At 36.5% G+C, this 72089-nt stretch overlaps 1 protein-coding gene across 1 annotated transcript; it reads right to left on the bottom strand.

Annotated features, from left to right (window-relative positions):
- Positions 1-7359: 7359 nt before the first annotated feature.
- On the bottom strand, positions 7360-52998 carry LOC143388207 (fibronectin-like). Its single transcript, XM_077108281.1, is given in 34 exon segments — positions 7360-7431; positions 7748-7879; positions 10273-10379; positions 10879-11004; positions 12937-13092; positions 15294-15432; positions 16529-16797; positions 16800-16976; positions 17952-18041; positions 18208-18387; positions 18606-18695; positions 19582-19758; positions 20647-20734; positions 21588-21784; positions 22936-23025; positions 24831-25013; positions 26144-26413; positions 27716-27907; positions 30027-30128; positions 30540-30708; positions 32161-32255; positions 36496-36762; positions 38211-38411; positions 38414-38482; positions 39363-39557; positions 40199-40288; positions 40383-40511; positions 41210-41386; positions 41581-41764; positions 43698-43819; positions 48392-48535; positions 49623-49751; positions 51596-51748; positions 52932-52998. Coding segments are annotated over 34 exon segments (5028 nt in total).
- Positions 52999-72089: the final 19091 nt, after the last annotated feature.

Consider the following 72089-nt stretch of genomic DNA (forward strand, 5'->3'; position numbering starts at 1 on the left):
CTATGGAGCTGATCATTTCCAGATTTACATTTTTCACATCAATGAATATTTCTGTGAATCTGTAATCTACTGTTATTTTTCATTTAGCCACTTTATCTTGAAAGGTCTTGGTGCGTTGGTTCCTGCACTCATATTGCCCCTGGGTGCTGGCTGCTCTGGCTGGAGCTTGAGTCAGAGTGACTGGTGCTTCCTCATCCTGGTCAGCAAGAGTTCAGGAAGGGGACTGAGGGTTGGGTGCACCTGGTGAGAAAACTGGAACCCATTAGCCTAGTCTTTCTACTGCTATTCACACATCAAAAACCTTGAACACATCTCTGTAATCCAGCAGTTTGGGAGTCTGAGGTAAGAAGGTTGCAGGTTTAAAACCAGCTTCAGCATTTTAACTAAACCCTATCTCAAAATAGAAACCAAAATGGACTGGGAATGTGGCTCAGTGGTTAAGTGTCTCTGGGTTTAATCCCTGGTACAAAAACAATAACAACAACCCCAAACAAACAAAACCTCAAGACTGGCCAATTATGGTGGTGCAAGCATTAATTCCAGTGACTCGGGAACCTGAGGATGGTGGATTACACATTCAAGGCCAGCCTGGGCAACCTGGTCAGGCCTGTCCCAAAATAAAATGGCTGGGGATACCCCTGGGTTGAATTCTGCAGCATGGGAGAGGGGATGAATAAAAACAAACCCCTCAAGACTGATGTTTAAATGAAAAGCATAAAGACCTCATGCCTGTTATTTCAGTGGTAAAGAGGGGCAGAAGACCCATAAAATAAACCTAGATCAATAAACTTTAAATTGGGGAGTACTGGGGCACAGGGAGAAGCATCCCTTATTGTTTGTATTATCCATTGGAGCCGCTCTTCACTCAGTCTGTTGCCTGGTTCTATGACACCAGGAGCACCTTCTTTTTGAAGCCTAGTCAGTTTCTCAGCACAAAAACCTGAAGGGCTCTAAGCTCCCCAGTGACTTCCATTCTTAGATATTCTTTTTAAAAATCTAAAACAATTTTTTAGTTATACATGAGAGTAGAATGTATTTTGACATATTTTTCATACACGGAGTATAATTGCCCATTTTTGTGATTAAAAGTGATGTAGAGTTACACTGGTCATGTAGCCACGGGAAAGTTAGGTCCGGTTCATTCTACTGCCTTTCTTATTTAGATATTCTTAAACCTTATTGTTGCTGAACATTGCAAGGCACAAATTTATCTAAAACAAAGCAAAACAAAACAAATTGTAAGCAATCATGGAAAAAGTGCATGAAAAATCTATAAAGAGTACCTTTTAAACATCCATTCATGGGGCTGGGGATGTGGCTCAAGCGGTAGCGTGCTCGCCTTGGCATGCGTGCGGCCCGGGTTCGATCCTCAGCACCACATACAGTCAAAGATGTTGTGTCCACCAAATACTAAAAAATAAATATTAAAAAATTCTCTCATTAAAAAAATAAAAAATAAAAAAAAAATAAACATCCATTCATCATCAGTGAGGTCATGAAATAGAACTTTGCCAGCAGCCCTGTACATTTTTGTTCTTGATCACACCTCTTTTTCCAGAAAATCAGCTGTGTGTCTTTTATGATAAATGCCACCTTGTTTTCCACTTAGCAGCTGGGTGATCATGGGTGGGTGCCTTAGCCTCTTGGAGTTTGCTGCTTTTGTACAATGGAGATAGATTCACTCCTTGCAGAGACTGAAGAGCTTCTGGTTAAAAGCATGTGCCCTGGAGCTAATCTATCAGCTTGGAGTCCCAGCTCTATGACTCACAAGCCATGGGGACCTTAGGCAATTCATTTAGCCTTTCCTACTTTCTACTTATAGGATGATGGTAACTATAATATTCACTTTATAGGGTTGCTCCAAAGAGGGAATAAAAAAAATACTAAGGACACTTGGAACATCACCTGGGACATGATAAAAGCTGTTTTTCATATTATTTTTATGTATATGGAGGCATAGGGAGTAATGGGAGATGATATTAATTTATGGGTATCACTATCAAAAATAGTGTGTATTTTTGGATATTTTTACTTACATTTCAGATTGGTAACCAGAAAGTTCCTGAGTTCTTTCAACCTTCATCTATTCTGTTTTTTACTTCTTAGAAATAAGCAGAGGGATATAAAAGATACTTTCTGTAAAGTATATTTTTCTTTATCAAGATAAAATCACATGAAGTTTACCATTTTAACCATTTTGAAGTATATAATTCAGTGATTTTAAGTATATTCACAAAGCTGTGCAGCCATCACCACTATCTAGTCCCATAATATCTTCTCTGTCCTAAAAAGAAGCTTTGTTTCTATTACTCATACTCTCCCATTTTCTCTTTCCCCCAGCCTTAGGCCACCACTTATCTGTTTTCTGTTTTTATGGGTTTGACCTATGTTGGGCATTTTCAAATGGGGTCACTTAGCATAATGTTTTTGCATCTAACTTTTACTTTGCATAATGTTTTGAAACTTGGAGTTGCAGAGTGTACCAATACTTTATTCCTTTTCATAGACAAATATCCCATCACATGGATACACCACATTTTGTTTATCCATTCAGTTGATAGACATTTGGGTTGTTTCTACTTTTTGGCTGATATGAATAATGTTACTGTGAGCATTTGTGTACAAGTTTTGATCCGAACTTATATTTTCATTTCTCTTGGGTATTTGGAGTGGAAATGCAAGATCATATGGTAAGTCTATATTTAGCTTTTTTAGATGCCACCAGACTGTTTTCCAGAGCAGCAGCACCATTTTCCTTTCTACCAGCAATGTAGGAGGGTTTCAATTCCTCCACCAGAGCAAGGATGCTTTTGAGTCAAAATAGCTGTTCAGTGTGTGTTAGTCAGTTTTTCATTGCTGTGATCAAATACCTAACAAGAATGATTTAGGGGAGGAAAAGTTTATTTTGGTTCATGGTTTCAAAGAATTCAGTCCATCCAGGGCTGACTCTATTTCTCTGGACCCAAGGTGAGGCAGAATGTCATGGTGGAAGGGTACGGTAGAACAGCCCTGCTTGGTTTATGGCAGCCAGGAAGCAGAGGGAGAAGGGGCAAGGGGCCACAGAGAAGATTAACTCTTCAATGGCACACCATAGAGATCCACTTCTCCAGCCATGTCCCACCTGCCCACAGTTACCACCTAGGACAGTATTCCTTTCAAATTACTAATCCACCAAATGGATTAATCCACTGATTAGGTTTCAGCTCTCACAGTCTATAATCGTTTTATCTGAAGATCCCTGCATTGATACAGGAGCTCTTGGTGGACACCGCCTAGCCAAGCCATAACACAGTATTTGGTTGTTGAGCATTTTGCAACCAATGCTGAGACAGAGACTGGCAGTTTACATTTAAAGTCCTGATTAGTGGTCACCTGGCAAAGGTAGTGCCTCCTTTCTGGAAGGAAATGGCAATTTCCAAAGTACTGTCATACAATGAGCTCCTTGGAAGAATTCCTGATCTTCAATTTGTTTGACCTAAGGGAGCCCACTGTGGTGCACAGCACACAGGACAGGTGACTCCAACCCTGGAGTGCAGAGTGCTTCCTGTGACTTCCTGCCATCCCCAACCAATGCTAATTTCAAAGCCTTTGGGAGACCCCACATAAAAACTGTTTTAGAGATAAACTTAGCTTCTAGAATTGTTAAAATCCGTATGTCTCTAAAGAGTAAGTAAAAAAAGAATTCAAGGTAATGTAAAACACACTTTAATATCTATATCCGGCTTTACTGAGGAATGTTAAAAAAGGAATTTTCCATTTGGGGCTTTTAGCTTCTGAAGCACCATTTCTCTTGCTTTTTTATTACACACGGCATTTTCTTTCCCTTATTTGTATTTTATATAGATTTTTGTTTGCAATTCAAATTGAATCTTATTTTAATGAGATTATGGAATGGGACAACATGATCATGAAAACAATTCGCATTGCAAACCTAAGTGCCATCACTCTTGAAAAGAACTTTCTTAGTCTAAGGTCATCTGTACGTGCTTCTGCTTTGCTGTCCTGGGGACAATCTTAAAATATCCCCAAACATGAGGAGTCCCAACAGGAAACTTTAAAAAAAAAAAACAGCATTGTATTCCCTGAAAATGAGACTTTTAAAATTGTAGCCTGCCACTTTCCCTACCACAGTAATGGGAACTTACTGAATAGGAAGCAATTTCAGCACTTAAATGTGCTGATGTGATGTTTCTTAATCACTTTAATGAGTTTCATACAACTAGAAATGGAATAGAATTTTCAATGGAAATATAATTAAATAGAAAAAGTCATTTCCTAAACTTGTAGTATCCACCTGATTATTTCTCTATTCACCTCCCCAGAAAGTGTGCCTTACATACACAGTGATATTATTATAGGTAATTGGCATAATTCTTTTAGGTCATTAGATCTGAAAACAATATTAATACACAACAAATTTTACTACAAATCAAGCACAGCAAGGCACTGTAAAACTTAAAAACCTTTATTTTTCTTTTTAAAACCTGATAATATTTATTACTTTTACTTTCACCTGGTTTTTCTTCCCATTTGTTGCCTAAATCCAGATCGGTCTTTTAATTATGTCTTTTTGATCTGCCTTGCTTAGAGAATTCTCAGTGGGAACAGTCACATGAGTCAATTAAAAACTGTAATAGATCTTTGGAAATACTTAGTTTTTATTTTGAATGATTTTGCCGAGAAATGGTTAATAAAAAAAGATTATTATACATGTCTTGCATTGTAATGCCCAGACAGAACAGAGCATTTATATTTACTTGATTTGTTCTGAGTTTAATTCATAAGTTTACTATACTGCTTTTGAAAATCCAGTAGATTGTTTTTTAAAATAATTTATATTTGTTTATTCTTTTTAGATACATGACAGTAGAGTGTATTTTGACATATTATACATACATGGAGTATAACTTGTTTTAATTAAGATCCCATTCTTGTGGTTGTACATGATGTGGAGTTTCACTGATGGTGTATTCATATGTGAACATAGGAAAGTTATGTCAGAGAAGATCCAGTAGACTTTATTTTCAGATATAAATACCTTTTAAGCTTAAGCTGAGGTGCTGCTTGGTCCCTCACCTATGAGGGTTTGCTTTCTCTTGGGCAGACGTCTTTGATAGAATTACCTACTGTATACTGTGTAGGTTGGCCCTAGGTCCTAGTCTTCTCTTCCATGAGCAGGGGTAACCCACTTATGTCTGAGAGTCATTTAATATCACTTTGATCTGTGTTTTTTGTGTTGTTTTAATAGACATGGAACAGCTAGGCTGTAACTGATAGACTGGTAAAGCTGAAAGATTAGTGATATTAAATAGATATCTGGGAGGCTGGGGATGTGGCTCAAGCGGTAGCGCGCTCGCCTGGCATGCGTGTGGCCCGGGTTCGATCCTCAGCACCACATACAAACAAAGATGTTGTGTCCGCCGATAACTAAAAAATTAAATAAATAAATATTTAAGAATAAATAAATAAATAAAAGACGATTGTAAAATAAATAAATAAATAGATAGATAGATATCTGGAGTCTGGGTCTGTATATTGCTAAGGAAAACTCATCTGACCTGTAGTCTCTATAAAATCTCCCCCAAATGAGATACTAAATGTCAAAGCATTTTATAAACTAAATCAATTCAAATGTGTATATAATATAAAAACATGCTTCCTGAATTTTTATTAATTATTAATCAACTATTTCCTATGCCATGATTTACTATTCTGAAAGTGAGATTTTTAAAGGGTTTCTCCCTCCCTCCTTCCTTCCCTCTCTCTCTCTCGCTCTCTCTCTCCTGGAGATTCAACCCAGAGGTGCTTTACCATGAAGCTTTACATCCCTAGCACCTAGCACTTTTGTTTTGAGAGAGAATCTCACTAAATTGCTGAAGCTGGACTTGAACTTGATCTTTGTGCCTCAGATTCTGAAGCCACTGGGATTGGAGGCATGCCCAGCTTCTTTTCTTTTCTTTATTTCTTTTTTTTTCATGGTACTAAGCATCAAACTCAGGGCCTCATGCAGTCTAGGCAAGCATTCTGCCGCTGAGCTATACCCCCACCCCTGAATGTCATATTTAATCTCAGAGTTTTGTTGCTTCCCCAAGGTGAAATTGAAAAGGAAATGATCTTTGCAGACCATGAGTAAGGCAACTGTTGAGATGGTAGTTTATCAAGTCATGCTAAAGTGTCAGTCGACATGAATTAAGACAGATTGGATGAGGTTATTATACCGTGGGGATTCCCTAAGACAAAGCTACTTGAATAGTATAGTGCAGGGAAGTACTAACAGCTCAGCTATCCTTTTATTTTCCTCACAAGTAATCTATTTGAAAAGATGTTTATTCAATGAAGGAAGGAAAGGAGGAGGAGGGAGGGAGGGAGGGAAGAATAATAATGCCTAGAAAAAAGCAACTAAAGGTTGTTTCAATTATGCTTCTGAAGTGCTAGCTGGCATGTTTCATAAAGATGAGAGGCTACTTAAATCTGTTAAGGGAAAAAACATAAATCTCTCTGCTCTTGAAGAGTGGAGAAATGACAAAAGTGAAGCTGTTTTTGAAGCAAAAAGCAGAAAGCCTTGTACAGAAGTAACCCAAGAATTAAAGAGCCTTGCATGTCAGAGCTATCTAAATGTTTGATGAATTGAAAAGAAAAAGAACATTCATGGTGATTATTATTTTCTCCCCAAATACCTGATATAAAAAGAAGTGGCCTCCAAGTTGTGGAATGTAAATCTTTTATTAAAACAGTTGTCTTTCCACAGTAGTAAAGCTTTGGCACATACAGTATAAAAAATAATCACCAACCATAATTATACCAAATTTCTCTTGTCAACCGCATACCAAGTGTCTTCAATACAATTTTTTATCTGTATAAAAATACTGAGAAAAATTGATAAATAACAGGTAAGAGAAAGACACTTCTAAGCAACTGTTAGAATCATTTGGAAGAAGTGAATACTGTGGATATTTTAAATATCACAGTAGCAAGGACACGCCATTCCTATAGTATTGTGGGCCAGACAATTAAATGAAAGCAGAAGTGTTTGGGCAACTTTTCTATTTAAACTTTTGGTAACATTATTCAATACATTATGCAAACCAAATCACACAGAGAATCATTTCATTTAAAATACTGAGCAGTATTGACTATTCTGAAGCAGAATAGGCAACATACTGCCCTCATTTATGAGAAAAGTCTCAAAACACTTCCCAGGGTGATGCTTGGAGAAGCTGTGAGTTGAGCTGAAGCTGGAGTCTCCAGAGCAAAAGGCTAAGAAAAGAAACAAACATTCAAAGATGGGATCTGCTAACATCACTCGACTTCGGATAGACCATGGCAGACACAGATGCTTGTTCCGTTGGGTTGCAAATATTACTCTCTGGAATCTTCTTTGTCACCCTGCACATCTAAAGGCATGAAGCATTCGATTGGGCAATCAACATTCTGTTAATGGAAGAAGAAGAGAATCAGTAGCAAATACTCTATAAAGTATATGGGGGTGTGGGTTGGAAGGGGAGACTTGTGACAACTGTTCATAGAAAAGAAACTTTCTAGTTTGAAGATCCCAGCCATATACTGAGCAATGAGAGATGTTCAAAAATTCAATGATGCTTTAGGATACAGTATTCCACACAAGTCACTTAAGAGATCTTTAAAACAACAACAACAACAACAACAAATATTTGGTTCATTCAGAAGAAAGGAATCTGCAGAAAGAGATTCCCTGTCATGCACCCAATTACATTTAGGGAGAGTCTACAGGGGCAAATTGACTTATAGTGTTTGTTCTCTGATGATATCTCGGTGTATACTGGTTGGGGGAGTGACCTGAGGAGGGGCCTTCAGGAACAGTTGAACCACCTGGTCTGTAACAGTTGTCACAGAGCCAACCCTGGAGGAGAGAGATGAAACAAATGGAGCTTATGACACACATCCCAAGGGCATCATAATTAGTGCTTGAGTTAAGAATTTCAGCTCTTGTGCATTGGTCAAATATAAGCAGTTAATCACTAAAGAAGCACTGATGAGAATCTCATGCATTTGCAACTCTTGGAATACATTTTGGTTTATCACCAAAGCTCACACTGGCCTCTGCATTCACTTTGTCTTTCTCCTGGAATTTCCTCTCTTCTCTTCCTATCTAAATCCCACTCAGTCTGCTAAGTTTGATTGCAGTCCCAACATCCTCAGCAATGTTTTTTTTTTTTTAATACTAGATGATGGAAGAGATTGTTTCGAAGAATCCTAGAGCTTTTAAAAGAGACTTGAGACCACATAGACACATACCTTCATTATACAGCAAAGGAAATAGAGATCCAGGGGAGAGGAGTGGCTTGCTGAGAGAGAGAGGGAAGTCACACAATGGGCCATGGTTTGGGGCTGCCACCATGGAGTTGGGCTGATGCTAGTCATGGTCTTTCCAGCATTGTATGGCTACTCCCTTCCTAAACCACCCTGGCCAGTAACATGGAAGTCTTGTCTCTGGCCAGCAATGGAGTGGAGCATAGGAACAGACCACGCTACACCAATAAAGCTCTCTCAGATTTTTGCCTGAAGTGTGAGGAAATGAGAGTTCTCTTTCTCTGTTCCTAAATTGGGAGACGGTAAATTTGAAGCTGTTCATGGATGTTACCATAAGCAGGGAATCTACTAGAAAAGAAAAGGTAGCCCAAGAGCAACAGACTCCATATGCCATGGTGGGAGCTGCCCCTCAAGCTGGTAGATACAGAACTTTTCAGTTATGGGAGACATTTTTGCCCACTTAACTTGAACAGGACTTTCCTCTTGCAACCCAAAGAACAATAATATATTCTTTCTTATTTTTTTAAATATATTTTATACATTATTTCATATCTTTTATATATTCTAGACATTTTCCATTTTGTAGCCTACTTCCCATAACACCTAACATAATACAGGTCAATGTCTACCTACAGAATCAGGAATGTTCCTACTCCTGTCATAAGTGGTTCATTGAGCACTTTGGAACAGAATAGGGGTCACAGGGGAAAGGTTTCATGTTCATTAAGTAACAAAGTGACTGAAGTGTGACCAATGTCTACTTCCCAATAAATTCTCCTTTACACATTTTTATACCAAGATGACTGAGTTCTATGATCGGTCTTTATGAGAGAAAGAGGGGGGGGTTTGAAAGAAAGAGACCAACTTCACACTCTAGGGATGGAATCAGATCAGTTTCCTTGGACTGTGTCCCTTGGTAAGGTGATGCAGAGAGAACCCTGAAGAAGCTTCCCTGTTGCCAGATGAATCTCCCCAAAGTACATTTTCCATCACGATCATTTTCTTCTTGTGCATCTGTAACTGGTTAATGCCAAATATATCATACTGTGGACCTCGCCTGGGGTGGAAGCATGTTTCCTTCCCATGGATCAGAATTTGGAGTGTTGTTAGGAAAGGCATGTCTCCATTGAAAACGAAGGACGATGACCTTCCATTACTTTCCAGTTACAAGAGTCATTTCCCTTTGAAATTTTACTTATTTGGGAGAGGCACAGCATTCTGTTGTTACAATGAAGGAGGGCATATATTAGAAATAGCTGAGGAGTACTGGCTTAAATAGTGGATTTTTTTGCCATCTAATTTTTGACAAGAAGACACTTAGGCAGAGGTTTGGTTCATGGAGCCCACCTGGGCCAGTTCATCCTGTCCCTGGGGGTGTGCTTACTGTCCTTCTGCTCCCTCAACCAAATCTGAGACACCCCAAGTCCAGCCAGTTTATTCTTCTCTTTTCCATAAACCCTTTCTTGCTGACTCCAGTATAGTCAGAACTGTATTTGTCAGACTCAACTCAAAAACCTTCCTTAATTAACTTGATTTTAAATACATACTAATTTAATTTCTGACTATATCATTAAGTAGAGCCATGACCACTTCTCATTTCCTGTTTGTCCCATTTACTTAGCATATTAGTAGAGCTAGTACAAGGATATATATTTGGACTAAGAGAGGGCACAAAGTGGAATTTTCTTAGACCCAAAGTATTATTTGAAATATTTCACAACAAGGCCACAGGGAAATTGTCCATCAGCATAGAGCTGGCTACTCAGTGCTCCATAGCAGGTAACACTTCCAGTGCTGAAGAACAGAACAGCCTGAGAAGAGCAGGCATGGGGAGGGGCTGTCTGCCATTCTCAGGGAGGATGCTCCAGAGTCTTATCAACTCTTCATAAGAGGCATGGAGGCACCTTGCACACAGCATGTAAATACAGGAGCCTCCCCTGTGTCATATCTAAATTGCAGGGAACCTGGCACATCCCATCTTACCTGCTGGCCTCCAAAGCATGTGCAGGAACAAATGGCACCTAAAAATTCCTTCTACCACCGTTCTCCCACCTGGTAAACCTTCCCATCATCGTAGCATGTTGTTCCATCTACATGTAGGCACAAATCAGAAGCACATGTAAGACCAAGAACAGCAATGCAGACTCAGCTTGATACAAGGGTGGGTTCTATTTTATCCTAAATTTGTATCATCAAAGTCCAAATTACTCAAATTTATATGAATCATCATAAGAGAGGTACTACTTCTCAGATCTTAAGGCAGCATTTCCACAAACTAGATCTAATAGGTTCAATGGAAATCATATTTTAAAAGTTGAATTGACAGACCAATAGAGACTTCTTCCACCATTTTCACTGCAGATAATGATCAAAATACTCAGAAAAGTGCTAAAGTGGCCTGTAATAACATTCCATCATGACTCCTTTTTGAGGCTCACCTCCACTTTTCCAAATCAAAAGATGAACAAAGCCTCTGTTCAAACCTCAAGGGCACCTAAAGTATCCAGTCCATCCTGTGAATGGGCGTTACAGCCCCTAATGGAAGTGGGTGTGCCAATAGAGCTCCGGAAACCATTCTCAATGATGTACCGGGATTGCACTTGAATTCTCCTTTCCCATTGCCCAGACACGTGCAGCTCAGCATCTCGCCGTTGTCTGCCCTGCGAGTCCACTTCTCCCCAATCTTGTAGTTCACATCATTGTCGTAGCACCATTCTATGTGGGTGGGAAAATCACAGGCAGAGTTTTTTGTGTTCTGACTCTCAAGAGAAAAGCACACTGGGATATAGGATTTTAAAATCCACATATCTGGAAAGAATTACAAGTTAAAGGTCACAATCCCTACTGTGAACTGATTCTTCAGTTGAACTTAAAAATACAGTTTCTACTATTTATTATTTTCTAGGCCATTTTAAGGCACTCCGCAGTAATCATGTCATAGCACTTGGTCAATGATTTCCATTTAAATTTTCATTAAGGTTTAAAATTGTGGTGAATGAAAGCAGGATCAGAGTAGTCTTTTAGGAATATATATATATGTATGTATATATATATATATATATATATATATATATATATATATATATATATATATATATATATATATATTTTTAAAGTCAGTTTTGGATTTGCAGAGACCTTAGATACAAAGAAGTGCAATGAAACAGATCAGCATTTTCTTTCTGCCATGACCTCTTGCATGTAAGTTGAAAGAAAGAATAAACATAGATGACAAAACAATGATAAACCCTGGCTATCATCCCTACAAATAGAGACCTGGTGCTGAAGAGGATCCACAAGTTCTATGCCTTTACCATATGTAAAAGATGACTTTTAGTCTCTGAGATTTATACTAAATAGAACACACTTAGGAAGTTTACATCAGAATGCATTTTTTCTTCTAATTTATAAAATCAACAATTCAGTCTTCTCAAATTGGAAGAAAAGGCATTAAACAACTATGACATTCAAGCAAAGAATATGTAAGTTGATCTAAAGACACTCATAAACAACCCTAGACTTCTGCTCCCACAATTGCACCTAATACTTATGCAGGCAAAAAAACAGGCAGACTTTAAGAAAGTAGTTCATTTTCAGAAGTTAAAAACCAACCACCTCATTGCTGCCACATGTTAGCACACCCAACTCTACCGCAGTGCACACCCATACTTCTGCTCAGCCTCCCAATTTTATACACCATTTTCAGGTGGCCAAGCTCAGAAGTCTACACTGTAAAAATCAGTTGGCTTTTGAATTTCAATCTGGATTAAGCCATTTCATGTATACAAGTCAACTAACAACTTTTAAGAAATCTTTAAAAATCTGTTCTGTTTTACTTCCATGAATATGATTTCTGTAAAAGTTGATAAAAGGGTTGTTTATATGGTATAATGGTTAACACCTGTAAAAATGAACCATTGGTCAATAATGATTATATCTCCTAAAATCAAAGGATAAGTGAAAGGTTATAAATTCTAATAGTAACTCTCAAAGCACAATAGATAATCCTAGGATCACTGTAATTTGAAACATTAAGATCTCTATAATTTGAAAATCAAATATATTTTGGTGAAGTGGCTTTTAAATTATGGACAAGTAGTATATCTGTACATTTTCCTTTACATTACTAGCAATATTCAAACTATGTGGCTGGTGTGTGTGTGTGTTTGTGTGTGTGTGCGCACACACATATTCAATGTGTATTTGTGATGTGTGTATATAATGTGAGAGTGTGTGTGTACATGTGTATGTTTGATTTGTGCTAAATGAGTATGAATATGAATCATCATCTTGAACCACATTTAACACTAAAGATTAAAAGAGAATTGGGGTTTCTCTGACTGGTACTCTCAATGAGAACTGACTCCACTGAGTTTGACTTAACAGAAAATTTCAAAAGCATCACCAACAACTTGCTTTAATCAGTAGTTGTATTAGCATACGACTTGAAATGAAGCAATATTCAACAAGTAAATTTTCCCATCATTTTTCAATGATGCAAAATGTTACTTTGAGTCCAACAGTTTTCTCAAATATTTGGAAGAGCTTGTGTCTACCAAACATGACTCCTTGGTACGTTAATGCGAATGTATGGAACTGGGGGAGATGGAGGAAGAGTGGATGGTCAGAGCAAGCTACTCTACTCACTAGATGAATCGCATCTGAAATGCCCACTGCCAAAGCCCAAGCACTGGCACGTGAGTTTAAAACCAGTTTCAGATATTCGCTCCCATTCATCTCCAATGTCATAATGGGAAGCCGAGTAGGGGTCAAAGCAGGTGTCATCAATAGGTTGGTTTGGGCCTATGAGCAAAAGGAAGAAAAAGCAAAAGAGACCTATTATTTGTGGTTTGGAAGAAGAAGAAGAAACCAGAACATTATATACAATGACTTAATCTAACAGAAAAATTCCGGTAGCTCTAAAATTCCATCTGCTCCATGGATGTATCAGCCACTCTCATAAATGATGTAAAGGTGTAGCCAATGGACACTTGCCACCAGCATCTGAAAAGGAGACCATCTTTCACTTTTGTCTTCAATTCTAAAAATGATCAAATCTGGTAAATCTACTTTATAGAACATGGAATCGACCTTGAGGCAATTTAAGCCAGGTAAGAACAAGGGTAGCAATGCCTCTCCATCAGGACCTGAGTGACCTTGAGTTAATTATTTAACATCTCTCTCACGAGGCCAAGAAGCCAATGTATTGTCCTTTTGCCAACCTGTAGAAAGTGCTCACTAAACTAAGAAATATTATCAGAGGCTACCTTCTGCTTATGATGCAAAGGTCTTAGCATTTTTATATACTGTTATAATGCAGTCTTCACTTTTATTATTGCATCTTTTTGCATAATAGTTTGGAAATCCTAGATTTTGCAAAATAGTTATTATGATAGTAAAACTGATTTTATTAATAAAACCAACTGTTTCAAATAGGAGAAATCAAATGGGAAGTACATGAGTTAGGACTAAGTAACAGTCTCATCATGTGACCGAAGATCTTGTCTCTTTATGTTTTAGAAAAACTTGTTTTAAAATAATTTGTGTAAGCCAGGCATGCTGGGTACACACCTGGAATCACAGCGACTCAAGAGGCTGAGGTAGAAGGATTGAAAGTTTATGGCCAGCCTCAGAAAAATAGCAAGGCCCTGTCTCAAAATAAAAACTTTTAAAAAGGACTGGGGATGTGGCTCAGTGGTTGAATGCCCCTGAGTTCAGTCCCTGATACCAATAGCCAAAGTCAAGAGACCCTGGCTATCATGAAGAACACCACTGCCAGGAATACGGAGTAGGAAAGAAAAACAGAAAGAACTTAAGACTGTTAAATGGGGATTCATTATTCCAAAAATATTCAGGAGTTAAAATTCTATCGTAACTAATGTTATGGAGATGGAATCTTTTAAAGAAGATAAAAAGATGTGGAAAAGCACAAAAACCTTTATGCTCTCAAAAATTCCTTTCACACAACAATTTTGCCATTAAAGCCACAAAATGCAATACCTAATAACAAAGACAAAAGAACCTCCCCCCAGCCTGCCAGCAGTTAGCTGCTATAATTCACCAAAGTTTACACATATAAAATAGTAGTCTTTTGTCAGATGAAGAATAAGGCTGAAATTATATAACTGGACCCTAGGATGGAATTCTGTCACATGGCATAGACATGAGTTACCACTCCTTTTTGGTGTGGAGAGAGACCCTTCCAATGGGAAGATTCAGGATTCAGGATTCATGATTTTGATTTTTTCCTATCTCATGTTCCTGGGTGAATAACATCAGCTGCTGCAAAGTAAAAGCCAGGTGGCATGCTACTGGCTTGAAAGGACTTGCAAAGTGCTACAAAGAAGAGTGAGTGGTTGCCGGGCACAGTGGCACATGCCTGGAAACTCAAGCTACTTAGGAGGCTATGGTAGGCCAGCTTCAGCAATTTAGCAAGGCCCTAAGCAACTTAGCAAGCTCCTATCTCAAAATAAAAAATAAAAAGGGCAGGGGATGTAACTCAATCCCCAATACCCATTCCCCACCCCACAATAAAGTCAATGGTCATTTAACCTTTATGATGGTTTTACACCTATATCATCAGGAGAAAAAAAGTGAAATAACTTTAGAATTAGGAATCTCTTTGGATAAAAATGGGTTGCAGAGGAGAATTTCCCATTAGTATTGGTACTAAGAATCACTCTAGGGGACCACAGCATGGTGAGAAGGAAGGGGTACGGGAAAGTATACCAGGAAACCAGTGCCTCATATCAACTCAAGACACTGGGAAGGATTCAATACTTTTGGGCTAAAAAACTGGCCTGTCATCCTAACACTGCATGTGTGTTGGTGAGGACACTTAAAGTTAAATGAACTTAAGGTTGCTCATGTACTTCATATTGATGGTAGGCACACTTCCCACAGTTGCAAGGCAACAAGCAACAAAGGAACAGTCACTAGGAAAAGCCTTCTCTGGTGCAGTCCAACAAGGAGCATGTGCCTAAACCACATGTGAATTTACATACCAGGGTTGCCCACAGTCACAACCTCCTCCAGAACCTTGTGCCTCTTCAGGTTTTTCATTGCCTCCACTAGGATGATGTAGGTGGCCCCTCGGGTAAGGCCTGTCAGAGTGGTACTGGTGGAAGTTCCAGGAACTCGGAACTGCAATTATTGGTACAGCCAAAATGGGGAGAGAGCATTATAGTAAAGAACAGATGCGGGCTCCCCTGGTCCCTTATCATTAACCCTCACTGTTTAAACAAATCAAAGGGAAACTAATAAAGACCAGGGGTATATAGGAGTCCCAACTGGCCAAGGAGAGAAATGGAATGAGCATGGAATAGTCACTTCTCTCAGATTTTCCTACCCAAAGTCTGCCTATGTGCTCCATAGTTAGCAGGAGCCCTCAACGACACTAGCCGCCTCTTAATCCTACTAGATGTGGCTCTGTAGAAGCCCATGGAAGCCCTGCATGATCCTTTCACATCAAGCATAGACACTGCTCTCTGTGGAGACAGGCAGGCCATGCACAGTGGGCAGTAGACCACAACACAATACAGAGTCCTTAAAACAATGGCACATCCTCAAACTCAGGTTTCTAAGCTCAGGAATCTCCCACAACATAGTCATTTTAAAAAACTGTGCCAGTGGGACAAATTAAAGGATGGGGTTTTAGTAAGAGAATCCGTTACTTCTAACAGCTGACATGCACATCTCCTCTTACATTCTTTTTCCTTGTTTATACTACAGATAATGGGATTCTTCAAGGACAAACTAAGAATGGTGCACAAATGTAAATTCAGTGGAATATCTTTCTTCTTTTCTAAGATCATCTCTTTGTTCATCTTACTATGGAGCCTCCAATGTGTGAAGATAATACAAATGATTTCATTCTCTACTGAATAAAAGCTAATGACGCTCTCTGGTACATCCTCCCAAGTAGAGCCATATGGACTTTTAATAAATGATCAGTGCTTAAATGTGCCATCTCTCTAAAAGTTCTAGAAGTAGCCATTTTACATCAGAGCCTCTTAATCCTACTAGTAAGAAGCCCATGGGAATTGATAACCATTACCAATTAATAACCATTATCAATTCAAGCAATGAAGACTATTTATCAACCTGATCAAAGCCCCTGGGGAAATCAGCAATTCTCAGATTACAAAACACTTTCCCAGAAGGAAAACTTTGTCACTTCTTTCCTCTAATTTATTCCTTTCTGAGCTTCCCAGCCACAGGCAGGGAGGGAGCTGATTACCTGTAAGGTTTCTTCTGTCGTGCCAATGGGCTGACATGAAATGATATACTCAGAACTGTCCTGGAATGGAGTCCAAGAGATGGTTGTCTGAGAGAGAACGTCTTGCCCTGTAGAGGCATTTGGATTGAGCTCCCTAATGTGAGGGTAGAGGTGGTAGTCTACTTCTTCCCTGGGGACATGAATCTCATCTATATTCGGCGAGTATGGTCTTGGCCTTACGGGAGTGACTGCTGTGGGTGGTGTGGTTCTCCTAAAACCATGTTCCTCATGACCATTTGTTGCCCCAAACTGGGCTGCCAATGGCTTGTGCCAGGAAGCTGAATACTGTTTCCATTGTCAACCCCAGGGCTGGTGATGAATGGGGTCTTTGGTACTGTGGAGGGAACATCCAAGATCTCTGGTCCTTGAAGTTTGGGGTGAGGAAGGGTTACCAGTTGGGGAAGCTCATCTAGCCAAGAGAGGTTATAGCAAAAAAAGCAAAGTGCGTTAAGTTTCAGTAAGTAGCAACCATTATCAATTCAGGCAATGAAGATTGTTTATCAACCTGATCAAAGCCCCTGGAAAACCAGCAGTTCTCAGATTACAAAAAAAAACACTTTTTCCCAGAAAGAAAACTTTATGATTTTTCTCAAAGGTTTCTTTATAGTTTAGAAAAAAAAAAGTGTTAGCATGAATTTGTTAGAGACACAAAGCTTTGAACCATTGAGCACCACAGAAGCTGCCTCTGTTCAAATTAAGCCTAATGAAACTGCAATGTGTAGTGCCTCCCCACCCCATTCTCTTCTCTCTTTAAACCTGAGAAACAAATTATAGGAACTAGAATCCACAGCGATCATGTCAGTATCAGAAGTATGAGAATTACAGAGGTTTAAATCAGAAGTATGAGCATTGCAGAGGTTTAAATCAATAGTTTTCATGGTTGGAAATGGTAAAAAGAGGTAAGAACACATATTTGTTTTGAAAGCTTTCCTATTGCCATATGTACAGCATTTTCTCCAAATTGAACTAAGACTGAATGACAAAGTAAAACATTATTTAGTTCCAAATTTCAGAAATCAAATAATAAGACAATGGGAGGGGTTTCTATCCCTCCTTTTTTAAAAAAAAAATAGTCAACACAAAGTATAGAAGAAAAGCAATAACAACTTGGTTTTATATTTTATATCAGATATGAATTTTTGAAAGGTAATAACAAGGTTTTATATTGACTGGCCTTTTAATAAATAAATAAATAAAATGGAATTCTACAGAGGATGTTCAGTTATTCCTCCTGCCAGAGAGTACAAAATATACACTGGGCAATTAGAAAAAACATCCAAGAGATACGCATCAAAACATGGAGAAACCCTTTTCACAATGCAAAATCCATCATTCATTAGTTTAGTCTTAACGTTCCTCTCATTACCTGGAAAGTGCTTTTTACCTGTCTTTTTCCTCCCAATCAGGGGCTCACTCTTCTGGTTGTTCTTCAGGGCAATGATGTAGATTGTGTACTCGGTTCCAGGTTCTAGGCCTGATGGGCAGAATAGAACGTCATGTCATATGGAGGGTACTGTGTGGAGAATGTCTTTTGAAGTGCAGGGCTTCCCGTTCTCATGATATAGCATCAAAGATACAGATGGAGTTTCAAGACTTAGACTGTCAGAGGGAGTAAAGAGGAAAGGGAGGGAGCACAATACCAGTAATAGTGGCCTCTGTGACACCAGGTTGGGGCCGAGGGACCACTTCTCTGGGAGGGGACCCAGGCTTCTCATATTTGATGATGTAGCCAGTGATCTTGGCATGGGGTGGTTGCCATGCTACCAGCAAGGAGTTGGGGGTGGTAGTCAGAAAGCACTGGTTGGATGGTGCATCAATGGCTAAAAGAAAGCAAAACTAAGTCTCAGAAAATAAAAGCCAAGAAAATGCTCCCATATCCCCCCCCAGCCCTTTTAATCAGACTTAAGAGAGTGAAATTCTGTAAGCTCTTCCCATGGTTCACAGGGAGTCATATTACAAAGACTCTTCATTTGTTTCTTAAGTTCATGTGTCTGATTATACTACAAGCCAGTGGTGTCCCTCAGTACAAAGCAGTTACCAGTGGAGGCATCGATGACCACGGGGGAGCTGTGGGCATTGTCGTTCAGGGTATACAGGTAGATCTTGTAGTCCGTGCCGGGTTCCAAACCTGGGATGTGAGAGGAGATGGTTTCTATGTGTTCTTCTTTACTAGGAAAGTTTTCAAGCACACACCTGCAATTTTCTTGGCTCATCTACCCACCCATGTTTATACAGACCATGGAAGTGGTCTACCTTTGAACAATAAAGTAGAACATAATGTGGATATTAACTGTTATTGTGGAGCATACTTAAAAGCAAATCACTAATGCAGAGAAGGACCTCCGACTAAAATAAATTTTTAAATGCAAAAACGCTACTTTAGAAGCAGTCCTCTTGGAGAATGAGGGGTGCCCCACTGAGTGTGTACTTTCTCTATAGGGTAATTAGGTGGTCATTATTTGGTACTTGGAATCAGAATTGTACAGCACAAAAAGACCTAAATTGATCTATTTTATCAAATTCCCTCTGAACTTTGACCTTTATTAAGTAATGTTGTTTGTCTTTATTAATTATGTCTTTTTAAAATCTATATTAATGCTAAGAACTATACACCACCATTTCGTTTTTTTTCTTTTCTATTTTCATTTTTTTGTGCTTCTGGGGATGGAAGCCAGAGCTTCACCAAGTGCTTTACCATTGAACCGAATCCTCAGACCCTATTTCTTTTGGTTTTACATTATTTTACTTTTTTTTTTAAATAAGAAAGGGCATAGGGATGAAAGAACAAATCTGATAAAAAGCCATTTCTCTGAGACCACACACTAGACCAAAATCAGAGATTTAAAGGACAAAACTATTTTGGTTATGGTATGAGAATAACTGTTTCAAGCTTTTTTATCATAAAAAATTGGAAATAAATTGAATCATATAAGACATAGAATAACTAAGAAGCTGGTTTACATTGTGAATGTTGATTGACTGTCACTTGTGGTGAAGGTGGTGGGTCCCCTCACCTGTGATGGTATAGCTTCTGACATCTGGGCCGATGGTTCTCTGAACTGGGGTCTGGCCATTGGCTGGGACAGCATCAACTTGGAAACCAGTGATCATCTCGGTCTTGGTTCGCCAGTTAATGGTGATGGTGGTCTCAGTAGCATCTGTTACACGAGCCCTTCTGGGAGGGCTGACATCTGCATGGGATTATAGCTAGAGATTAGTGCCTGCCTGGCCCATATAGGTGAGATTTCGATCTTTTAAAACATTTCTTTATGTTTTAAAAATACATCCTCTTCAGAAAATACATTGATTAAATAATTTGTAGATTATCTCCCTTGGCATTCAAAGAATGTTCAACAGTAATTAGGAAATATGGAAATAGTTACATTGGGTGCCTTTTTCTTTGAAGAACTGAAAAGCTTTATAAATACTACCAGTGGTTCCCAGGTCTGACTTTATAGTACCTACAAATACTTCAGTAAGTATTAAAATGATTAATTTACTGTACTGTAAAAGTGTGTGGTAGGAATTATAATAGCATGGCCAGCTAGCAATTATATGTATATATAGCCAGTATTATTGCTAGTATTTTGTCGTTTTTATGGGGCTTCATATCTTTTCTCTCAACAGAAAAGATTCTATTTTATCTCTATTTTATAGATGATGGAACTTTTGACACTTTATGTGACGGCTGAAAGAGCGCACAGCAAGTTATTGATGGAGCAGAAACTAAAATCTGGGCCAAATTTGATCCCATACTTATGGTGCTGTTAAGATACAGTAGAAGTCAACATGTCCTCCCCAGACCTAACTCCAGGAAAACAAATTCTAACAAGCGGAGCATAAAGTAGCTGTTAGTCCTAATCTTTAACACCAATGTTATACCATTATGAAAGGATTTCATTTTAGGTATCAGTGGAATACTTTCTGAAGGGGCAAAAAAGGTAACAGTCAAAAAGTTAGGGAATCCCAGCAATTTCCACATTGGGATTCATTCCACTTTTAACTTAGTGACCAGAGAGATCATTTATCATTCTTTGTTTATACAGAAAATTTTGAAACTAGAAAATTGGATTACTTACTCTCGAGAGTGGTGATGATCCCCTGAGCTGGTCTGCTGGTCAGTGTGTCCTTAAGACCATAGACACTCACTTCATATTTGGTAGCCACCTAGAAATAAGGGCTTGGTGAGCTTTAGCAGTGTCATTGCAAGAAGCCCCGGGAGTTTCACCATGGCTTAGATAATTCAGTGGTTATTAGTAAAAAAGAAATAAACTAACAAATTTCACAACACTGTCAATTCCTAGATTAATTTCATCTCTACACTACAGATGACCAGCAACAGACTGAAATTAAATGAATTTTAAAATGCTCTTATGGGCTTATGCCCAAGTAAGCTATAACTCACATTTTCATGTAAAACTGGTGATGAAAAAATAAGAAAAATGGGTAATAGCCTGTTTTTTTTTCTTTTATGATATGACAGGTGTAAATCAAGAATTTTTATGGTAACAGACAAAGATAATTTTATTTTCTGTCTCTGAAACCCTTTTCTGTAGTTTCCCTGTAACTGGTCTTAAGATATATATTAATTCTCTGGTACTCTAGCTAGTTTTCCATATATAAGTCTAGAAGGATTTAAAAATTTTTTAATGAGGGTAGGGTCAAGTTGGTTGGTACAATCTGGAGAACATTTCTTGCCAAGATGACATCACTCAAAAAATGTATAACTAAATGAATTTATGTACTCAGCCTACTGATATGCAAATTGCCCCCACATATATAGAATACTTCCAAAAGAGCTGCACAAAATCTAAAGCTATTTATAAAATTCTGTTCCAATAGTCATCTGGAAAAGCTTAGGTCAACAAAAAGCAATTCTCTTGATACAAAAATCACAATAAAATTATTTGACAGGAGAGGAAAAGATCAGTTGGATCAAGCATGAGATTATGTTTCTACCACCTAATAAACTATGTAAGAGAGGCTCTACTTTATTCCAATGACAGAAGTCACTTCTTACCATGAGTCCTGATACAACCACAGAGGTGCTGTCAGGAGCAAGGTTGATTTCTTTCATTGGTCCGGTCTTCTTTTCTTTGGGGGTCACTCGTACTCGATATTCAGTGAGCTGGACATTGGGTGGTGTCCACTGGGCACTAAAGCTTGTTGGTGTAATCTGAGTAAACCTCAGGTTGGTTGGAGCAGGGATGGCTGTTGAGATGGTCATTGGTCAAAGGTTATCTTACAGGAAGTGGGGAGAAGGGAACATAGAGTGAATTCCAGGAAGTAGAAGGGATAGCTCTTGTTGGATTAGAGGATTCCCTGGTCCAGAAAAGATTCAGAAGGAGAACGTAACAAGAAGGGATACAAAAGGAAGAAAGTTTGCTGAAATGTGTGTTCTATATCTGCCAATTCTCAAATCCTGAAAACACTTTAAATACTTGAGCTCAGTAGTCTCTGTATCACATTTGAAGACCAGTGTTTAAAATACTGTGGGAAGTAATATTTTCAAGTGTTTCAATGTTCAAATAGTCCAGTTCCATCCTGTATCTCTCAAAGTAAGACAAGGTCTGCCCACTGTCAAGTTAAAGAAGATACCAAAGAAGCTTTCTGTGCCCAAGAAGAGACTAATTTGTCAACAGAGTTAGTGGTGATGATGCTGGACATAAACTTTCTAAAACTGAAGACATTATCCTGGACAGATCCAATGCAGGTAATTCTTTATGAATTGAGAACTTTTGAAAATTAATAAGAATTCAGTGTTCATTTTATTTAACCCAGATTCAAATTATTTAACCCTTCTGGGACTTCCAGCAAATTTTTATTTGAGTTGAAATATTCACTAATTCTATTTAATAATATACTCAAACAAAATTGTGATATATCAACTTCCTTTTGGGAAGTCCTTTTTGGACTATGAAGAACTAAACACACTAAAATAGGCTTTTTTAAGGGAAAAATTAAAAGCATTCATATTTAAGAAAGAACATACTGTCTCATGAAAAGAAATGTCCAGCAACTCTAAAATAATAAAGTTTTTGAGATATTCTTCTTGGGAGTTTCATTTTGTTGTTTTGTTTTTGTTTTTCTGTTTTTTAAAGCATAGACAGCAAAGTTTCTGAACTAATTTCAGTCCACTGTGGAAGCAGGAGTAGAATGTCACTGACTGAATTGCTAATTATAAATTACTAATTGTTGAGTGAGATGTCTTTTAATTTTCAAGACCACTGAAGAAAAAGTAATGACAAGGCTTCCCACACCATCATCACCACAAAAGACAAGGTGTATATTTAGAAGTAGTGTTTCATTTTGTTTTTTAAAATCGGTAGGCAAGGGCTACTTGATAAGCATGTTGCTCCAAGACTCACGTGTTTTCTGTCTTCCTTTAAGAGGTATGCTCTCATGGTGTTCGTAGACACTGGAAACACTGACTAAATATTCAGTCCCAGGCAAGGGGTCTGAAGAGGCAAGTGAGACTCATTTTACACTTGTGCTTGAAGGTAGGAAAAACCAAAGTACTCCTGGGACTATTTCAACTGATACCATATACAAGCTTTCAGTCCTGCAAACAACTTACAACTATGTAAACATGGATACCTGGAGACGGTCTGTAAGCAGGTGATGATGAAGGGTCACCTTGCCCTGAGTCCTCTCCAAGCCCTGTCCTAAGTTCTTCCTCTGTATGACTTAGTTCTATCTGCACCTATAACCAGTACCTCTGGATGTTTGGTTGGTGACAACCGCCCCCCACTTTACAAAGAAGAAAGCTGAGGCAAACAGAAATGATCATTTTTAAATGACTTGCCCAGGATCATTCAGTGATTGACCCAGGTCAGGACCAATTGTCTTAATAAGCTTTATTGGAAAAGGGTCACATGATAAAGGCATAGCAATCAATTGAGCCATATTAATATATTTTAAAAGTTTAGCCTACATCCATGAGTAACCCTTTCTCCCATTTTGATATAACCAACGGGTACAGAGGAAGCTTTCCAACCTTTGAACTTCTGCTCACTATACCCACATTCCCCTATATACTGTTGACTCTTCAGTCTTTCTGCAGAGGGTCCTGCAAGGTTTGGAAAAGGACCAGAAGGGAGGGCTAGATGCTGGAACTTCACATCTTCCTTCCTAGTTGCCAGAGGCAATGTAACTTAACAACTGGGGACCTCAGTTGTTTCATCTTTAAAACAGGATAATAATAATTCTCTAAGGGGGAAATGGCTACCTTGAGGTCATAGCATTAGGACCAGAAGGTCTTAGAACACATGAACATGTAATAGGTATTGGTTGAGCAGGAACCAACATGCAATGCAGGGTTTAGTGTATATCAGGTGATGAGGTCACCAATGGTTCCAGAATGCTCTACAACAAAAATAGTGCTGTGGATGCTATCATGCAAATATAAGGATGTTCTCTGTCACCAGCCAGCAAGTAAGAAATCAAGATCATGGTCACACATAGCTGCCTTTCTTTGTGTTTTGCTTTCTAGAACATGTTGGAAAGGAAGAGGATGTTTTGAGACCATCATTTAGGAATGTCCCTAAATGTAAGCCATTTCTGCTTATGTGGAATCTTTGATGTTCTCACACATTGTATCACAATAGTGAAATATAATAAGAAATGTTTATGTGAAACACAGCACCTCATTGCAGCCTACTCTTATTTTCTTTAAAAAAATATTCTGTTTCAAAATGGCAGGGACTAGAAAGAGACAATTTCCATAACCTGTTTAATGTCAGTTGTTTTCTAAGACCTCAGCCTTCTGAGAAATCCTGCCAACAGATGCTTTTTGAAGTACAAATTAAACTTCTGTCCTCACAATATCCTGATCTATCCCAAGCAATCAGTCACTGTTTTTAAGTTTTCAAATGTTAAGTAGATTATCTACTGATACTTTAACAAGAAAAAATGTCAACACAACAGATATGGGGACACTATTTTCAATCTTCATTTTTTTCTCTTCTAAACACTTAGATTTAGTCAAATAATTTCTCTTGAAATTCACTTATTTTATGTGTTTAGTTGAAAGCAGAATGTGTTTGAAGTCTTGGAACATTACTTTTAGGGTTTTCCACTAAAGTTGTAGATATCAACAGTATATTGAGATAGCAATAAGTATTACGTCTTTCAGAATTTACAGAAGTGGACTTGGGACTTTAGTTTGGAGCTCGTCTGCAGCTCTTCTGCGTTAATTCTCTTTGAGAATTAATACATCTGCTCCAGGCTAGTGTTTATTCAACAGATGTACCCGACTGCTTACTTGTTAAGACCACTGCATTGTCTGATGGAGAAATCGACAACTCTGCAACATCGTCCTCGTTTTTCACAGGTGAGTAGTGCACCAACAGGTTGCTCAGCTCAATAGATGAAGGGGGTGCCCAGGTGACGCGCATAGTGTCTGGACCAACATTGGTGAATCTCAGGTCCGTGGGAGGAGGGACAGCTGGTTTCAAATAAAAAGGAAGATTATATTAATATGATTTTTAAAGTCAAAGCTCACAAATCCACTGAAAAGGTAAAAAAAATCAATATTTCATGCATAAAGGAAACAGAGTCATAATCATGCAAATAGTCTAATCTAAATCTAATGATTACTGTTAAAAAATCAAACACTACATTCAGTACTGTTAGGCTCCTTTAACCTTTCTGCCATCATCGGTGTGTTCTGAAGAATCATTTTAATCTACTTTTAAATAGGTTGATTTTTACATACATGATGAATACCACTTAAAATTCTTTTATCCCAGGCCAAAGAGGCTTAAGTTGCCACACAGCAAAAAGAAACATAGCGGGTATGTTCCAAAAAAAACAAACACACATGCACACAGACAAAAGACAAGAAGGTCCTAAATGTCCCCCAGACATGAAATATCTATGATCTAATGGCATAGCCACAATTTCATTCCATGAATTCTACTTACAAGTGAGAAGGGTTCATGCAAATTGGTTCTCAGTATGTTTCTTACCATGCAGGGCAGAGAACCTTTAAGATGTTGCATGCTGGTCCCCAGACTGTGGTTAAAGAGGAGTTCCTTTACCTTATGATAGCAACAAAATCTAGCATATGTTGAAGTTTATTTTTCTTGTACATCAAAACAACCCCTTCCATTCTACTGTAAATTTTGATGGCTTTATAGTCAGCTACAAAAAAGGAACATGGTGGAGTTTATCCAGAGGTAGAAGGAAGAGTGTAATGGCATATTCTGGAAGTACCTTTCAGCATGAATTGGTGTTCATCCTAAAATTTGGTATTTATGTTAGGAATTTAAAAAAAAAATGCTAGGTCTACAAATTTAACTCACCTCTGCTGCTTTGTATTTACTAGATCTGACATCTAGATTCCTCTAGTTTTATGCATACTTGCAGTTTAAATGAAAGTGCACTTAAGACTCTTTGCATACGACTTCAATTAGTCAGGCATATGCTTTAGATTCCTTAGGCTCAATCCCTCCCATCTTCATCTCTGTGGCCAATTGCTGGCTTCTCCCTTGAAACATCCATATTTAACCAGAGTGGCTGTTGGCAGCATGCAACACCATCCATGTGTCAAACACAGAAGTTTTTAAAATTCACCCGTTTGCTGTGTCAGTGTAGTAGGGGCACTCTCTCCGCCATTAATGAGAGTGATAACGCTAATGTCATAGTCAATGCCGGGTTCCAGCCCTGTAACTGTGTAGTACCCTACTGAGGAGTCCACAAAATCTTCAAAAATAGGGATCCCTTCTCCTGCTGCAACCACTGTGATGCGGTACCCAATAATGGTGGAAGAGTTTAGCGGGGTCCACCTCAGGCCGATGCTTGAATCGGTTATATCAACAAAGCTTAGGTCAGTGAGTTGGGCACCTCTATTTAGTTACAAAGCGAAGAGGGGGCAACAGGAAAATAGAAGCAAAAAAAAAAAGAGGAAAAAATAAAGCAGTGTATATCAGGTTATCTATAGTCAAATTGATAGACTGGTAAAGCAATGATGGTAATATGCAATCTATTTCAAATGATCTGAAAAGATGTCCTAAGTATCCTGAATAGTTTGCTTTCCTGGGAAAATAAAACAGGTTACAATATTCTTTTAGGGATTTTCTTGCATTTTGAAAATGTCCCTAAACAGTAAAGTTTGACTTCTCAGATTCCTAAAAATCATAGGCCAGTTTAGGATGTCAAAACCATGAACCCAGACACAATATCCACATTAAGTATCAGCAATGATTTAAAAAAAATTTCAAGCTGTCTCAGTAGGAAAATCAAAGCTTGCATGAAGGTTTTAAAAAACTGGCTGATAAATTGGTTTTTGCCTCATACAAAACTCATGTCAACATCATGGTGATAATACTAATTCATTATGGATGTACGGTGTGAAATGTGCCTTTCCCAAAAAAGCACATTCAGGCCAAGGACAGACAGGCTTGCGTCCAAGGCCACTGCCAATCTTTTAATTCATAATCAAAGTTATTTAATTAGCATTAGTAAACACATACCAAACAGTGCCAAAGAGGACACAGTCTGTGCAGTAATTTCATTCTGTCATCATCCAATTTTGGACAAACAACGAATGTATCCCTAGATAGGTCTTTTCTTTCAATTCATAAGAAGGAATGCCCTGTGGGCATGGCCTTGATTTCCTTCTTCATTCTCTTTTCCCTCCTCCAATTTAAAAAAAAAAACTTTGAAGTTGCAAGATAAGGAACTGATATTGTCAACCATACATTACATCTGTGCTCACACATGGAGACAAAAAAATATTTTATAGATGGCTGCTAAAAGCAGAAACTGACTGTAAAATCAGGCACAGATGTCACGATGGGATGCATTTACCATATTACTTTTAGGCCATCAGTACTGAGAACAGACACATGACGTTTTAGTAATTTCCACGTGAGCAAACAGTAGAGAGTTCATGCCACGGTTGCCACTCCATTACATACTCATAGCAACAAAGAGCATCCCAGTGAAGCACAGACAGTGAAGCAGTGTTATCAGCAAGCCTTTGTCCAAACAGTCATTTTGACTGCGTAGTTTTGGAAAGTGCGGTTGGGAGGTTGACATTAAATCCCAAACACACTTGACACACTCAGCCATCTGGGGATTAAGATTCCAATCCCTACTTATTGAAACTGCCACTCTGAGGAGAACAGCTTATTTTTCTATTACCTGGGATGATGGTATCAGAGATAGGGACACTTTCCTTGTCATCTTTGACAGTGTAAACACTGACATTGTATTCCAGGCTGGGACTCAGATTTTCAAAAGTGCAAGAACTCTGATCCGCACGAACCATTTCTTCCAAAGCATTACCCTGCTGTCCACTTGTAGGGGTGGTGGTGATTCTATAGCCAGTGATACCTGGAAAGAACAGAAAGGAGGAAGTTACCACAGAGCATTGATGACCCACAGAGGATTAAACAAGACTCCATGGTGAACTGACGAAGGAGATTGAATGTTTATTAAGGATTCTACTGCTATTCAACCCTTTGAGGTTGACCAAGAGTTTGATTACAGTCAAGAAAATCTTGTGTTAAATAAAATAAGCTCAGGACAGAAAGACAAAACTGTGTATTCTCATTCATTTGTGGAAATTATAATGTTGATCTTATAGAAGAAGAGAGTAGAATGGAGATCACTAAAGACTAGGAAGAGTAGCAAGGAAGGGAGATACAGAAAGGTTAGATAATGGGCCGGGCACAGTGACAGCCAGTTTGGGAGGCTGGAGGATCTTAAGTTTGAGGCCAGCCTTAGCAATTAAATGAGGCCCTAAGCAGCTTAGTGAGACCCTGTCTCAAGATGAAAATTTTTTAAAAAGGGGGCTGATGATGTGGCTCAGTGGTTAAGCACCCCGTGCTTAATTCCTGTTACCAAAAACAGAAAGAAAAAAGGCAGGAAGGAAGAAACAAGGAGGGAAGGAAGAAAAATAAAAAGGTAGGTAGGTAAGAAAATGGTACCAGAATACAGGTAGATAGGAGGGATTCGTTTTAGCGTTCTACAGCCCAGCAGGGTGACTATAGTCTATAATGATTTATAATATATTTTGAACTAACTAGAAGAGACTGAAGATGCCCAACACACAGGAATAATAAGAGGAGATGGAGAAGCTTATTTGATCATTACAGACTGTATCTATGTATTCAATTATTTTACTGTACACCCAAAATACGTACAAATTTTGTGGGTCAACTACAAAAAATAAAGCTACCTTTCAGTAACAACAGAAAAGAAAGGAAATCTTGGAAAAAGGGGAAATGATGACCAAATTCCTCTCCTCCTACCACTCTCCCCAGCTTTCTCTTAATGATCAAGTCTCGGTAGGACTGTTGAGGGCCATCCCATTTTACCTGCATGGTACAAAACACTCTCTCGACCTATGGGATTATCAGGAAGAGAAACCAAGGTGATGCCATTGATTCTAGAAAAAGTCTATAAATTATTTAAGACTTCAGGAATCATGGAAATTGGGCAGTAAAAGAATTGAGGGAGAGAAGGGAGAGATTCAAGTAGATGGTGACAACTAGAGATCTTCAGGACCCGAAGATAAGAGGTGGAAGAGTGATGATGTTAAACTTTCCAAAGGACAAGGAAACAAGGGTCTATTTTATCATTAGGAACAAGGTGAACACTAAAGTGTTATACAAGGAAATCCAGCTGGATGGGAAAAAATATTTAGGTCATTGCATTGGCTTGTGATCATCTGATGAGACCATTGAGACTGGAGATTAATGACTAGCTGCCAGCCAGCATGAAACTCCCCAGCAGAAAGTTTCAAAACCAGAGTAACTCAGTTGGAAACTGGGTAGCTTTGGCTTAAACTATATATTTAAAAACAAACAAAAAAACACCAAAATCATTCTAGACTTCAGAGGGAGATTAGAAAGGATATTTTGAGCTTATTTTACCTTGTGTGATTGTATAAACTGATCAGACTTAGAGATAATTACCTCAGTTTTATACCCACATAGCAGTAGAGGTGTGCAAAAAATACTTCTTTCAGGTTTTTATTTTTGTACCAGGGATTGAACCTAGGGGCAATTAGGGGCAATGTACCCCTGAGCCACATCTGCAGCCTGTATTTTATTTTTTTCTTTGTGATCCTTGGGATTGAACCCAGGGCCTTATGCATGTGAGGCAAGCACTCTATCAATTGAGCTATATCCCAGCCTCTTTATTTTGTTTTTAATATTATATTTTATTTTAGAGACAGGGTCTTATTGAATTTCTAAGGGCCTCACCAAGTTGCTGAAGCTGGCTTTGAACTCACAATCCTCCTGCCTCAGTCTCCTAAGTCACTGGGATTGCAGGCATGTGCCACTGCACCCAGCTACTTCTTACAAAAATTTTAACAGTAAAATAAGTACGAGTTAAGTAATAAACTAGATATATTCCTCAAGTTAAGTATAGCAGGTATGGATGCAACCAACATTAGCTGAAACTTTGGTTTAGTATAAAATCTTGGTTTTGGAAACCCTCCGACTGGTCCCAGACCTTCCTGGGGTGGTGCTCCTCTCCCAGGACACAGTAAGCTTGCCAGTATCAGGGTTGGCCTCCAGGTGCAAGTTGGTTGGTGGAGACAGTGCTATGCAAAAAGAAAATGTTAAATTAAAAATGAGAGCTCACACAAAGTACTTGGCCAGAGGAATGTTTCTTCCCCTTCTTTCTTTTCCCTTTATCCCTCCCAGCCTTCCTTCCAGAATTGGTGAAATTATAGAAGTCATAGTATGAAAACATGGTGCACGATTATTTTTTACTACTAACGGAATTATTTCCAACTTTCCAGTTTGCAAATACTCTTGACATGAAAAGAACACATCTTATGCCCCAAAATACCTGGCATGAGTTGGATCCGCTCTTCCAAATTTCTAAATAGTAAGTCGGAATAAGATTTTCCCCCATACTATTCTTATAAATAGTGCTATTGACAGATTTTTAAAAGTAGAACAGTTTGAAAAGCTAAAAGAAAAGAAAAAAACACAAGAACTCTCCCTACGTGTCACCACTCTGTTGACAATCGGCTGTTCGATTTCTTTCCCATATCTCAGGACTTGGACGCTGTAATCATATTCCACTCCTGGAGTCAAGCCAGACACGACAATGCTTCCTGAGTCTGAAGTCACTTCTCGTGGGGCCTCACCTCCCTGGCTTGGTCGCACACCCAGCTAGAGGGAGGAGAGCACATAAACACAAAGGACAAGCATTTCTGGTTAAATAATAGTTAAATTATAATCTAGATACATGTTGAGAGGTTGTGGTTAGACTTTATATATCATGGCTCCTCAGAAACACACAATGTACTTTCACTGGGGAGGCATTGGGGACATGCCGTAGCTCTATTTCCAACCTCAGCTGGAAATTCCCTAGATTGGAGCCAGGGTGGAAGAGGTATCTTCCAAATGGCACTAAGGTATCTTCCAAATGGCACTAAGGTAGTTTGTGATGGATGGTTCCAGAGAAATGCCTGGAACCTTCTATTAAAAATGCTGATTTGCTTGATAAAGGACCTTCTGGTATAAACAGGGGGCTTTGGGCCACATGATATAGTTCACTTCTATTTTCTTTTGTGTGAGAGGAAATTCCCTAGGCACTCTATTAAATGAGTTATTTATATCTAGTTCACTTTTCAGTTGCCATTTCAGGGCACCAGCATCTGTAGCACCTCTTATTAAAACACACACACACACACACACACACACACACACAAAAAAAACCCTCCTGTTGAAGACATTATGTTCATAGTTTCAGCTGCAGGATATGTTCCAAAAGAAGAATTAAAATAAATGTGCCCATAGTTATGGTGTTATGAAATGGTGTTAGACCTCAGAAAAATCCTTCATATGCTACGCAGCATCTGAAGGTTAAATTGATGCCATTAAAGGAAATCCACAAGGTACGGCACACTTCAAAAAGGAGTCTCAATAAGTGGCCTAATCATCAATATGGCCATTACATACTCAAAAAGGAAATTACCTCTGGCTTATTTTTAAAATAATCCTGGGGGTTTAGTCTTAATTTCCAGTCTTGATAAATTATTTCTTCCTCCATTCTCTACATAAACAACAAAAGTAATTCAAGCATATTCATTTGTATTCATCATTTCCCTAATATCATTACTTAAAAGAACATGAATCCAGATATCTACAGGGGAGACCTCAATCTTAATCTCTATTAAAGAGATTTACCCATGGGGCTTTGAACAAGTCAAAAGGAAACTGATTGGATGAAAGTGTGATTTTTAAATGACTCTGAGTTTAATTGTTCTCCCCAAATTGGCTTTTGTGAACTGCTTGGCACCCATTTAGAACAACATATCAAATGGAGTTCTCCTACATTTTTCTTACATGTAGTTCCCTGGGGGAAAGGATAGAGAAAATAAAAAGAGCAACAACTAACAGGTCCATGCTAATGTTTTCTCCTTTGCAAAGCACACACACACCCTCAGTCCATCCTTGCAGCAACTGAACAAGGTAAGCAAGGGGATCCTCCAGGTGTGAACAGAGGCAGGTGACAACACCCAGGTCTCCTCTCCTGAACAGCTTCTATCTACTGCATGAAAAAATAGGATGGCTCTATCAAGCCTGCATCACAAGAATTTAGGAACATTTGCAGTTTACCTTAAACCCAATCCTTGGAACAGGGATCCATGTGATCACAATGGTGGTCTCAGTGACCTCTGTGTTGAAAGGTGGAATGGAGCTCGATGGCTGCACTGTGAAATGAACCAACACATGTGTTCAACACCTTCAACTTGTAAACGATGGTAGAAAATGTAAAAAAACAAGTATCTTTATCTAGAACTTGAGTTTAATGAACCAGTAGATGGAGAAGGAGTTACTTCATCAGGTGGGAAGAGCAGTGCTTCTCAATGATCAATGTGCCACACAAATAACCTGGTGAAAATCCAGGTGCTAATTCTGGAGGTCCAGCATGGGGTTTGAGGAGCTAGCTTTTCAAACCGGCCAACGATGCCAACTCTGGTCTGTGAATCACACTTGAGTATAACAGGTGGCTAGACAACACTTTCAACTCCTTAGATTCTGTGATTTGTGGCTTTTCATTAATGTTGGGATTTGAGTTTGGTGACAATAAATTTTCTTATAACAGAATAAAGTCCCTTATAAAATATGTAACTGGTCACTGCAAACAGAGAATCATTTGGTTTCTTAAACATTACGAACAATGGTAAAATTACAGATGTGATCTAAAAATAGCCTTTTGCTGAATTTTCCACAATGGTGACTATATTTTTGGTTGTGGTAAGTGATGCCATATAAAAGTTAAAAAATTCTGAAATCATGAATGCATTTTAATTGTAAAAATTCATCCTTTTAATATATGATTGTTCATTCATAAGAACTCTATAGAAGTTTAGTATCCTACCACTAGAATTAGAAATCATAACAAAGGTTTATTTTGCATCTCCTAGCATCCTAGCACCAGTTATTTCTCTTAGTGAAAATATTTTTTAAAGCAAGGGATTAGACAAAGGGGAATGAAGGGAAGGGAATGGGGGTGGGAATAGGAAAGACAGCAGAATGAATTGGACATAACTTTTCTATGTTCATATATGAATACCACCAGTGAAACTCCATATCCTGAACAACCTCAAAAACCGGAATTGAATTAGAATAAGTTATACTCCATATGTATATAATATGTCAAAATACACTCTATATCATGTATATCTAAAAAGGACAAAATTTTTAAATGTCTTCAAAAAAGCGAGGAGGAGAAAGAGCATGTGTACACAGTTAAGGCAGGCACTCCCAACAGCCTTGCAAATTTTTGTTATAAACTTAGAAAGATGAGGCTTTGGAAGCCAAGAAGTTTGAGTTGGGTGAATTAAGTTCAAGGGTTTGGAGCACATTAGTAGCCCTGGGTTATGCCTTCACAGTTCCTTCCATTTTATGTCCCAACCAAACTCTGTTCTCACTGGGAAAAATAACTACTGAAAACATTTATTCTAAATCATGAATGGCTAGTGAGACAAAGAGTTATCCTCCAGAATTACACCAACAGAGATTAAAAAGTCTTCAGACTCTAGTCTATATAGCTCAAATCAAATGTTGTATTTTGTTTTTTCTGTGCCATGTGCGAATTTAGACTCAACACTGCAATTCTTCCTTTTTTTCCCCCTCAGTCTGGATTTTATTGTCTTACTTCTTATTTTTATTTTTAAAATACTGTGTGGGAAAAAGTCAAATATCTGTGTGGGCCATTTTGCAGAGACTGCTATAATGACTGAACTGAACTAAGGTTTAGTGAGCTATTTTGTTAAGTATATTATTCTGGTGGCATTTGGGGAAACGGGGGTGGGTGATCCTTGGTGCTCTCCAGCACCTCTGAAATCATACATTACGTGGCTGTGGCTCACTTTGCCAAAATACCAGGGCCAGCAGGGGGTCACCATTTTTAATGACCCACAAGAAACAATTTAGAGAACAGTCAATTTCTTTTATTGAACATCTGTGAAAGCCACAACTTTTTCACAAATTACGTTCTCTCCAACAGTCCTGGACTTTAGAACTGGGTATTTTCTATTGCTTGAGCTAGCCAGGGAAAATCTTCCCAAGTTTAAGATGATCCTCTCTGTCTGGGAAGACCATTACAGGAAAATCACCAAACCACAACCCCACAAACTGATGTCAAACAACGGATGTGACTGTTAAGTATGAGTTACAGATTCTGGAAGGTCTTGTTAGGTGAAGAACTGCCTGGCTGTTAAAGAAATAAAATATGCCCTATCAATAAAGGAATGAGCCATATTTTCCCCAGAAATAGCTGCTTCTTCCCACTTTTCTCACATTTGCTCTTAAGAATTCAGCACAAGTTATAAAACTCAGGAAAGTTATTCCCAGAATTCAGCTTAGTAAGACAGTAAAAAAGCTACAGAAAGTTACAAGTAATTTCAAAAACAGCAAGCTCTGCAGATGTTTACAGCCACAGGAGTATTTGAGGTTTAAATGAAGTTGTATAACTACTTGTTTACATTGGTTTATTTAAATATAAGCTGGCCTGAGTGGTTCTCATTATCATTTCTTTCTCAATCAATCATCTCAACAAATGGTTTTAGAAAGTATACTCTGCAATGTACTATTTTAACCTTTACATAATAAATATTAATTTTGCTATTAGCATTTTAATTCAAATATAATTATATTTAAGTAAATATATATATATATATATATAAACATATTCAAGAAAGCAAAAAATAGCATTTCCAATAAGTATATCAAAGTTCCCCCCGCCAAAAAGTTTCTGTACTGATCCCCTCACTCCACTTAATTATTGTTATCTTCACTAAAAATTCTCTTTCATTTCATAGGCACTCTACTCTATCCAGCAAAAAAAGAAAAGTACATAAAATGTCTCATGCTAATGAAAAAGACAACTATATAATTCTACATTTCAGTAAAAAAGGCTGTCTGTTGAAAGGAAGCAGGCACAGGACTTTCCATGCTAACTCAGTGAAGGCCTTTCTTAAGAAAATACAAAGACAGTTTCATGAGAATAGATTTTAGGCTCTCTCAGAACCAGATGACATAAAAGAGTGAAATTTGAAGGTGAACTTTCTTTCAAATTAAAAGCAAATTTCATTTGCCTGTGATTAACAATCATTTAGGAAAAAGCCTTCATTGGCCAGCCACCAAATTTAAATGGAAATAAGTTTTTGGTGAAGTAGGGATTCTTATGGGGAAACATTTATAGAGAGATTTCTTTGGGAAATAAATTCCAGAGTTATGTACAAACTAAGGGTTGTCTTGACTTTTTTTTGACCGCTTTTGAATGTCTATATTTTTAAATTAGTAAAAGAGGAAGATTTGTGGAAAGCTTTTGGGAAATTGAAAACTAGTACATGGTTGCAATATATGCTTAAAAAAGTGCTTATGTTAGATGTGTTCATAATTCAAAATGTCAAGTTGAAAATAACAAATAATATTCGGCTAGCAATAAGGCGTCTCATAATTCTTTGTAATATAAATGGAATGTACTTAGTGGAAATCAGTTTGTGAATAAACGCCTTTATTGTGATGTGTATATATAGAAGATTTAAGACCATTTACTCTAAAATGTTGAGCAAAAGTAGAAACATGACCAAAATTTATTAGAATTTTCACCCTCTGTGGAACTTCAAGAGTTTTTTAAGGAAAAGGAAAAAAACAAAAAAAATGAATGAAAGAAAAGAAAGTTCGTTTCTGTGTGCTATAGAAGTACTTAACGCTTTGCTGTCAACAACACTTGGGAGAAAAAATTTCCTCAGCTTCTTGGTCTATTGGCTGGTTTCCACTCAGTCCCTAGATATTTTTTATTCTGCTTGTATGGCTATCATTTGATACCCACTGTAATAAACTATAGGTAGAGATGCTGATTTATTTTGTCTTAACTATTTGGTAAATTTATTTTGTCTGATACAATTTAATTTTTCTAATTGCAGGGTCATTATGCTACTCAAAGTGCTAGCCTAGGAGGAAATAAGGAACTTGGCAATGTATGCAAAAAAAAAATTTTTTTTCCTTTTTTTGAGCTACTATAGATCAAACCCAGGGCTTTGGGCATGCTAGGCATGTGTTTTGCTGATGCAGTCACATCACCAGCCCTCATAGAGAAGATCTTTCTTCAAAAATTGTATCAGCTAAATGAAATAGCATGCTTTTGAATTACATTCTGGCACAAGCTCCTTGTCTTGTAGCAGATGAATAATAAACAATTTATGGCCCAGCAGCCAATCCATAGAGCACATTTTTAGTAGCATTGCTTTAAATGATGTACTAAGTTTTTAAAGTTAACCTTTAAAAATGGAAGAACAGAGACTGCAAAAATACAGTAAAGAACCTATGATACGGCTGGGGATACAGCTCAGTTGGTAGAGTGCTTGCCTTACATGCACAAGGCCTTAGGTTTAATCCCCAGTACCATTTAAAAAAAAAAAGAACTAAATTTTGGCTTACATGTAGTGAAGACTCCAGTGGCTTTGGGGCTCTCTTGGTCGCCTTGGATACCTACGAGGGCGACAGTGTACTCAGATGCAGGCTGCAGGTTCCTTAGGGGGTACTTGGAGACAGAGGCCCCTATGTTGTAATGCTTGGGCCGGCCCCCTCGGTTCAGGCCCAGCGTCAGTCGGTACCCTGAGATCCGGGCCCAAGGTGGGGTCCAAGTTACCAGGACAGTTGTGTCACTTTCATTGACAAATTGGAGGTTAGTGGGAGCATCCAGTTCTAGAAAAAAAAGATGAAACATGTGAAGAAATATTTAGATCAGTAATTATATCATTGGAATCTTAAAGCTTGACTAAACAGTGGTGCGTTTCTTCTACTCAAGGTAGAAAAAGGAAAAGTCAAAACTCTGGAGAAAATGAGCCTTTAAGAGACAGAGCACTTTGTACAACTGTGCCTAAACACTGTGTCAGCCATGAGAAACCCTTGACCTTTTCCCCTTGAGGGTTATCTTTTGGACAGTCTCATTTTCAGCAAGATCTCCCATCACACTCAGAAATTACAACTACATTAAAGTGATGGCATTTTCTTAAAAAAGCAAAACAAATACTTGTGAACCCCACAATTTGCTCAGAGCCAGAAAGGTTATGGGAAGAGAGATAAACTCAACAGAAAGGACAGCAAGACAGAAGTTCCCTATGGATCAAAGGAAGAGTCTATGCATTTATTAAATGAATAGTCCTTTGCTGGAGAAATAAATGTTATTTTCGCATGGTTCTGAGTAGACAATAATTATAGTTATTAGAATAGGCTCAGAACCTCAGATTCTCAGTAGGACATGGGTGACTTTGTACTATCTGAAAGACTAGTACATCCATTGGAATGGAAACATCCATTGTGGGTTTTCTTCTTGAGTATGACAACTAGCAGTTTCCCCTCAGAATTCTAGAACACATTTCAGATACAAGAAATCTTTAGGAGGTGGCTGGGTATAATTGAAAACAGGGAGTCCAGAATCAAAAAGTCAGGTTTTAGAACCAGTTCTATCTCTTCTTAGCTCTATGACCTTAAAACTTGCAGAACTTCAAAAATGTTTAAGTTTCTTTCTGAATCCAGTAGAGATAATAATATTTTCCTTTATAAGATTAAAATGAAGATTAAATATGAGTAGAGTACTTCGCTAGAACTGAGCAGACAACTCAGTGTTCAAAATAGTAGACACTTATTCATTTCCACATTTTTTTTGCAGTGTTGGAAATTGAACATATTAGGTAAGTGTTCCACCACTGAGCTACATCCCTAGCCCAGCAACTACAATTCTAAAATTCTACTATAAAAGTGTTAGTAGTTTACATTTTAACTTAGATCTAGATATATTTATTAAATGAAAAATGCACTCAAATTACTCAACCATGTTTCCATTAGCAAAGGAAATTAGGTTCTCTTAGTGCCATCCCCCTGAGTATTGGAAATGGATTACCATTTACCATCCACAGAGCTTATCTGAATTTTCATTCCAAGTTTAGTGAGCTTTACATTCAATACACAGTCTCCCTGTTGGGCATTTTTCTACTGCTAAGCTGTAAACCCAGGAGGTTAATAGAAGAGCAAGGTTGCACTTCCACATAGGTCAGATGTGAGGGAAGAGCAAGGTTGCACTTCCACATAGGTCAGATGTGAGGGTGGAGAAGCTGGGGGGTGGGGCAGACACAGGTAGGAAGAGTACATACTGGTTGTCTGTTGTGCAGTCAGAGGCTTGCTCTCCCTCCCCTGGTTCACAGCAAAGACCTTGAAGTAATAGGTGGCCCCGGGGGACAACCCCATGACTTCTGCAAAAGTGTTTCTGTTAATGGGCAGCCTCTGCCCATGCTCCCCAGGCAAGTTGACGGGGATCACATCCACACGATAGCCGGTCACTGCACTGTCAGGGGTGTCCACATGATGGTGACCTTCACATCTGTCAGGTCCACAAACTACAGGTCTTTAGGAGGGGGAACTTTATCTAACAGACAAGAAACAGCAAGTCATTCACAATTCCAACTTTTTTTTTTTGTACTGGGAATTTAAGCCAGGGAAACTTTACCATTAAGCCACATCCCCAGCCCTTTTAATTTTTTTTATTTTGAGACAGGGTCTCACTATGTGGCTTAGGGCCTGGATAAGTTGCTGAGGCTGGCCTTGAATTTGAAATCCTGCCTCAGTCTCTCAGGTTGCTGGGATTACAGATGTGCACCACCATGGCCAGCTGAAAACTGTCTTTAAGGCCATTTTCCTGGACATGTTAGGCACTTCATGGGGCTACCCTCCAGAGCACTGCTAAATTTTGTCTCTTAACCAGATAATTGGCTTTTTTGCATAGATTTTCACAGTTCAGTCATACTGCTTACATTATGAAATTTGAAGTTTTGTGTCTAAAATACATAGGTAAATGTATGAGTTTACAACATAAGAGGTATCAATTTGGAGAGAGAAGTTAAACATAAAAAAATAGAGTTTAAGGTAACTGCCCAAAAGATAAGATGGTCTTATCTTACTGAACTATTTTATAATAATGAAGAGCAACAGATAAAATGACCCTAGGCTTCCGAGAAAAAAAAATAAGAAAAATTGATGATAAAATTGTTTTTTGACTAGTCGTTCCAATAGCTGTCTTTGATAAGCTCCCTAACTTGTATTGTGGGCACTTCAGCGGAATATCCTTAGTTTCAGATGATTTGAATGTAGGAACTTCTGACAGAGAGAAAACAACCCTCTCTCAGGGACAATCAACCCTTAGTCTGTGTACTCCAGTTCTCCCCAGGAGGCTAATGGAATGAACTTGATCCCAGGAGGTCTACCTGTTATCTAGCTGCCCCAGGGGAGAAGACACAAGGGAGCATTACCTGACAGTGGGGTGCCCTTGGTTTCTTGCTGGATGAAGACAGGAGTACTCTCCTGGTTTTCTTCCACCGCATAGATGGTGATGTTGTACTGAACTCCAGGCTGCAAGTCACTGAGGGTGACAGAGTTGGCAGTCTCAGGGAGGTTGAGCTCAGTGCTACCACCCACTTCTGATGGTGCATAGACTATTCTGTACCCTGCAAGGTCCGGAGAAAAGTATGAAGGGCTGTTTTATAAAACAGAGGCTAAGAAAATCATAAATCATCCCCTCTCTAGTCACCCTTACACCTTGCTTGATTAGTTAAGAATCAGCAAGATTCTTTTTGATTCTTTCAATGCTACCACTTCTAATGACTATTCAGCACAAAGATAAAATAAGAAGAGCCATACAAACTTTTTAATAATAAATATCATCCTTGAAGACATGAGATACTTAATAGCTGTCAATTAGAAAAGCCAGTAGGTGGAAATATTCATGCTAGGCTGATTTCTCTTCTTTGAGCTCTGGATTATGGAAGTAATTAATGAACCAGCCTGAACACAGAGCTCTCAAGCCCTGTCTGTGTCTTTGAGGAACCTCTATTATGAGGCTGAATAGGCAACTTAGCTCTTCTTTAAGTCTTAGTGTAAGGTTTTCAGAAATGCCACACCTCTGCAGCCCTGGAAATGCTTGCTGTAATGGCCAATGAGCTGCCTTTGCAGGGGTGTGTGTGTGTGTGTATGTGTGTGTAAGGAGTTAGTAAAATGGAACGTTACACTTATCCGCAGTATGAATCTGCTCTTGCCACACTTAGCCATAAAGATTAACAAAGAAGCCAAAGAACAAGACTAAGCCCACCTGTGATTGGTGCCTAGGGTCTGCTCCAGCGAACAACAATGGAGGTGTCATCAACTTGGCCCACAGTAGGGTCAGGAGGGGCATCAGGAGCTAACAAAGAAAGGAAGGAGGAAGTAAGGCAGCTGGGCAACTTTGCTGTAGTCCTGCTTGTACAAAAGGATTCCTTGAACACCACGTAGCACACCTGTTGTCTGTGAGGTAGACAGGATCAAACTTTGCTCCCCGTCTTCGGCTATCTGATAGACATTTACAATGTACTTTCAGCCAGGAAGCAGGTCAGGGATGCTCACAGAAGTGGCCGTGCTCGGGAGTTCTTTGGAATAAAAAAGGAAAGGTCACTGATCATAGCAAACCAATGCCTCCACAGCTGATAAAAGAAGAACGAACGACATATCACAGGGGGGAAAAGACTAGAAGGAGATGTAGTAAAAGATTATCAGTGATTATTAATGTACCATGGGATATTTCTTCTTTCATTTTTCCAAAATCTTCTCCTAAAGATGCATAGTCTTAATAATGCACCCCCAAATTTTTGAAAATAGCTCTGTGTGGTTATAAGTCCTAGTAGCAGCAATGTGCAGAAAGTGATGGGAGTTGGGGTGGGAGGGATATTCTTTGTCTTGACCTGGATGCTGGTCCCATGAATGAGTTCAACAAGCTTTGTAAAAGATCTCTAACCAGGGGAATCTAGAAAGCATAAGCAAAGGACCTGAGCACTCTTCAAAGCTACAATCTTCAGAGGTAGTCCTCATATACAATCACTGCCATGAGAAAATAGCTTCTGTTGGGCAAACCTATGTCCAGGCAAATACTTGGTGCTCAGTGAAGCTCACATCAGGGACCAGGACAAAGTGTCTTTGCTCATAGGAACCCAGCCAGTTCTGTAAAGGGTTAGCCCCTCCCTGAATTTTATCAGAAGGGAGAGTGTTCAGACCACATGCGATGCCCTGTCCCCAGGGGGTCTAACCATCACCCCTCCAAACCTGTCCTGAGACAACGTGTTTAGCTTACCCAGGTACCGTGGCTCATCTCCCTCCTCACTCAGCTCATACTCCACCCGGAATTCAGAAACAGTATCGGAAGCTGAGACCCATGAGACCACAAAGCTGCTGGCAGTGATTTCAGTCACAGATTCAGACGTGGCCACTACCGGTGACAAAGGTGTCATCTCTCCTGTCACAGTGTTGCCTAGAGTGCCACAGAAAGGGAGAGAGCAGTCCTTGAGTTTTCTAGAATGTTCACCCTTCTTGTCTGAAGAATATTGTAATTTAAAAAATGTAGGTGCCATTCACAGAAGGAATTGAACTGAGAATGAAGCAGGTCCTGCAGGGAGCCCGAGTCTGGGATACCCAGATGTAGACACGAGGATGCTAGTTACGTACTGGTCCCTTTGGGGGTGCTGCTGCTGGTGGTGGTGAAGTCAAAGCGTGTCACTTCTCTGTGGCCATACTGCTGAATACTGATGAGCTGCCCCTCATATATCACTCCTGGGGTCCGGCCTTTAATGACGTAGGAGTTTAAGTGACCAGGAATGGTAGCTTCTTTCCAACGGCCCACAGAATTTTTCTGAAAATTTAAATGAAATTTAAAAAAAGAAAAAAATCACACAAGAGTTTGCAAGGATGCACATTCAGAGATGAGGGTGAGCAATCTTCAAAGACAAATGAGGAGATTTTCAGCTCCACTCTGGAGGACGATCGTGGAAAACTGAATTCAGAACAGGGGCTAGTAGTAAAGTTTTTGATGTTAATAATTGTATTATAAGTATTATTTATTGGGAGTTTATAGCTCTGTGCTGTTTTGCTTGTTTTCTCCCACTGATCTTCACCTCCCTGCATCCTACTCAGTAGTGTTGGTATCACTGCTCTCATTTTACAGGTGGAAAAACCAAGAGTTATGTGACATGCTGGAGGTTATGAATTTGCAAGCGCTGAACACCTTTGCTTTGGTCAGAGCAATTACTTAATATTGGTGAATACAATTATGATATCCTAAATGTTCATCTTGCCCACTTTTTTTTTCCACTTTTACAATAAGCAGAGATAGCTTCCTTTCTAAAATGGGAAATATGTTCTATCATCTTTTAAGTTGGTGGAATACAATTCAAGTTTCTTGCCCTGCAGAAGTGTCCAAAGGCACCATACTCTTTTTGTGATTCAGATTCTGGGGACAGCACAAACAAGATTCAACTGGTCTGGTTTTGTGACTCATTCTTGGATACAAACTATCCCATCAAAAGTGGTCAGCCAACTTTGGGCAAGACTATAGAAGAATGTAATTTCAGTTTATTTAATCTTTTGCTCCTGGTTTACATTTTCACATTCTGTTCGACTTCATTAATATGTCATAGATCACAAAGCTCACTGCAATAGAATGTGTGGAAAAGAAACACCCTAACTTCAAACAAGACAAAATCCTTTTAAGTATAAATATTCAAAGTAGTATGAGTATCAAAATACATTTTGTATCCCCAGTGATTTTTCTTTTTAATTGCCCAATCAACCAGTTTACAGATTTAATTCAAATGCTCAAGTGCCCATTTATATTTTGGGGATAAATGAAAGTGATCTTAGTATCCTTTGAATTTAAATTTTAACTTAAATACACTGTGAAAAATTTTGAAATTAGTCATTAAAATTAGCTCCAAATTGGTAGTAAACTTGTATTCAATGTGAGCTTTTAAAATTAGCTATCAGAAGAAAAGATTAGAAAATATACTCATAGGAAACAATCGAAAAGTTTTCATTTTAATAGACATTTTCTCCTGTATGTAAAGTACTGTTCCTCAAATCATGTTATGAACTTAAAAGTTTTATTGGGGTAGGTTTGAGAGGGTAAGAAAAACTAAAGCTTAATGGACATTATCTTCCTTGGTATGGTTTCTTCAGTTTCTAGATGTTTAGAAAATCACAGGGCTCATTCTTTAAATAAACCAACTATCATCCCTCATCTACACCTTCCTCTCATCATCTCTTTCTCTTCTATCTAAATAACCTTAGGAGATAAAATTAATGCTTGAAACAATGAATCTTAGGCTGGAGATGTGGTTCAGTGGTAGAGCACTTGCCTGGCATGCAGGATGCCTGGGGTTTGATCCTCAGTACCACACACAAAACAAACCAAAACACAAAAATATGGTTTGAAAAGTGAATCAAAAAAGAAAGGAATTAATTTGCAGGACAGATTCCAATAAGTTCTTCCTTTAATAGAGTTGAAAGACATGCAAAAAAATTAGATTATCTTCCCACATTGGGCAAGATTAAGTTTATGCTATCATTTCTAATTCCTTGCAAAGATCATTTGCAACATAAATTTCTAAATTCTAAATACAAAAAAAAAAAAAACAGTCAATTTGATTGACCACATATTCTCACTAAGAAAACACATTGACAGTTAATCAGATCTGTTGACTCAAAAGCTAGAAACAAACAAAAGAAACATATCAGAATTTGGTGAGGTCGGGATAGTCGATGTTCAGGGTTTCTGGATGGATACTCACAGGTCTCCACCTGAGAATGTACTTGGTGATGTGAGATGGTTCTGGTGCATTCCAATGGATGGGGTGAGAGTTGGGCTGACGGGGGTTCTCAATGATAATTACTTGGACAGGACCAGATGTACCTAAAAATTTTAAAAGATGAGATTTGGTTATATAGAGTAATCACTCCAATTTAAAATTTAATGTTCATGGATTCCTGACACTGGAAATCAATGCAACAAATTCTTTCTTAGATGATTATTATTGTTCTTCAAATGAGAAACACAAATGTTTATAATAAACATTTTTTTAAAAAAATCTCCTTAATCTGTTTTCTTCTTTATTTTCAAAGGAAAATTGTGAAACAATTGTGAAATTGCTTTAACACAGACAATGTAATTCAGAATACAAACTTCATTTACTGATTATATTGTTTCCTTTAAAGAAAATTCTAATTTGTGAAAGTTTCATTACCAAAGACTCTGCTATCTGAGAAGAAAACAACATTCCAAAGGCCATATGACATGATGTAAAACAAACACATTACTAAATGGTGTCGAATCTTAGGCAAATAGACAAAGGTAATAATTAAAAACCCAGTTTTATTTCTCATCAGCCTAAGCATTCTGTCAGTTTGGAAAAAGAAATCTAGCTTTATTTCTATTCAAAAAGTATAATCTAAAATCACACCACTGGCCAAATTATTAAAAGATCAAAAATTTTTTTTCAAAAGGAGTTAACAACTAAAATGACATTATGAAGTACATAATAAATTCAATGTTTCCACATCTTGGCATGTGTGACTGTTATGGACTTGGTTCTTTTGTTTAAGAAAAAGGAAAAATAAGGAAAAAGAATCAATTTATTAATACAATAGACTCCACTTAGGATAAAACAAAACAGTCCTGAAATATTTAGGTTTATAGAACAGAAAACTATCTTTCTCTTAAACTCTGTATTCTCTATAATGTCAGCCAATGTTCAATTTTCTAGAAATAAAAAAAGTTCTTTGTAATAAATAACCTTTCCAAGAATTTTGTATGTTTAATAAAGCACTTCACCAGATTATTAACAGATTTAAGTTTCCTGAAAAGTCTCAGGAAAAAGTATATTTATTTTCAAATATATAGAAACTTATTTATAAATGTATTTAGTATCTTAGCCATTAAATTATCTTTGAAAATAAAGTATTCTCTAGCAGAATAATTATCTAACTTGTAAATCTAGGTATACTTAAAAGTCCTAGAATAATACACTGACTCTCATGCGGGTAAAAATTCAAAGTTGGTTGGAAATCCAAATATTCTTTGAATCTTAATTTCATTGAGGGTACATATTTCCTGGCCACATGGCTATCAAAGTTTATGTATAAAATTCACAGTTTTCCATTCTAAAGTGACATATATTTCACAGAACATGCAGGATGTTTGCTTTAATCAATTGGCAAAAGTTACATGACCCTCTTTGAAACATTCATCTGTTCATGGAGATTCTCATAAATATGAATATGTTTTTAAAGATAAATATTTAAGAAAAGTTTTAGAGATGTAAGTTTTTAAAGTACTTTCATATAAGTCCGTAAATAGAGGAATATCAGATCCTTAAGTTATTTATGATCATTGGCATTAGGTTGTATAAATATTGATCCTTGAAAGAAATCCTACTACAAACTCTTCAGAGAAAGAGACACTAGGTATACATTTTATTTAGGGTGTCAATCATGACTTTGAGGTGGGGGAAGTGTATGAAGAATGAACGTATATGAAGATAGTTTTTAAAAAGACAATACAAGTCACCTTTAAGAATAATTATACTGCCATGTCCACAAGGACACTAGGAGGAGGCTGACAAAGGGAAATGAAGGGATATGGGAAAAGGTTACCATGATGGTTTGACCCTAGCCAAAGAGAAGCACACTAGAGTTGCACTTTTTCCTTCATTGTTCTGAAATTCTAGGTTTTAATGTTGAGGCTTATGCCGTGGCACACCTTTAATGGAACTGCACTGAATAACAAATGGGGACTTTGCATATTTTTGCTCAAGAAGCAAAGAAACTGTGTCAGTTATTTGTGAAGTCAATTAAATTCCTTTTAATCACCACACTCTACTTTATACTACATACAATTCAGATACCATTGACAATTTCTAATTTTTGACCTTTATCTATTAATTTTTTTGGTGATGCTGGATTGAATCCAGGGACTCCCATGTGCTAATAAGCAAGCTCTCTACCAATGAGCTACATCACCAGCCATTTTTAAATTTTATTTTGAAACAAGGTCTCACAAAATTTCCCAGACTGGCCTTGAACTTGAGATTCTCCTACCTCACCCTTTACAGTAGCTAGGATTACAGTGTGCATAGCCACGCTGGATTTGCTCATTCTTTTAATATTGGCTGGTTGGTAGAAATTCTCCAATTAACCTCTCTGGCATATAGTAGCAATATACTGCCAATAATTCACCACCAAAATCTTTATTCCCTTTCTTCTTTAGTATGATCAAAAAAATAATAAAGTAGTTAAGATAGACACCAGGTCTACCCTTATAAAAACAGCTTAAAATAAGGTCAAAATGAATAATTTCCAGTAACGGTGACCCTGTAGAAGTTAAACATTCATGATTTTTAGACTCAGTCACTTTTTCCTCTATTTAATTTGCTAAACTCTGTGTTCTCCTAGTTGCTTATTAACAAACCAAAAGCCATGTATCTTTTGCTAGTTTGAACAACTCTAACAGTCCTCTGTAGGAGGAACAAACACAACAGGGCTCAGAGACTATCTGTTGGTGATCTGTTGTCCCTTTATTCTTTCCACACTCTTAAAGCACCACATGCTTCACATGAGCCATTGAGCAAAGAGATAAACACCTAAGAATAAGACTGAGCCCCTTTCCCCAAGGTCTCCCCTGCGCAATGGATACCTGACCCTCCTCTTTTTCAGATAACAGAAACAAAGGCATCAGGTAAAACTACAACCAAAAGACTCCTTTCCACCCCAATTACATCTCTAACAGATCCACCTAAATGCAAGCAAGCAGGTGTGTGGACAGGTTTATTAAAAAAAAAAAAAAAAAAAAAAGAGGAAAGATTTCTGTAAATCACTCAGGAAAAAATAGTTTCCAACAATTGCCACATCAATTTCAGTAATCATAAACATAAAAACAAGAATATTTCTTTACAAGGTTCTATCCTCTGGTTGCATCATTTAAAATAAACCCAATGCATATTTTCCGAACCTATAGTGCTTTTGTAATCAGATGTAAAACTATATTAATTTTTTTTTACTTTTTTTTGATACCAGGGATTGAACCAAGAGGTTCTTAACCACAGAGTCATATCCCCAGCCCTTTTTTATTTTTTAGATTGAAACAAGGTCTCACTAAATTGCTGAGGCTGCTTTGAATTTGAAATCCTCCTGCCTCAGCCTCCTGATCCACTGGGATTACAGATGTATGCCACAGTGCCTAGCTAAATTTAAAAAAAAATTAAGGTGATTCTTTAGCCTAAATCTACCAAGAAACACAACTTAAAGGGCAGGTGGGTCTGTGCCCTGAGCATATGCAGTCACCTTCTCCAGACCTGATAATGTCTGAAGATTGGCAAGAGCTAAATCTCCCAGGGTCATAGAAAGGATGCAATGGTGAGTGTTATTTAGGATCACAAACTGTCAGATTATTAGTGTGGAAGGAATTTTGAAGGTAATTAGCTGCAATCCCCCCAGTTTACAGATGAGGAAATGGAGAACAGAAGCTTGACTGCTATCCCTTTGGTAACACATAGAGTTTAGACCCAAGGTTTGGCTAATGCTGCCTTTGGCCAAATGGCTCCCATAGCTCATTCCCTGTGAGAGAGACTCTGTTATCATGTTCCACAGAAAGGAAATCAATTAAATTTTAATTTCTGTCATATACAGATTCTGACACCCCTAAAATATTTTTCTTTCTGATGTGGGCCATATTCTCTCTAAAATTAATAGAGATTTGGGAGATTTTATACCTCAGATTTTGCTCACAAAACTGATGCTGAATAAGTAGACTTTCATAATTGAATGTTTTATTATAATCACTCAGCAAATTTTAAAAATTTTAAATTTCCCCCAAATGAATTCATAACACCTATAGTTAGGCATCATGTCTTTGTGTCCTGAAAAAAACCAGCAACAACATTTGAGGGTGTTTGAACTGTGTAGGCAAATATGACCAAGTTACTCAACTCTTGGCCCAGGATACTTTGTTCTACATTCTAACTGATCAAACAAATGAAAGCTTTACACCAAGAGGGCCTAGGTGACATGGGGAGCGAACACATGCCCGTGTTGCACTTCATCCCCTCTCTAGGCAACTTCTCTGTCAAGAACCAGGATAGAAAGCCCCAAACCCCCAGCACCACTCACTCCATGGTTTCTGTTTCCATGTATGGGTATGAAGATAAAATGAGTCAGTGTTATAACCTAGAGGAGCGTTCTACTATATAAAAAAGAAAATTACATATATATGCCTGTTCAGAGTCTTCGTACCTTTCACTGGATAGATTGGGTGGGGGAGAAAGGAAAATCATTTTATTCAAAAATTTAATCCATTTTTAGACGATGATATGAGAAATGGATGGAAAAGAGAGAAGCCCGTGCCTTGGACCTCAGACTATGATGAGCACTAGTGCTGCCTGCAGTTTTATAACAACTGACAGTTCCCACTGACAGTTACAGAGCTGCTTACCTGGATAGGCCTGCAAGGGCTGGCAGTGCCACTCCCCAATGCCACAGCCATAGCAGTAGCACTGGTACCTGATACCATGCACATGTTTCTCCCATGAGTCTCCAATTTGATAAAATGTCTGGGTTTCTGAATCCTGGCAATGATCTAGAATACAAGCAAGGAAAAGATAAATAGCCTTGAAGATTTAAGTCTACCAAGTAAATTTCAGGGTGCTAGAGCATACATTCTTGGAAATTTGAATAAAAATGTCCAACTCTCCTTATAAGTATATGCAGTTAAAAAACACTTCGTTCACATTCTTTGCCTTACAGGATTATTAGTTTAAAAAATATCCATTGGAAGGAATATTTAGTTTTTTTAAAATGGATATGTTTCTGAGTAAAAATGAAAAGAATAAGATCAGTATCAGTCTGAGCATTAATTTTTTTTAAAGAGTGAGAGAGAGTGAGAAAGAGGGAGAGAGAGAGAGAATTTTTTAATATTTATTTTTCAGTTTTCGGCAGACACAACATCTTTGTTTGTATGTGGTGCTGAGGATCGAACCCGGGCCGCACGCATTCCAGGCGAGCGTGCTACCACTTGAGCCACATCCCCAGCCCCTGAGCATTAATTTTTTTAAAATTACATATTTTATTTTAATGATATCAATGTAACTGGCTTGCCATTTGAATAGCTAGGGAAAATTTGCAATAATTTCACTTTATATACTTCCTTAAAATCTGGGGGAACTACATTTTAACTACGAGTACCCACTGAGCAGCTTCTAAGAAAACCTTCCCAGCTTGGTCAATCTTAGTTTGTTTTCATGGTGAGCAACTTGCTTCTTTCACTAAAGAAGTATTAATGAATTACCCTAAACTTTGGAGCACTAGGAACACAGCTCTTTTAAGATCCAACCTTTCCTCTTTGCTCAGTGCTACTTTAAAAGAAAGCCAAAAAATGGAGTGTTCTAGAAGGAGGTAGCGCTGGCATACTTCTTTGCCCATATTAATGCACGTTCAGCAAATAAAAGTGCCTTTTCCTAACATGAGTCAGAACTAAAGAACTAAATTTATTGAATTAAAACAGATGATTACCACTATTGAGACAGAGAAGAGTTTGCAAAGCTCTGTAAACAGCTGGGCAAACTCTGGATCAACTTCCGTCATGTAGCATTGAATAGCTTTCCTTTATCTAAAACTGACTGGCCATGCTTCATACCCAAAACCATCCCAGGAGAAGGGCTACTCACCAATGGGATCACACTGCCATTGGCCTCGGCCCTGACCAAAGCAGGTACAGTTCAGCATGTGTCCCTCTTCATGTCGCTTGTGGAATGTGTCATTCATGTTGTAAGTGATGTCATCAACAATGCACTGATCTGTTTAGAGAATAGTTAGATGGGTGAGGAACTTTCAAAATCTCACTGACAAAACAAAATGAATTAAACTTTTCAAAGCATATTCCCCCCTCTTGATTATTAACAGATTGCATGAGAAGAATTTTCTACTGGTATAGAATAAACTTTTTTTCAAAGCTTAGTCAGTACTATAATTTTTGCCCTCCCCCAATTTTCTCTTATAGACATAAATGTTCAAGTTTATAGCATATACAACTAAATCCAATTTTTAAACAAATACGTGTCTTAGTTTCTGAAAAGAAACTTGCTCAGGTGATAATTTTCTTTAAATCTCTGCTTGCCATAAGAAGATGATTTAACATAATATATAGTACACAGCACAGTGTTGTGATCTGGTCTCTGGAATGGGGAGAAGGGAGGAGACATTGGATTAGGGAAATAAAATTACATCAATGAATCTTTGTAAATTAAATTAAATCAACTCTGTGTCTCACTCTGTGAGAGATCCTGAGAAAATCACTTGATCCTGAGAAAATCACTTTGCTTCTTTGGGTCTCAGCGTCTGCATTTGTAAAAGGAAGACTTGGTTTGCACACCATACTAAGTAAGTAAGGCTCCTTTTGGCTCTGCCATATCATATGCAATTACTATTATTCCTGGATTGTGTATCCATTCAACACCACAAAAGGAATAAGCTCAAGCCAATATCTACTCACTAGCTACTATTATGACTATTTATTAGCTCAGAGTTCTACCTAAATATTACTTTTCAAATCAAAGAAGTGGAAAACTGAAAATCTGAATGAATCAACACCTCCTCATATTGAATCTTTGGGTTCAAAGCGGGGAAAGTAATCTGAACACGTATTCTTAAATTATTCTTAAATTCAAATCTACAAGAGTCTGATTTTAGAATGGCAGTGTTTGTTCTTTGTAGAAATAATTCAATCTCTTTTAGACACAAATGCTGTGGTATCATGTAAAGTTCGGAGGATCAAATGTGTTCTTGCTTTTGAAGCCACCCTTTTGGCTCAGCCTAAGTTCTTCCATCCTTGGAATGCTTCAGAGTCTTAGAATTACTGTGCCGGATCTTACCAGTTCATAAACCACACAGGCATTTTGATTCCAAAGTTAGAGCAAGGCCCAAGCCCAGTCTGACTCTACTGGGTTTTATCTTCTTGGGGGAGATCTAGAGAGTTGGTGCATGTCCTCTATTCTGAGCTGATATCACCCCATGTACCTCTTTCAAGAATCAATTATCGGCCAGGTACATGGTGCACACCTATAATCCCAGAAGCTCAGGAGGCTGAGACAGGAGGATCACAAGTTCAAAGCTAGCCTCAGCAAAATTGAGATGCTAAGGAAGTAAGTGAGAACCTGTCTCTAAATAAAATACAAAATAGGGCTGGGGATGAGACTCAGTGGTTGAGTGACCCTGAGTTCAATCCCTGGTATTCCCCCCACAAATAGAATCAATTTTCCCCTCCTCTGTCCTTCAGTGACACAGACATTCCACTTTACTGTGCTTTTTCTCATTGCTACTGAGACGAAGAAAGAGAAATATTAAAAAATGGAAAAATCACAAAGATCTATAAAGTTTTTCCAAAATCTTCCTAAAATCTTTTCACTGTGATAATGTCCCATCAAATGTAATAAATGGAAATCTCTTTGAGAAAAGAAAAGAATCATCATGCCAGCTTTTACTAACTGGCTGCCCCCCAAAATGAACTTCTTCAGCATAGCAGACTGACTAATGGAGTGGCATTGGGGGCTGCTCTGCTTTAGGCAAAGTACAAGTTTTCACATTAAAGTCTCTCTGTGTACCCTTTGTTCTCTCAAATGCTTTGGTTAATAAGGCGACATACCTCGGAGCTTGGAGTAGGCGACACATGTCCATTCTCCACGGCCATTCCCAATACACGTGCACCTCATCATGTGGCCCATATCATGCTGCTTATCCCACTGATCTCCAATGCTATACATGACTCCTTCGTTGGTTGTGCAGATTTCCTCATGGGCTGTTTTGAAATGGAGAAGCAATGCATTTGATAAACAATCACAGGTTCAAGGCAGGTGTGCAAACACCATTATCAGTTCAGTCTAGTCTTCCTAAGAATTCTCACTTGGAAAGACTTGTGTGCCTCAAAAATACCTACAGCTCTAAGGCAGAGGCAGAGTGTTCTGAGCTCTGGAGAGAGGATGCATCATCCAAAGGGAAAGTGTGATTTTTTGTTCGCTTGTTTTTTTATTTTTAATTTATTATTGTTGGTGTATTAAAATATATATAATAGTGGGATTCACGATACCATATTCATACATGCACAGAATACAATTTGGTCCCTTGGTGGAGGTTGTTAAATTAAGATGATACCTGAATGTTCACTCATCTACCAGGCTTTAGTTAGAAGCCTGGATTGAGTACTGCTTTTAATTTTCCTAATTCCAGTTTATTCTAGTTCAAAGGAAAATTGTGTTTGGGTGTTGAATTGTAAGCAAAAGTGAGTTTTCCTTTTAAACTCAATATGATCTTTTGTTGCAAAGAAAGCAATAAATGCATGGGTGGTTTCCTTGAGTCTTGTTCATGGTTAATGCTGCAGAGTATACAAGTTCTTGGTTCTACAACCAGAAAAATCAAATGTACAGTTTGGAACTCTTGAAATTTGAAAACAAATAAAAGATACTGGTTCCCCTTTCTCCATATAAACTGGAGATTTGATAAATAATTCCCGATTGTCAAAAACAAATTTTCAGATTTGTCTCTATCACTTTGGTATTTAATAAGTGTTAAAGCTAATTCCAGCCAAACAGTCACGTGTCAATACTACAGCTCTGTGACTACAGCAGTCAAGTTGTTTTAAGTGACTCAAGCACACCAAAGTGTGATCTTGACAAAAGTCAAACCTTTGCAACTTTATATTTTCAGATTTCTAAAAAAAAAAAAAAAAAAAAACATTTTCAATTGTCTTTGTGTATTTTGGACATTAAAACATGTCAATGAGATTTTTAAAGGATTCAGATAATTATACAAATCATATTTTTTTCAATTTGAATGTATATGATGTAACATGTGTACACATATATCACATAGATTTTTCTTCTCCAAATTGTCTTATTGGGTGAAGTACGAGTAAACAGGACACTCATCTGTCTCTGCTCTCTGAATGGTTGTCCACATGGGCAGCCCAGAGGGCTTCCTCTTACCAGCCATGGGGCAGAATCCAAACTTCTGGTCAGCATCATAGTTCTGTGTGGTTCCACACCATTTCATAGGTTCTCTGAACCTATAAAGTAGAGGCAATAGACATTCAATGTGATCTATATAAATGTCCAATTAAGACAATTTAGACCTAAATACTTTTCCTGCTCAAATGCTATTTCATTAATTTGATCTATGAAGACTGCTTTGATAAGCACAGAAGCATATATTCTTCATTTCTACATATGGCATAAAGCAGAAGAAGAAATGAGACTCATGACCTTTTCTCAAAACTAATTAAATCTATTTTTGTTATAATTCCACAAATAGGCACAATTTAAGGCCTAATTCCAGAGACAATGAATAATTTTGAATGATGATATGAAAAGATACAAATATCAAGGCAGGTGGAATATAAGGTCATAATAGATTCTGCTAGATAAAAGAAGTAGTTTTTTTTATTTTTGTTTTTCTTTTTTATTCATGAGATTTGGAAACAGGAAAATTTAGAGCAATTACTGTTCAAAGTCAACATAATAATAAAGCTAAATAGATCTATACAAAGTATAGCTATTAAAATAATCTGTTGTTATAATAAATATTCTGATATTTAATCCTAGTTAATCTCAAAATTGAATGAAGAACATTTGAAAACACAGAAATTAGATGAAAGAAATCTCAAACAGATAGAACAATTTTTCCAAAAAGAGAGTAAGAAATGCAGGAAACATCAAATTTAAGATGAATTTTATGGGATTCCAAGGGTTATTTAAAGGACTTAAAAGAAGTATTAATATTATATCACTTCGTGTACAAAACGTAAAGCAGTATACCTTTAGTCCCATAAATTGTTACTACCAATCATTTTAGTTCTGTACATTGCCAATAAAATCCAACATCTACTTTGCCACTTTGAAGTAAGTAGTGAGATATCATTTAAATCCCGTTCTAAATGAATTCCCACAACTCACCAGATGAAGCGTTCTTCTTTTTTCTCTGGTAGATCAGTTTCCACCTGAAATCATTTACTCTCTGCCTATATAACATCTTTTAGTAACCCTTGCCATGTTTTTAAAATTTCAGATCTCTTGTATTCTACTTTCTATCCATTTTAGGAGGACATTTTGTATAGAGAAAGAATTCTCACTGGTACTTTTTTTCCCAGAAGAAAATAGGTCATTCTGTTGTCTCTGAAAGACATTTCTGGGAGAGGAGTTCACATAATCTTTATTTTTTGTCCCTATGTATAATGGATTACGTTCCTCTCTAGATACTGGCATGGTTCCTTTCCTTATAATTTTTGGTTATTTGACTACGATGTGCTTTCTATAGTTTTCTGAAAATGTGGAAGAAGTTTGGTCATTATTTCTGCAATTTTTTTCCCTCCCCAGCTCCCTTATATTGCTAAAAGTTTTATTGTTCGTATATTGAAAAGCTTGATGTTTTCTCATATATGTCTTCTTTTTTACTTATTTTCCCCTCCATGTTTCAGTTTGAAAAGTTTGCATTGCTGTGTTCTACACTGTTCAACCCCATAGAATTTTTTTAACTGCAGATATTTTATTTTATTTTTCTTTTTACAAAATATTTTTGATTTTCTTTAAAGATTCATCCATTCTGTTATGCTCAGAATATCTATTGAGTGATCTAAAGTCTTTACAATTGACATTTTTAAAAATTCTTATCTGATTATTCCTTTTTCTTTTTACTTCTATCTTTCTATTGAATTTTTTTTTCTCTTGGTCATGTATTTCTGCTTCTTCCTCAAGATGAGTAATATTTGATAGAATGCTAGATATTGCAAGTATTTTGTTTTGAAGAACATTTAGATTTTTGTTTAAAGATTGTTAGATCATTTCTTTTTAAACCAGATAGTTAATTTGCTAGAAGATTAAAGTGATCATTTAAAGCTGTTTTTTGGGTTTAAATGAGCTTCTAGTCTACATGCCAGGGTTAGTTAAACCCTGCTTTTAAGACATGGCTTTATTAGTGTATCTACTCAACGTAGTCCCTAAAGACTCCATTATCTGTCAGAAATCAAATAACTTACCTTGTGCCAACTCCCCAGTAGCAATTATTTCTCTGGTAGCTGTTTTGATCTCAAGTCTCCCCATACACATGCTCATCCTGGTACCAGCTAAAGACACAAAAGGAACACTTAAACAGATTTTTGAAGTTTTTTTTTGTGAATAGATCCCTTCTCCCTCCAGGTCTATTCCATAAATTCTTACAACCTGAATCTCTCCCTCTTAGGTTTAAATCTAATTAGTTCTGAAAGTTGTACTATGCTTTAATTTCCCCCCTGTTGCTAGGATCTTCTAAACTTTTAACTAAAAAGCCTAGACAACTATGGGGGCTTACTTTATTTATTTTCTCTTTTTCAGAAGTCAGTTCTTTGCTGCCAGTTGACCGGATTCTAGAAACATTTCTTAACATACTTTCTCCTGTTTACTAGCTGCTTACAATTAAAAAAAATTAGTTTGCAGCAGTTATTTATGGTCAGAGGCAGAATTTCAGGTTATATGAATAAGAATAAATTAAAGTTTTATGCAAACATAAAGAATTATATGACCATTGGTTGGAAAGTTTGGAAGTTAAATTTTGTTGTTCTTGCCTCAATGAGAAGCACCACACAGTGTTTTATTATTAATAACTTATCAGTATAAATAATTTTCATATAACAAAATCTTTCAAATGTAGTCTTGCAAACCAGACAATACTCCATCAAGGAATAGTGAGAGCTATGCTTATGAAAATGAAGAAATTGTTAGAAAAGAGACATCCCGGTTTTACTAACAAGAGCAACAACAGTAAAAACAAATACATTATCTTCAATAATACCAATGTTATCCAAAAGATGAAATGATTCATTTATCTGAAAATAACTTTGAGAATCTATTTCAATTGCAGCTTGTATAGACAAATTCATGAAGTGGAAAATTGCTAAAAGGAATAGGATATAGATAAGGGATATCCTCTGGTTTAATTAAATCAAGAAAAGAGGCACATGGGAAGAAGAAAAGAGGTGCAGAAAAGAAAATAAGTAGTCATAGAAAAGGAGATGGTGCCCATCTTTACATGAAATTTTAACCCTTTAAGTAGTACATTAGTTTCCTACAGTTTTCACCATACTGAATATGTTAAACAAAAGTATTTTATTTTTACAGTTCTGTAGACGAGAAACCTGAAATCAAAACTTCAATAGGATTCATTTTATTTCTTTTGTGTGTACAATCCTTGGAATGCCAGAGGCCCTCTTCTCCTTGTCCCTTCATGTGGTTTTCTTTCTCTGTATGTCTTCATCACATTATTTTATAAGGACCTGAGTCATATTGGATTAGAGCTCACACTACTGACCTCATTTTAACTTAATTACCCCTTGAAATGTTCTACATTGTCAAACACAGTCCCAGTCTGAGGTCCTACAATTTAGGAGTTCACCATATGAATTTCGGAAAGGGGCAATTTGAACCATAACAAGAACAAATTTGTGAGCCTAAAGTTCCCACGTCCTAAAGTTTCAATAGCTTCTGTGGTGCCAATCAAGAGGCCTTTTTTTTCATGGAAGTATTGCTGATTATGATGATTTATTTGTTATCATCTTTTAAAAATGATAGATCTTTAAAGATATGCCTTTAAATATTTTATGCAATATCTAGTCTCTTTAATCTGTTTTCCCTGAAAAAAAAAAAACAGATGAAAGTAGAAAATTACTATCATGAACTCATTTTTGACAAATGAAATATGATGGCTTATAAAAAATGCCATTTCAATAGCATGATTTATCACATATTTCTCATGCTCTATGATAGGTTTAGTGAATTTCATAAATGCAGCTCAGTTTAAGATTTATAGGTCTGTTTGTGATAGACAGCATGAAAAGGAAAGTAAGTTGCAGTAGAAATTTGGAATTAACTAAATTTTCATTTAAAATATTCATGATGTTTTTCTACTTCAGAGTCACCTTAAAAGATGTCAATGGAATAATTAATAATTTCATTTATGCAAATGTTCAAAACAAAAGCTTCAAATTATCATAATTTAATTTAATCTAGAAAATAAAATTAGTTTTATTTTTTAATATTAATATGTTCATTTCTACATCATTTTAAATAATGGTTAGCTTGCTGAATAATATCTGTGATTATAACTAAAGTACTTTGAGGTAGGCCCTACCAAATTAATAGCAAAATTTAAAATTCTGCATACTGTTCCAAAATACATGGTATGTTTGCTATTCTTAACTATTTTTTTTGTTCTGACATTTTATAGATAAAAATACAAACTCAAAACATCTGAATTGCTTATTTAAGATCCTATTAGTTATAAGTGAAAAAATTTAGACATTATAAAACAAATTAATATTCTTACACCATTTGTTTCCACAAAATTATTATATAATGAAAAAGAGGGGATTCTTGTTTATTAAATAGTTCTACTTACTTATCTTAATAGGAAATGTATTTCCAATTTAGATTTGTGTAGTGTAATCTTCAAAGTTGTTTAAGATATGTGATCTCCTTTTTATATTTATAAGCACATAATTTACCAATACTTGTTTTTATTTATTTAACAAACACATACTATACATCCAAATCATGGAATAGATATTGTTGCTTTCCACATTGTCTTTACTTTTTTTTTTTTCCTTTTTAGAACCTAGGGGCATCTAACCACTGAACCACAGCCTCAGCCCTTTAAGTTTTATTTTAAGACAGGATCTCAATAAGTTGCTGAGCCTGGTCTTGAACTTATGATCCTCCTGCCTCTATCTCCGGAGTTGCTGGGATTGCAGGCTGTCACCACTTTGACCTGCACTACCCACACTTCAACAGGAGTAAACTGAGGAATGGAAACATAGGTATCTCCCTAAGGTAGGTTGTCGCAAGAGTCGGAGTGCCTTTCAGTGTAATGTATATATTAACATCACACAGTAATAATTTTAATACAGATATTAAATATGATGAACATTTCAAGTAAAAATTAAACTCAATTCTAAGGACAACCACAAGTCCCAGAATTCCTCCAAGGCCATATGACATCTCTTAACCAAAAGGCAAATGTAGTCTGGTGGTTTTTTCCAGCCAACTCAGATGACAGGTTGGTGGGTCAGTGTCCTTGAATGATGACAGGGTGGTCAGTTTCTGGGAGGTGTCCTGGGATGCAGCCATGGTGGGCTTTTGCTCTCGGTTTAAATTGGTGCTGAACTCAACATTCACTAGTTATGCCTATGGCTGTGTTGGGTTATTCCCAGGGGTGTTTCTGGTTACCCCTAAACTGTATGTTCTCTACTGATAGCTACAGGGCATACTGCGCACTGAAATAAGTCCTCCAAATATGTTCTTTACAGAGGTGATAAAGTTGTAAAGTGGCATGAAAACATAGTTATTTGTCTAAGGGAAGTAATAAAGTTGTAAAGTAGTAAGGATAGCATTTGATTCAATGTAGTCTGTTTTTAATGTAAATAAGTTTAACTTCTATACTATGCAAATATAAATTCTCAGTCAATCAAAACAGGTACATAAATACTTACGTGTACTTTCTTATGGAAGGGAAAGATGAATAATAAATGGAGTGAGCCACTATCTAAAAATTTCCCTAGATCAATAAATGGGTGTTGGCCATTCAAGGAGAGTATCACAGGCATACTTCAGTGTCCTTCAAAGGATTAATTCAAAACTTCTCTTTAAAATGTATTGAACTGTATCTATAAAAATATGTGTTTTGTCTAATACTTTTGATTTTCTTGCTAAGAATTATGGATATTTATACTTGGTAGGTGCTTTTCCTAAAACGCCTAAATAAAATACCTAAAATATAATTTTTCCCTATATGGTTATTTTAAATATTTACCTTTTTTGTTCTAGACCTTGTTTTTCTGATCATTGTTTTAGGGAAATTTTGACTTTTAAATTAGTTTTCCACATTTATGTCCCTTACTAGCTAACCTATATCTTATTTATCAATAGGATAATAAAGTACATTTAAATTTCTCAAATCTTATTTCTGGACAATTTAAATTGAACAAGTATTGAAGCATATCATACATTTGTAAAAGACATATTTCAACATCTTATTTGTGATTTGGAAAGTTAATGAATGCTATTGTACATCATGTTTACAAATTGTAGTGCTTCTTTGATGGAATTAAGAATTAAAGCCTTTACCTTTTTTTTTTTTTCCAAACAGAAAACTTTAGATTGGGAGAGTGTTGTAGGAGCAGTGAACTTGGATCATTTTGTTAATTTTGTGACAAGTATAAATCTAGGTATATAAATCTAGATAGATTTGTAAAATCTAGTTATTTTTCTTATTTTATATTATTCAAATTCACAAAAACTTTTCTAATTTCCACCTGTTGTTTATGATTATTTTTAGATGTACGTTCAACTTTAGTTTTTCTCATTATTCTGTCATTTTAAATTTTCAGTCACTACTGTTGCCTAATATCTTGGCTTCTTTATCAACTTCCTGTTATTTCAGATGGGCATAAGTGTTATATTAAGTCATGAGGTTTTAGGGAAAAACTTACTAGGATAAAAATTAATTTAATATTCTATCATATAATCCTGTTGTTCTAATTCTGAAATCAAGTATGTAAATTGCATTTTTCACAAAGTGAACATAGTATATGTTACACCTCCTACTTCAATTTTAATTTCAGAACCATTGATATTCTTTGAAATATTAGTACCAATAGCATTGAAAGTTTTTTAAAATAAACTTGCCAATATATCCTATCATAAAATTGGAATAATTAAGTGCATAGTTTATGTGCACATATCTTAAAATCATAATCTGCAGATTATTTAAAAAATGTCATTTGAGAATGTATATGACAGAAGTTTGCTCATAATTTTTACTTTTTTTTAAGCAAATCTCTGAATTAGAAAAGTCTGTGACTCGGTGCTGTGTGGCCCCTTTTCGTCCAAGTAACCCACTAATTCTGTCTCTGCTTCAATGCTGTTTGCCCCGCCTAGATCACTGCCTTTTCTTTCAAATTTTCAATAACCAGCTTTCAAAAAAAAGGTTCATGGGATAATGTTGTTCAAATGGTGATGTGTAAGATTAAGAGGTACAAAGACTTTCTAGAACATATCTCGGAAAGCTGATTCTTACCTCTCAGGATCAGCTGTTAATTAACAAAGATGTCTGAATTGCTTTTTCCTGGATAAAGATTATCAGTGAAATTTTCTTCAAGTAACTTCTTTGAGGAACTTCTCTTTTATCAATTTGCCTTCATTATTTCTCCTGAACAATGATTAAAAATCATGCATAAGTAGTCTTCAGTTGAAAATGAATTTTTTATCTCAACTAATCATATTGAAGGCAGACAGTGTTAGTTAAATTTATTTAGTGACACTATCACATATTCTGGGATGGTAAGCCATAAATATAATTTGATATGATTGTACACAAATATCAAAGCTGTGCACAATTATCAGCCATTATAGGAATAGCCATATTAACATCCTAATAGCAGAGTCTTGTATTGAAAAAATTATAAAGTGAGACCCTTTAAGTCATTAAGTTCTTCAAACTAATTTAATAAAATTACTTTTCCTATGTCCTATGCTATCTTTATTCAGTTGTTGCTTTGAATAATTTAAGAAAAAGAAAGAAAGCCCAAAGTTAACTGACCTGTTCTTTCTCTTTTTCCTATTTTTTTAACTACAATCGTAATTACATGTACCACAAAAATCTACCCATAAAAAAGTAAATTCACCAGTGAATTCATTTAAATGACTTCTCAGAACCAATTGTTCAGGAAATTATTGTTTCTCTTTCCTCATAATGTAGTCATTCTACATGTAAATTGTCTGGAAATGTGCTTTTCTCTGAGAAAAGGTAATGTTAAATTTTTTTAAAAAGATTTTTGTGTGGAATTATGATCTTGGAATGTCCTTAATGAATATCACATTTCTGAACATAAATCCATAAGAACCATTCTTTGAGGATCATCTGGATAAAATACTCAAATTGCAAATTAAGTTTATCTTTACATAACATGACTAAAAGTTTGAAAGTTAAAATCTTAGAAAAAAGTGTTTTGAGCATGCTGGGAAGAATTGAAGAAAGATCAAAAGTAGGTGAATTCAGTCATATGGAGGAATTAGTAGACACCTAGTTGTTAACTGGTAACTCAACATATTTTAATACAATGAACAATAGCAGATAACCTCAATAATCTCACATTACTTTGCATGCATAAGTAACCACATTGTATGATAACTAACTCCCATGTTTAAATAGAGTCTGTGATGAGATAAAGACATGTAAATTCCCATACTGCATAAGAACATTTTAGTCAACTGTGGACAGAATATACAATGGTGGTCTCATAATATTATTATGTAGCCTAAGTACATATTAGGTTATATTATCTAGGTTTGTGTAAGTACAGTCTATGATGTTCACCTAATGGCAAAATTACCTAATGACCATTCTCAGAATGAGAAATATTCCTGTCATTGAGTGATTCATGATTTTATATACAACTTACTTTTGATGAGACGAATTAAATGCAAACAGAATTGTTAGCAAGAGTTCACAATATTAGGTCAGTACTTCATTTGAAAAACATTTCTATTTATTCTTCTGTATTTCTATAAGATACTTATCAATGAAAAATGAGATGAAAGAAATCCATATTTTCATATGATTAGATCTTAACCCTTGCCTTAAAAAAATAAAATTGTCATTCCTACAGATAGCAGGAGGGAGAGAATTAGAGGAAACAATTGATTTTTATAAAAGAATTCAAAGAAATATTTGACTCAAATTTTATTTTTTAATAATTAATTAGTAAATATTGCCTCAGACAAGTAGTGACAAAAGGTATATTGTATCTAAGATTCTCCTAAACATATTATAAATATAAAAAAAAGAAAAGAAAATTATTTTTTTAATTGAGTTGGGATTAGACTGGAAAATGTAATGATAAAGATCAAAATATGGGATTTTTCACTTATTTTATCTGAGTTATTAGAATAATTTTACTTAACTTCAATAAAATTTGTCAATTGAATCGGTTTATTTACACCAGCTTTATCACAAGCACATGAACAACATGCTGTACCATGACACTAATGTCACTTTTACTTGGAATTAGGAATTTTTTAGTTCCATTGCAATCCTAAGGAAATACTGTCATATGTGTAGTACAATGTTGAACAAAATGTTGTTACATGGCACATGACTGTAATTTATTATTTTAGCTTAAATTTCAAAATGGTTTTATACCTGAAACCAAAAAAGTAATACATTTGAATTCAAAATGATGACTGGCTAAAAATGGAAAGCCAATGATTTTAATTCTTGGTTTAAAAACGTGGCAGGTTTAGGTATAAGAAATCCTGGGTAACAAGAGATTCCCATATACTGTCAGGGTTTGAAAGTAGAATGTCAGAAACATAATCACATAGAGTGTAATATGCATTCACTCCTCTTCAGAAAATGGCTGTTTGTATATAAGAAATAGTTCTACTCTTCGAAGAGAGTAAACAATATTGCTGGATATCAATAGTTCAGACAAACAAATCAGAACAAGAGTTTCATGGCACACAGGTACACTGGTGTTACTTTTTAGAAAGCTGTGCTGGACATGGCCCATTGACATGAACCATTCCAACTAACTTCCAATGTGTTTGTCTGTACTGCAAGGTAAGAAAGCTAAAGACTTTATTTCATAAATTTCCTTGCAAGTATTGGATGCAAATGTAGTACTAATAACTAAATAATTTATATCAGAGATTTGAAGGAGAAATTTAGGAAGTAGATATCTTCACTGATTTGGGCTGTGCTTTGAAGGGAAGCAAGTTGTGATGGCATGATTTATTTTGTGTCTGTGTTTCAGTGTGCAGTCTCCAGCTAGACTGGTATGCATGTGTAGTTCTAAGTTGTCAGCTACCTCCTGATTCATTAAGAACAGAATGTCAAACCCAGTGATCCAGTAGTAGATTCCTGATTTTCCACTTTCCTGAATATGTCAGAGGTTGAATCTCCCTTGGCTGGCCAATTCAATATGTGATGTACTGAAGTATAGCTAAGAGCCTACTTTTTAATAATTCTGTGGGTTAAATCCTCTTATACTCATATTTAGTGTTATTTCTGACTGTTAGAGAAACCAAGAAGAAATTTTCAATTTTCTGTATGAAAGTAATATTATTGGCTTGTGAAAAAGCAGTGTGTAATCTAGATACTGAATTTGATTTATTAGAAAATGTTCACAATTGCAACCCATGATATCTCCAATTGTAAACATGAGTAGATGAACTTAACTTCCCCTTAAATATGAAAATGATTCTAATTTTACATGTGGCATTTCTTTTCTTAAATCACAAATATAGTTATTATTCTGCATCACTCAAAGCCCACTTACAAGATGGCATACATATACTGAACTGGTGATAATAACTTATAGTAGAAATCCTATTTTGTCACCAAAGGGATAAACTTGGTTTCATCATCAATTGATTACAAAGTTGAGTGATAACATATTCAGGCATATTCACAAAAGATATTGAATTTCATCTTCTCATCTCTAGGAACAATAGGAAGAGTTTGTGAAAAATAAAGTTATTTTATGCCCTCAGTCTTAAGTTCAATTTAAATATTTCTTGTCTAGCTTATAGACTAAAACTGCACTGAAATACAAACATGTCTTTTCATATCCTTAAGAATCTTTGGCAGAGTTTTACCTGAAAAAGCTTTAAAAGACATCTCTTTAAATTATTTTATCTAATGAAAACCTAACTGGGAGGGGAGAATGTTTGAGTTCTCATGTTTTTTCTTTTCCCGCAGCCATTAGCTAGTGGAAGACACATCATTAAATCCCACTGGGACTTAGGTACCAATATAATTAAAAGTCAGAGGTGACCTAAATGATCTCTACAATTCTCTTTAGGTCTATGATACCAAGCTTGTCTTCTGCTTAATCTGTACCAGGAAGGAATATTTAAAGAGAGTATTTAAAATGGCCTATTAGTTGATGCAGTGAAATGCTAAATTAAAACATATTAATTAAATATGGCAGAAATAAAGGAAGAAAAAAGTCACTTCCCAAAAGAGAATCTATAATGTAATGCATATTTTTATTAATATATCACAAATTTTCAGTAAATACTATGAAAGATGCTTTCTGTTTCCATTGTGCTTATTTACCTTCCTTATGTTGGAATACCTTGCCTTGAGGGAAATGCAGGCATTTATCTTTTAAAACCTCAAAAATATACTTGTCTATAAAGTTGCATGTATGTGTTGTTTTTCTACGTTAAAAGAAAACATTGAAAAATATCAGAAAGTCATAATTTTCAAAGTGATTTTTAGAGAGGCACAATGGTGAGGAAATTGTGGCTGTTAAAAGGACATAATGTTGTAAGAGCAAATTACCCCCAGGATATTTACTTTTATTAAGTCCTGTGGCTTCACTTTCTTAATATCTTCAGGGCTAAGATTGCTTAGATATTAGGAGGAGAGAGCAGAGGCAACAACCTTTTAGAATTCATCATGATTCTATCTAAAATATCAGTGCTTTCCTTGAGTTTATTGCCTACATGAAAAAATAAACAGAGGTCTATGAGAAAAGTCAGATTTAATTATAAAATTTATAAATTAATTACCTAAATGCATGCAATATCATGAATTGGTTCTCTCAAGTGCATGGTAATGTATGCTGCCAATCGATTATATAAGGCACTTTCTTTGAGCTGTTATATACAAATTTTTCATTAAGACAACTTGAAAAAGATGGTTCTTTAAGCATTGTTTATTCTGAACAATCAGTTTGGCCATTTGCCTAAGCATACTAGTCAGCTGATTAATGCAATGAGTTGACCAGCTGTGTAACTGAACTAATCCAATAATGCAATCTGTTTAATGTGAAATATGGGCACTCTGACTGCAGTATAATTCATTAGTTCCATTTTTCTGTTCATGCCCTGGGAGCTCACTGACCTTCTCTGCTCTGAGAATAGCACCCTCAACAACTAAACAGGCTGGAGGCTACATGATCATGGAAGTTTCAGATATATGAATACATTGTCAATGCCAAAAAATACTCCCAGAGAATTAGAACTGATGAATCCAGCTTTTCCTTTAATTTTCTTTATTGAAAACTGGGGAATTTCCAGGGATGTTTAATTTTAGGTTAATGTAGTTTGTAGGTTAATGATTCCCTGTTAGTGATTTTCTTTAGGCAAAGATTATTGACATAATAGTACTTTTGAACATTGGAGAGCAGAAAGAGATTCTAAGCCAGAAAGGGTTTTCTATACAAGGATTATGAATGTGACACTAGATGGCTTTATTGGTAGCTGCCTGTACACAGATAAGTGCCCCCACACCCTCTGTAGCAAAGTGGAAAGAACATGGGCTTTGAATCTCACGGAGGTAATCAGCACATTTCAACCAATTTAATTTCATTTGAATTCACAACACGTGCTATGAAGTATAACATAAGGTGTCTTTCTCACACGAGATAAGGAAATTCATATTCATTATGCATTAGTGAATTGCCAATGAACACATAAATAATAAATATCAGAGGCAGAAATAACACCCAGATAATTTTATTATTTTTTTCAAATACAATATTACAAATCTTACATATTTCACTTTCAAATAATCAAAATGTTAATTTTAACAAAAAAATAAGCACCTTTCCCAAAATGTAGGTGAATGGAGATTTCCTTGATTTTCACAATCAGGAAGTCTACAAGTGGAGGTGATTTCTGGTATTTCTTGCATGCAAAAATTCAAACAATGAGCAACTTAGTTACTTGATCTTCCTCCCTCTCTCAACATACATGTTTACCTTCCTTCTCCTTTCTCTCCTTCTCTGTGTTGACCTTATATTATTTTGTACAAGTTCTCTTTACTTGTCAACAATGATGACAATTTCAAATCAATATTTATTCTTTTCAGGCTGGTGCACACTCCCTTTCTCCTCCTTTATCCTTGCTTCTCCTTGCTGACTTAGATCACAGGTGAATCTGTAGACTCACCAATGCTCCCAGACTCTTAAGTTATCTTTATTTTTCATATCTGAGTCACATATAATCTGCCAGGCAAGAATGATTCGGCTAGAGTCCTTACAAAAATTGTGTGTCAAGGTGTGGTGATTTAGTCCAGATACAAACATAAAACGTGTTGATTGTATCATGTTGTCTAATAAAGAATGGCTGTAGGATATTTAGGGACTTAACATGATATACTAGGGCCTTAAAGACTAGCAGTGTAATAAAAGGAAACAGACTGGGAACAAAAGGATTCTAATGTATACAGTCGATGTATTAAATGTATGAAGGTCATCTAGCGCCTATCATGCCTCCAGGAGGGCCTGGAGATATCCAGACTGATTTTATTGATCTGAAACATACATTCTAGATAGTGGCAGACTTCAGAAGACTTAAGAAGTGGCAGAACTAGAAACTGGATGAAAATAGTAGAAACAATCAAAGTATCATGACTTAAATGCCATGGATAAAGAAATATTTTATTGTTCAGAAGGAGCTGTTGGAGTAGCATGATCCCTGGAACACAGATTCTTAGACTCAGGCCAATAGTAGAGTTCTATTTATAACTTTTACAGCTGTAAATTTATAGCTTCATACCATAAGTAAAGTTAGCAGAAAAATGTAAGTTATTTTAGTTCGGTCTGACTTCTATCTTTTTGATTCAGAACCGAAGAATATTTTATATTGTCTGTTAGTATTTTGCTTTTTTATTTTTTTTAAATTTGAGAAAGATTCTGAAAGTCTGTCTTCTGTGTAGACACTGTGATTGTCTTCTCAGTATTTTTCTTTCTCATGTGAAAGAGGGACATTCAAGAAGAATAAAAGAAAAACATAGCATGCCTTTTGCAACTATAAATGCAAATCTGTTCCTAATTTAACCAACCTGTTCTTCTATAGCAGAGAGATGGTTAAGATCAAAATTGTGTAGTGTTCCCAAAGACTCAGTCACAATAAATTATTTTTTCAAGCATAAAATAGACACTTTCTATTCTCAAAGGACATAGGCTTTTTTCCCATTCCCAAGAGAAATCTAGCTGTTAAGTAGTGCTTACAAATTATTCAAATAAGAGTTTTCCTTAGTAACTGAAGTTAAGTCCTGGCCACAAGCATTTTTACAGGCAAACCCTTAACAAAAACAGACTCTCAGATAAGATTTAACCTATAAGAAGATTCGCACTACCCTTAGATTTGTATAGATTATCCTTGTCTAGGAATTGGTGGCAATGTTGCCAGAGGAAGTAATACATAGTAAAAACTCAAGACTAAAAATTTTAAGGCATAGATTCCATGATTTCATGAAGTACTACTGACATCATGATTTTTGACATCATGAAAATAGTAGAAATAGTCAAAGTATCATGACTTAAATGCCATGGATAAAGAAATATTTTATTGTTCAGAAGGAGCTGTTGGAGTAGCATGATCCCCGGAACACAGATTCTTAGACTCAGGCCAATAGAAGAGTTCTATTTATAACTTAAATAATGAAGACTTGTTACAGTTCACTTATACAAATACAATCTGCCACTAATTTTAAAAACTAACCAAAGACTTGTATCACATATTGTGTTAAAGGTATTAGGTAAAGGACAATCACTGAAAGATATCTGCCTTATATGTAAATAAATTTGACCTCTACTTATTACTTGGGTCATAGGTTAGCCATAGGTAAGTTTATGTCCTCTTAAATAAAAATCTGGGTAAATAATTATTGCAGGTTTTTAAATGCTTTATTTAAACATGACAAAAATAAAATCCTAAATTCTTATTTCCAGAAACATTTTTTATCTCATTTACATGTGTTTACCATTTGTAAATTTTACAATCACAACATAACGCTTGAGTATTATAAAAAAAAATGTTCATCTAAGTTAATGCAAATGAGTTATATGAAACTTCATTTGGAGAAAAATATTTAAAACTTCAAATTGCCAATTCAAATTCATGCAAGCAACTCTAAGTGTGGTCAATTCAAATATCAACTTGATTCAAGTCCATTTTATTTATTTTCTATATCTCCTGGCTTCTTAGGGGTTTTCTGAGTCTGCAATCGGTAGTGGTGCTTATGTGTCATTCTGGAATTGGAAAGCAATTGCTAGGCTGAGTCTTATATTCTGACACTTGCCATAGTACATTTTTATTTTATGATATCTCATTAGGTTCTATAAATATTGTGACTTTTGTCTGTGGACCTACCGAAATGACCATCAGCCTCACAGTCAACCACAAACTTTGAAGTCTCCTTGCTTCAAACAGTACTACTTAGGACCACCAGCTCACAGGAAATCTTTATTTACTCCATTACCATATAGATGTGTGTGAGATTCTCAGCAATTTCTGACATATATGCATCTATACATTTTTCATATATTTAAAATGGAGTTTTGGAAATAATCTTTTGTTATCTTAAACTATGCCTAGATTGTCACAAATCAGACTGATAAAATTTGTCTAATAAACCTGCTACTGATGCAGACAGTCTTTTGACCAACCTATAGTCAGGCTCCTCAGAGTCTCCAATAGGCATCAATTTAGTTCTCTCATTGTCCTGGCCATGCATGTCTAAGCAAACAAAAGAACATTGTCCTTCTTCAACCTTGATACCTTGTCAAGTTCCTTATCCTCTACATTTGATGTTTAATTTTTAGATTCACTTTTAGCAAGAATCCTGTTAGTCCATTTTATAAAAAATCACCCTACCCATGATTCTACCTCTTAGACACCAATTTTCCAAGCACTGAAGTTCCACTTTGCTCTTCAGTTGTATATCTCTCTTCATATTTACAATATTCACAATGGAGCCTGGTGTCTCTCCCTTCTTCAATAAATGACACCTCTAATTGAAAATTCAGATATAAAAGGTGGAGGATGAAGAACTTTGTCAGATATCTAGAGGGAGTTGATATCAAGAGTAAGTAAAAGGGATAACGTGCAAAGATTCTTTGCTCACTGGGTTGGGCAAAACCAAGACCAGACCAAGATAGAAACCTAATTGATGTCCATTGTAGTAGTCTTAATAAAGTCTTTTTTTTTATCATTTTAATGAGTTTCAGATTATTTTTTTTCTTTAACACCATCCTATTCCCGATCATTCACACCAGCCATAAAATCTGCTCCTTCATAAAAACTCACTTCTATTATTTTACTTTAATTTTTTAAAATACTTTTCCCAAGCCAGGGTTATTTATGTACATCTTGTCTTTTATAATGTAGTAAACTGCTCTTATACCATGATCCTGAATCTTTTGTTCTCCTACTTTGCCCAAGTAGGAGCATTCCCCCCATCTTACACTGTAATCTTTGAGCTCCCTGCTTTGTGGGACAATATATGTTGAAGTCCAAGGTTTGGAATGCACCAATTATTTTTTTATATATGTATCTTTACTAGCTCTACTGTGTACATTTACTTTTTTTAGTCACTGTGTGTCTACTATCCTAGAAAAATACTGAACAGGAAATATTTTGGTTTCCATGCAGTGTCGTAGCCAGTCCTCACCACAAATAAACCACAGTAGCTTGGAATACAGAGAGACAGGAAGAAATATTTCTTAGGCAATTATTCTTTTTCAAGTAGTCTAGCTATTATGTTAGGGGAGCACTGGGTTAAGGAGAAATGAAAATGCACCTAACACTAGAATGTGAGAAAGAATTGTATCCCTCAGACTACCATATACCCTAAGTTTGTAAGGTAATCTAAAGAGAACCACATGGTAAAGCAACCACAACATCACCAATCACACTTGAGTACCTATTATGTAACACACTGTTTTCTAGGTGCCTGGGATACATCAGCAACTAAAACAGATTCAACAGTCTATTTTCACAAAGTTTTCATTTTTTTGCATTGACTTTCAATCTTAAATCTGGTTTCCTCCTTTTTCCTGCTGAAAGAATCCAAATTCTATTTAGGTATCTAGCTTTTTCATAGTGGCTATGTGCTTTAGAAAAAGTACATATTATTCCAATCCTGGGATAAATTGTAGCATAAAAGTAAATGTTGAAGGATAAGGTAAGACTTGTGGAAAATAATGGAAGAAAGGCAAGTGTTATTGTTAGTTCTAGTGCTACTAATACCACTAATAATGATATGCTGAAGTACCTAATAGCTAAATATATTTTATGTAAAATAAAGAGGACCCACACTTACCCATTTTGGGTTGCCATATTAAAAAAAATCATACACATAATTACCTGTATATATAAATTCCTAGAACTACATAAGTTAAAGAAGTTACCTTCAAATATTGAGAAGTTGATAAATATTTATTAATTGATGCTTATGTGCTTAATCTTGAGCTTTATGGTTTGGAAAGAGTATGGGCCAAATGACACATTTCTTTATGTCAGGGAACATAGTGCAGTAAAAGCCAGGACAGCAGCAATGGGCAGTTAGTGACCTGTGTTATAGACCTAACAAGAGCTCACAGGTAACTTTTCTAAAAAAAGTGATGGTATACAGGGTTCTGAAGAAGTATGATTTACTTTTAAAAAGACTTGGGCACAGTGGCACATATCTGAAACCCCAGCAGCTCAGGAGGTTGAGGCAGTAGGGTGCCAAGTTCAATGCCACCCTCAACAACTTATCTGAGACCTTGTCTTTAAACAAAATTAAAAAAAAAACAAATAAATAAAAGTGCTGGGGATGTGGCTCAGTGATTAAGTGCTCCGGGTTTTAATTCCTGGTATGAGAGAGAGAGAGGGTGAGAGAGAAAGAGAGAGAGAGAGAGAGAGAGAGAGAGAGAGAGAGAGAGAGAGAGAAGGGGAAGAACATTCTAATGAGCATGTCCAACACCTTGCCTGGCACAGCACTCAGAGCAGCTCCTACAAAGTAATCAACAGAATGGTCCTGTCAATAATAGTCAGAATGGCTTCTGCAACAATAAGTACTAGAAAACAATGAAGCATGTCTGGAAAGCATGAACCGACTGAGGTTTTGTTCCCAGCTGTTTTTTTTTAATGTTCCCAATAAATTTTGTTTAATCATTGACTCAAGCAACAAAATATTGATCCTATGAGATATCTATTCTACTCTGGACCAACAACCATATATAAAACTAAGCTATTGTCCTCAAGGAGCTTACATCATAGAAAAGGTGATTGGAGATAAATGAACAAATGCATGCTATATTGTCAAGTGATATGGACAAATAAAGCAGGTTAGTGGGAGGATACTGAGAGTGCTATTTTAGCTGGGACAAACTGAGACAATCTTTGTAGAAAAATGACATATAAGCAGCAATCTGGATACAGAGAGCAAATAATATATTACAGGAAGGCAAGTGAGTACTCCACAAGCCCAAAAAGCTGCAAGAATGCCCAAGTGGGCAGAGTGAAGTCTGAAAGGATAGGATTAGGGATGAGAAAAGAGAGTTACAGAAGTAACAGTGCAAGGTCTAATGGAAGAAGAACTTTTGACCTTCAGTCTAAATGTTTTATGAGACTATTAGTAAGTAGAATGTTTGGGGCTTTCTTGAACTCACATATTCTGCCCACCATGCTGCATCCCTGTGGTGTATGAACTAGAGCGGCACTGCAGTAGTTACACTAGGTCACATTCAAGATTTAAAAAATATAGAACCGATAGTATTAGTTGATTGGATGAAAGGCACACAGTGTAGAGTTTAAATATGATTCCAGATTTTGCTTTATTGCTTTTTGTTTTGTTTTGTGGTGATGCAAAGGACCTTGTGTGTACTAAGCAAGCACTCTGCCACTAAGCCACATCTTCAGCCTTGATTCCAAGTTTGATTGGAATAACTATATATAACATGGACTCACTCGCTAAGATGGCAAAGACTGGAAGAGGAACAGATTTTGCAAAAACAAGTCAAAATTAAGAAAACATAAAATCATGTTATTTTCTTTAAAGAAATCACTTTATATATATGCCTTCATGTGTGAATTATAGCACTGCAGTGATTTTTTTAAAGTTTCAGTTCCACAATCTCACTCTCCAAGCTTAGCACCAAAAGACCTACTGAATTTCAATCCCCACAGATCTCTTTATCTGAGCTCTTTGATCTGAGGTGCATGACCACTGCATGATCACATGAAATAATCCCATATGTCTGCATAAATTGGCATATTTGAAAAATTAATTTGTCATTCAATTTTATAAAAATGAGTGTCTATCAGTTAAGTGATATA

This window comes from Callospermophilus lateralis, unplaced genomic scaffold (assembly GCF_048772815.1).
Source record: "Callospermophilus lateralis isolate mCalLat2 unplaced genomic scaffold, mCalLat2.hap1 Scaffold_349, whole genome shotgun sequence".
Lineage (NCBI taxonomy): Eukaryota > Metazoa > Chordata > Mammalia > Rodentia > Sciuridae > Callospermophilus > Callospermophilus lateralis.